Source organism: Labeo rohita, chromosome 15, assembly GCF_022985175.1.
Source record: "Labeo rohita strain BAU-BD-2019 chromosome 15, IGBB_LRoh.1.0, whole genome shotgun sequence".
Lineage (NCBI taxonomy): Eukaryota > Metazoa > Chordata > Actinopteri > Cypriniformes > Cyprinidae > Labeo > Labeo rohita.
In genome coordinates, this window is record NC_066883.1 from 34,057,732 (window position 1) to 34,110,577 (window position 52,846).

At 32.6% G+C, this 52,846-nt stretch overlaps 2 protein-coding genes across 2 annotated transcripts in view; both read right to left on the reverse strand.

The window, feature by feature from the left end:
• Positions 1–3,044: 3,044 nt before the first annotated feature.
• slc36a4 (solute carrier family 36 member 4) lies at positions 3,045–29,586 on the reverse strand. Its single transcript, XM_051129004.1, has 12 exons — positions 29,325–29,586; positions 28,392–28,515; positions 27,828–27,927; positions 26,753–26,843; positions 26,052–26,140; positions 21,654–21,749; positions 19,358–19,442; positions 18,892–19,149; positions 16,900–16,998; positions 15,945–16,114; positions 12,493–12,662; positions 3,045–3,770 (listed from the first exon to the last, which is right to left on the reverse strand). The coding sequence occupies exons 2-12, from the start codon at positions 28,411–28,413 to the stop codon at positions 3,475–3,477; spliced, it is 1,476 nt and encodes a 491-aa protein (XP_050984961.1). The 5' UTR covers positions 28,414–28,515; positions 29,325–29,586; the 3' UTR covers positions 3,045–3,474.
• An 8,558-nt stretch (positions 29,587–38,144) lies between these two features.
• ccdc150 (coiled-coil domain containing 150) overlaps positions 38,145–52,846 on the reverse strand; it is an 18,772-nt gene continuing 4,070 nt past the window's right edge. Inside the window, exons 4-26 of the mRNA XM_051128977.1 lie at positions 52,643–52,759; positions 52,302–52,431; positions 52,165–52,208; positions 52,003–52,095; positions 50,227–50,334; positions 49,798–49,922; positions 49,299–49,476; positions 47,803–47,871; positions 47,503–47,595; positions 47,345–47,428; positions 47,047–47,145; positions 45,154–45,219; positions 44,948–45,072; positions 44,366–44,438; positions 44,153–44,277; positions 43,385–43,502; positions 43,109–43,279; positions 42,931–42,999; positions 41,189–41,320; positions 40,742–40,828; positions 40,304–40,441; positions 38,811–38,924; positions 38,145–38,508 (exon numbers count right to left, since the gene is read on the reverse strand). Coding sequence (XP_050984934.1) covers positions 38,479–38,508; positions 38,811–38,924; positions 40,304–40,441; positions 40,742–40,828; positions 41,189–41,320; positions 42,931–42,999; positions 43,109–43,279; positions 43,385–43,502; positions 44,153–44,277; positions 44,366–44,438; positions 44,948–45,072; positions 45,154–45,219; positions 47,047–47,145; positions 47,345–47,428; positions 47,503–47,595; positions 47,803–47,871; positions 49,299–49,476; positions 49,798–49,922; positions 50,227–50,334; positions 52,003–52,095; positions 52,165–52,208; positions 52,302–52,431; positions 52,643–52,759 — 2,388 coding nt within the window. The 3' untranslated portion in view covers positions 38,145–38,478. The remainder of the gene's footprint in view (positions 38,509–38,810; positions 38,925–40,303; positions 40,442–40,741; positions 40,829–41,188; positions 41,321–42,930; positions 43,000–43,108; positions 43,280–43,384; positions 43,503–44,152; positions 44,278–44,365; positions 44,439–44,947; positions 45,073–45,153; positions 45,220–47,046; positions 47,146–47,344; positions 47,429–47,502; positions 47,596–47,802; positions 47,872–49,298; positions 49,477–49,797; positions 49,923–50,226; positions 50,335–52,002; positions 52,096–52,164; positions 52,209–52,301; positions 52,432–52,642; positions 52,760–52,846) is intronic.

Consider the following 52,846-nt stretch of genomic DNA (forward strand, 5'->3'; position numbering starts at 1 on the left):
CTGTCGCGTGCCAGTTGTCAGGTGTCCAGCTTTCTGCGGAGAGAGGAGCAAACATGAGGAGAATATAAACAAGACCCGACTAATGAGCCAAAGCCGGAGAGAAAGAGAGAGAGAGTAAGAAAAGGCTGTCTGGTGTCACTTTGGAGCTTTTTCAGATCTATTTAATTAATCAGAAATAGGAGGAAACGTCGAGACCTTGGGCGACTGGACGGATCCGTGTTTCTATTTAAAGTAATCTTATTAAACGTGACAATCGGCAGGCATGTTTCAGTTCTGACACTGATGACCGTTATGATATGGACAGCAAGCAATTACAACATTTAATTTAATGCAAGCTGGCCTTTGTTCTTCCAGAATATTGCACGTTTCATTGTTAAATTGACCCTATTTGCATTCTTAACACACATTCTGATCTTATTGTGAACGATTCGTCGGTGCACATTAGTCCAAAGACAAAATTTTTTTTGTCTTCATTATGTTCCATCAGAATCTAATAACTTCCTCTGGGACTGAAATGAATTTCCTTTCGGCTGACATCACCAAACCCTCTTAATTTTTTCACCCAGGCTCTGTTCTGGTATAAATACCCTTTTTAATGATCCAATCAATTTCCCATATTTAAAATCTGATGCCTTAGATTTATCCTCAATGATTATCCTGTTTCATTTTCAGCAGCAGCTTAAATTATGTAAAGTAAACAGGGTTGCATGAATGTGGAAGTGTTCAATGCAAAATATTAAGGTCTATCTTATTTAGTGCTACAGAGAACTGACTCATCGCTTAATTTATAAAGGCAAAAATTGCTTTGACGGTAATTGACATAGTTTATACTGCACTTGAATAAAAGTTAATAAAAAAAAAATAAATAAAAAATTTACACAGTTTAGAAAGTTTAGCCATAAGACATTGTTAAATTGTATACTAATTCAGTGATACTTTTTTCCCCTCACAATTCCGAGTTTACATCTCGCAATTCTGACTTTTTTCCCTGCAATTCCGAGTTCTCGCAAATCTGACTTTTTTCCCCACAATTCCGAGTTTACTTCTTGCAATTCTGATTTTTTCCTCACAATTCCAAGTTTACATCTCACAATTCTGACTTTTTTTTCTTGCAATTCCAAGTTTGCATCTCACAATTCTCACTTTTTCCTCGCAATTCCGAATTTACATCCCGCAATTCTGACTTTCTTCTCGAAATTCCGAGTTTACTTCTCGCAATTCCAAGTTTACATCCTGCAATTCTGACTTTTTTTCCCCGCAATTCCGAGTTTACTTCTCACAATTCTGACTTTTTCCCCCACAATTCCGAGTTTACGTCTCCCAATTCAGATTTTTTTCCTCGTAATTCCGAGTTTACATCTCGAAATTCCTGATTTTTTTTCCTCGCAATACCGAGTTTACATCTTACAATTCTGACTTTTTTTTCCTTGCAATTCCAAGTTTACATCTCACAATTCTGATTTTTTTCTCACAATTCCGACTTTTTCCTCACAATTCCGAGTTTACATCTCGCAATTCTAACTTTTGTCTTACAATTACGAGTTTAAGTCTCGCAATTCTGACTTTGTGAGATATAAACTCGCATTTGCAAGTTAAAAGCCAGTTCTGAGGGTGAGAAAAGACTGATATGTTCTCAGAATTGTGAGTTTGTATCTCACAATTCTGACCTTTTTTAATCAGAATTGTGACTTTTTCTCGGAATGTCAAGCTAATATCTCACAGTTCTGACTTAACTCACAATTACGAGAAAAATAAAGTCAGAATTGTGAGAAGTCATAATATATTTTTTTTGTATTCAGTGGTGGAAACAGGCTTCCATATGATGTAGCTAAAACTGAGATTAAAATAAACTATTTAGACACCACTAAAAATGTCAATAACACAACAAAAATACTAAAACTTAAAAATAAAAATGGAGAATATAAAATTAAATCTAATTCAATGATACTAAAAAAGTCAGAATTGCAAGAAAACTCAGAATTGCGGGGAAAAAAAGTCAGAATTGCGAGATGTAAGAAGTAATCTCTGAATTTCGAGAAGAAAGTCAGAATTGTGGGATGTAAACTCGGAATTGCAAGGAAAAAAGTCAGAATTGTGAGATGTAAATTTGGAATTGCGAGGAAAAAGTTAGAATTGTGAGATGCAAACTTGGAATTGCAAGGAAAAAAAAGTCAGAATTGTGAGATGTAAACTCGGAATTGCAAGGGGAAAAAAGTCAGAATTGCGACAAGTAAACTCGGACTTGCGGGGAAAAAAGTCAGAATTGCAGGATGTAAACTCGGAATTGCGAGAAGTAAACTCAGAATTGGAGAAGTAAACTCGGAATTGTGAGAAGAAAGTCAGTAGTGTGGGATGTAAACTCGGAATTGCAAGGAAAAAAGTCAGAATTGTGAGATGTAAATTCGGAATTGCAAGGAAAAAAAGTCAGAATTGTGAGAAGTAAACTCAGAATTGCAAAAGAAAAAAAGTCAGAATTGTGAGATAAAAACTCACATTTACCTTTTTAACATTTTTTATTTATTCAGTGGTGAAAACAGGCTTCCATAACATCAAGTTGATCTAAATCATTTTTATGTTTGTTAATTCATTTTTTGGGGGTTTTAGTTTTCATTTTAGTTTAGTTAAACATAATAACCCCAAAAAATTGTTGGCAACCACTATAAAGGATTATTTAGAAACACATTTTCGTATTGAAGTAATCTGAAGTAAGTACTGAAGTAAGAGTTTTAACTATAAAGCTTCTTGAATGCCTTTTATGGTATATGCATTAGTGCAAACTTGACTTTCGCGTATCTTTACAAACTGATGATTCAAAAACTGTTAATTGACAAACTACAGATATGGTTTAAATGGCTTGTTTTGAATCCTTGAAGTTCTGTAAAATGCAGACTTCCTTGTTTTCTACAATCAAGAGTGGATTTTTATTTAACAGCTTAATAGCCTGCAATACATTTAATGTTCCAATGTTTGTCATTAAAAGACTCATTAATCCCCCTGAATACTGCAGCAGTCAAAAAAGAAAAGAACAAAAAATATCACACGCCTCAGGAGAAACGATCGGTTTATTAATAATACCTCTAGTCAGCGAGAACGTACATTCTTTACAGTGTGCAATATTTCTCTGGTGCTGTCCCGCAGTGTTAAATGCTGACAGCCCGTCATGCTATACGCTTCACCGACCTGATGGAGCTAAAGCCATTCCATCTAGAACAGGGTGGAGTCACGGGAAGTCCATAAGTCTGTACAGAGGAAATATTTCCCATGCACACCATCACTCACTTACATATCTTGGCATGTGCCTGTGGAATGAAAACAAATTGAGCTATAAAAAAAAACGCCTCAACCTCTATAAGACAGGGTCTTCTGCTCACAGGAAGCAGCGTCTGTGCCGTTACAGTATTCAAAATGACACTGTGCCCTTTTAATATGGAACTCAATTGGTCATGATTGGTCCTTCGTTTGTGGGTGTGGTCTTTAAGGAGGTGAGGTAGTGGGTGTGGTCCAGTTCCCGTCGTCACGGAGACGGATCTGTCCTTGGTCGTCGGGATAAATAATCTCCTCCAGCGTCACATAGGTTCCCGTCAGGAAGCCTATGAAGCCTATGAAGGCGATGGAAAGGTCTTTGAGGAGCAGGAGAGGAGGAGGAGGTTGACTGGGAAACGCCACCAGCTCCACCAGAGGAGGGAAGACGAGCGCTAGCGCCGAACTGCTCACCGCACCGACCAGTGAGATCACCAGATCTAACCTCGGTATCAAGACTGCCGTTACACCTGAGAGAGAGAAAGAGAAGACAAAGAAAAGGAAAAATTAGATGTTAGCACAAAAACATGAATGGTGTTTGCCTGTGAGAAACTCAATGCCAACATTCTGACAGGGCTGAGTGGTTGCCAAGGTGTTGCTAGGGTGTTTCTGCTGGTTGCTATAGCACTACTACATCATGTGTAGTAGAAAAAATGTTTTGCTTTTGTTTGTTTTTTTGTTGTTGTTTTTTGAAATTGAAAAAAAAAATTTTAAAAGTTGCCTCGTCAACTAACTGAAATAAGTACTAAAAATTAAAGGGTGGTTGAAGGGTGGTTGCTAGTCTGTTCACTAAGATATGCTGGGATATAAAAACCATTACAAAGCAGTTGCTAATGTTGTGGGTGGTTTCTAAGGTATTGCTACGGAGTTGCTAAGGTGTTCTTGGTAGCTGCTAGACTGTTCACTAGGATGTGTTGGGATGAACGGTAACAATGAAGTTCCTTGTGTTGTAGGTGGTTGTTAGGGTGTTGCGAAGATGTTCTGAGTGGTTGCTAGAGTGTTGCTAAGGTGGTCGCTAGATGTTCTGAGTGCTAGTCTGTTTGCTAAGATGTGTTTGGATAAAAACATCACAGTGCAGTTGGCCATGTGTTGTGGGTGGCTGCTAGGATGTTGCTAGGGTGTTTTGGGATTGTGTTACAATGCAGTTACTAATGTTGTGGGTGGTTTCTAAGGTGTTGCTATGCGGTTGCTAAGGTGTTCTTGGTAGCTGCTAGACTGTTCACTAGGATGTGCTGGGATAAACAATCACAATACAGTTGCTTGTGTTGTGAATGGTTGTTAAGGTTTTGCTAAGGTGCTCTGAGTGGTTTCCAGGGTGTTGCTAAGGTGTTCTGAGTGGTTTCTAGGGTGTTGCTAAGATCTAGAGTGATTGCTAGTCTGTTTGCCAAGATGTGTTGGGATATAAAAACCATCACAATGCAGCTGCCCATGTGTTGTGGGTGGTTGCTAGGATGTTGTGGGATAATGTAAGAATGTAGTTGCTAATGTTGTGGGTGGTTTCCAAGGTGTTGCTATGCAGTTACTAAGGTGTTCTGGGTAGATTCTAGACCATTTACTAAGATGTGATGGGATAAACAATCACAATGCAGTTGCTCATATGTTGAGGGTGTTTGCGAAGATGTTGCTAAGGTGTTCGCAAGGCGTTTTGAGTGGCTGCTAGTCTGTTGCGAAATAGTGTTACAGTGCAGTTGCTAATGTTGTGGGTGGTTTTTAAGGTGTTGCTATGCAGTTGCTAAGGTGTTCTTGGGAGCTGCTAGACAGTTCACTAGGATATGTTAGGATAAACAATCACAGTGTAGTTCCTCATGTTGTGGGGGGTTGTTAGGGTGTTGCTAAGGTGTTCTGAGTGGTTGCTAGTCTGTTGTTAGATGTGTTGAAATATAAAAACACAAAGCGGTTGCTAGGATGTTGCGGTTACAATGAAGTTGTTAATGTTGTGGGTGGTTTCTAAGGTGCTGCTATGCAGCTGCTAAGGTGTTCTGGGTAGCTACTAGGATGTGTTAGGATATATAAACAATTTAATTGTGGGTGGTTGTTAGGGTGTTGCTAAGATGTTCTGAGTGGTTGCTAGTCTGCTGCTAAGATGTGTTGGGATATAAGAACAATAACAAAGCAGTTGCTCGTGTTCTGAGCGGTTGCTCGGGTGTTGCTAGAATGTTTTAGCATATATAAAGTGTTACAATGCAGTTTCTTATGTGATGTGGGTGGTTGCTAAGGTGTTGCTAATGCCAAAATGTTGTTCAATTTTGCTTGTTTGCACTACAAGTCATGTTACATATCAAAGTTTCATACTTATGGGGTCTACTAATTAAAATAAAAAAGACACAGATGCGGACCTATGTTGTTTCAGAGCAAGTTGTGCAAAAATCTACAAAGCAACAACTTTTTAATTACTCCGGCTGTGGTTTTGAACTGTAGCGTGTGTGTGTGTGTGCGTGTGTGTGTATGCGCATCTGTTTAACTCTAGACTGGTTTCATGGACGGGTGTATGCAGAGAATCGTGGCTAAAGAACTAAATCAAAAATCAATATTCATCTTTTCTGCTGACGTGCAAGACAAAAGCCCTCTCTTTCCCCTAAAACAAAAGCACAACAATTTACTTCACACACATATACAGCTTTTAGTGGAATGACTGCGAACGCTCCCCGCAGCCTTTTATAAAAAGCACACACACTCAGGCTGTACACATATGTTTAATTCATGAGACTCGAGTGTGAAGTGTCACACACCTGCTCTCTAAGCTACATCTTCTCCCTGTCTCTCTCTCTCTCTCCTTTGCTCCATTGCAAAAGAAACTAGTAACATGTAACACACTGGGTTCTCGCTTGCACTCATGCATTCTGAACACTATCTCACAAACACGCATGAACGCTTCAGTTTCTCCTCTCTGTGTGCTACTGCCACCCTCAGGATAAACGTTTGACAGTTCGGGAACACGATATGAGAGATACACCAACACTAACACATGGACCCATGTTCAAAAATGAAATCTATAAACGACCAAACAAGCATACAAATAAACAAAAATTAATAATAATTAAGGAATGTGATGTTTTATGGGTATTGATCAAGCAAGGATCACTACTGCCATTTCATATACTTGTTTTAGTCAATTCAAGTCAGCGTTATCAAATTTAATAAATATAAATATTAACTAATTTCATATTTCAAGATGAATAAAATTTTTGTATTTTTTATTTTATATTAATTTTACTATTTTTAATCTTTAGAGGGAGGAAGCATGTCAGGCAGAAAGAACACAGAGGGAGATAAAAGACAGCATGAACAAGTGACAGAATGAGAACTTCATCTTTTTATCTAACAGCACGGGCCACAGACCCGCAACCTTCGGAGCTCATTACCCTGTCCAAAAGCCTCTTCTAGAACTTTCTCCAAAAAAAAAAAAAAAAAAAAAAAAAAACACTCCAAAAGACCTACAAGCTACACGTGATATTTACAGATAAATATTAAATCATTTCATATTTCAAGATGATTTTTTAAAATTTATTTACATTTTTTCAATTAGTTTTTTTTAATCTTTAATTGTACATTTTAACCTAAAATGTATTTACATTTTTTTTTTATTAAACCTTTATTTCAATCATTTTTTCTTAAATTATTTGTATCTCATTTTAATATTTTTTTCAGCATTAGTTTAATAAATCTGAAATGTTAAATAATTTAATATTTCAAGATGAATAAAATTTTTGTATTTTTATTTTATATTAATTTTACTCTTTTTATTATTATTTTTTTAACCTTAATATTTGCATTTATTTATTAAACCTTTATTTCAGTCATTTTTTCTTAAATTATTTTTAATTATTATTAAAATGTTTGTATTTTTATTATTTTAATTTTATTCTAACTTTAAAATATAAACTGTATCAACCAATTCTACATTGTTATTAGACTCATATAATCAGCCTTTTTTAACTAAAACTGAAATTAAATATTTAAAATTACCTTTAAAAATACCTTAATGTATTTCATTTTTTAAAATTTATTAAACCTTTATTTCAGTAATTAATTTTATTCTTATACAGCATTAGAACTTAAAAAATAAATATTAAATAATTTCATATTTCAAGATGAATAAAATTTATTTGGTATTTTATATGAATTTTACTCCTAATCTTTAATTTTAAAATTTAAACACTGTATCAACAAATTCTGTATCACTATTAGAATCATATAGTCAGCCCTCCTGTTAACTAAAACTGAAAATAATATAAAAAAATGTATTTATTTATTTAATTTATTAAACTTTTATTTCAGTAATTTTATTCTTAAATTATTCTTATTTTAATTTCTTAATTTTATTCATATTCAGCATTATTGAGTTTAATAAATATTAGTATTTTTAATTTTATATAAATTTGAAACTATTTTACTTATTAACCATTTATTTCAGTCATTTTCTAGCTGAAATAATTTCAAGTTTATGTATTAAAATTTAATAATAATAATAATAATAATAACAACAACAATAACAACAACAAAATGCACAACAAAATTGCTAAGGGAAATACAAAAATAAAACCAAATTCAAAAAATTACATTATTATATATTGATACTAAAAAAAAAAAAAAAAAAAAAAAAAAAAGCCCAACCTGAGATTTCATGGCTTGATCATTGAGGGAACGAAGCAGCAACCTCTGAGTTACCACTGAGCTGTAACCACTTAACTTCCCACCAAAACACCTCAAAGCCAGAGGCTTCTCAGAAAACGAAGGGCCCCAGCATGCAGGTGCGTGATAAGTCCTATCACGGAGCTCTGCGACAGGCCTCAGCAGAGAGCTCCACGATAGGCCTGTCTCCGTAGGGCAGGCAGGTAATATTTCACAGAGCCTCAGGAAGACTGAGATAAATGAGCAGACACTGAATGAGTCCCTCAACTCTGCCCCAGCTCTCACACACACCATAAAAGACATACACCGCCACAAACACACTATATGAAACACAGCACCCACACACACACGTATATCCATACACGCGACGTGCCTGCTAATCTATCACAGCGCTCAGAGGGGTGACGGCCTTGGGCCAGGGAAAGAGGGAGGAAGCACGTCAGGCAGAAAGAACACAGAGGGAGATAAAAGACAGCATGAACGAGTGACAGAATGAGAACTTCATCTTTTTATCTAACAGCACGGGCCACAGACCCGCAACCTTCGGAGCTCATTACCCTGTCCAAAAGCACTTCCAAGGGCCTCTTCTAGAACTTCCTCCAAAAAAATAAAAAAATAAAAATAAAAATAAAAAAAAACATAAAACACTCCAAAAGACCTACAAGCTACATGTGATATATACAGATAAATATTAAAAAATATATATATATTTATTTACATTTTTTCAATTAGTTTTACATTATTTTTAAATTTCATTTTAATCTTTATATATATAAAATATACACACATTTAGAGATTATTATATGATTATATGATTCTAATAATGATTTGTGGAAACCAACTTTAAAGATTAAAAAAATTTTTAAAATAATGTAAAACTAATTGAAAAAAATATATATAAAATTTACACAAACCTTTTGACCTACAAATTGCCATGACTGGATAAAAGACTTTTGTAGATAAAAAAAAAACATACATTTAATAAAATAATAATAATTTAAATAATAATAATAATAATAATAATAATAATAATTCCATATTTCAAAATGTATTTATTTTTAATTAATGTTAAAGTCATAAAGGCAGTATATTGTAATTTTCCATCATTTTAATTAAAAACTATATTATTACTGGAGTCGTTACATTTTCCATTACTTTTTCAGGTGTTTGTGACTACTGGATCAGACTTTAATAGACTGCCTTGGAAAAAAAACCCAAAAAACAATTTGCTCACAAAGCATGAAGGCGTAAAGGATTTCAAAATTGCATTTATTTTTATGACTTTTCCAGGCCTTTTAAAAATATATTTGACTTTTGTTTCAGTTTCCAATTTAAATAATCACTTTCAGAATGTAGGAAACCTGCTTTTCCTTCCTAATAAATGTCCCTGGGTTTATTGTACAAATCTTATCGGTGCGTTTTATTGCAAATGTTTTTCATAATCTTTTATCAAAGTGTAATGACTTCTCTGCTGTGTGGGCAGAGACAGTAAAATTAACCAATAACATCTTGGCCAATAAACCAAGAAAAATCCACTGGATAAAATCAAGTCTCAATGAAAATCATTTACCTTTAACTATCATTTACTCAGATATGGAAATGGATTTGGAAATGTTAAATATCTTTCCTTTAAATAATGGCATCCATGCTTCTTGCATGCCTTCATGTTGCAACTTGAAACACTGGCGAGTGAGAGGGAGCAGCGAGTGACCAAGAAGTCGGGACAAAAGAGAGAAAGAAAGTCATGGATGCAATAAAAGAAATCTTATAAGTGGAGAAAGTGATATGTCCAAGGAGACCAGAGAGATGGATAGAACAAAAGACCGACAAACGAACAGCGAGCAGGGCCACTAGGGAGGGAGGAGAAGAAAGATTGTATCTACATAGAATGATAGATGGCTACAGCATCAGTCGCTGGAAAGGTAGATTGCTAGAAAGATAGGTTGTTGAAGAGTAGCTAGAATGATGTATAGCAAAAACAAAACCCTGGAACAATAGATAGGTGGTTAGAATAATAGTTACTATTAATAACAGCTAGAACAATAGCTAAAGTAATGGATTAATACCTGATATTGTGTCTAGAACAATGGTATGAATACAATGGATAGATTGATAAAATAGCTAAAATAAAAAGCTAGATTGATAAAATACCTAGAATGAAAAGATAGACAGGGAGCTGAAAGAATAATTTAGACAAATCTAGACGAAATTCTAGGCAGAGCACTAGACTGATAGAGCAACAGTGAGAGTGGTCTTCAACAAGCTGACGAAAGCCCACGGATGGATGGAATGATGGATGGATAGGTGGAATAAATGATAGATTGATAGACTGACAGAATGAAAAATGGATGGATGAATAAATGAACAACAGATGGATAGAATGATGGATGGATGGATCAATCTATCATTTATTTCACCCATCCATCCATCATTCTATCCATGTGTTGTTCATTTATTCATCCATCCATTGTTCATTCTGTCAGTCTATCAATGTATTGTTTATTCCACCCATCATCCATCATTTATTCTGTCAGTCTAACCATCCAGCCATTGTTTATTCGTTCATGATGGATGGACAGACAGACAGAAAGAAAGATAGATGAATGGATAGAATGATGGATGGAATGAACGATGGATTGATAGACTGATAGAATGAACAATGGATGGATAGAATGACTGATGGATGGGTGGAATAAATGATAGATTGATCAACTGAGAATGAACAATGGATGGATTGATGGATTAATGAATAAACAATGGATAGAATAATGGGTGGATGGATGGATGGATGATGGATAGATAGACTGACAGAATGAACAATGGATGAATGAATGGACGATGGATGGATGGTTAGACTGACAGAAAAAATGATAATGATGGCTGGATAGAATGATGGATGGGTGGGTGGAATAAACGATAAACTGACAGACTGACAGAATGAACAATGAATGGATGGATGGAATAAATGAGATTGACAGACTGACAGAATGAACAATGGATGGATGAATAAATGAACAATAGATGGATAGAATGATGGATTGAAGGATAGACTGACAGAATGAACAGTGGATGGATGAACAATGGACAGATGGAATAAACAATGGATTAATTGACAATGAATAACAGATGGATGGATGGGTGGAATAAACAATAGATTGATAGACTGACAGAATGAACAAAGGATGGATGAATATATGAACAATGTATGAATATAAGAACAGAATATGGATGGGTGAATGATTGAATAAATGGGTAGAAAGAACAATGGATGGATGGATGGAATGAACAATGGGTGGATGAATGAACGAACGATTGAATAAATGGACAGAATGAGTGATGGATGAACGAATGACAAAATGAATAGATTGAACAAGGATGATGGATAGGTGGAATAAACAATAGATTGATAGACTGACAGAATGAACGATGGATGGATGGATAGAATGAAGGGTTGGATGGATGAATAGACTGACAACATGAACAATGGATGGATAGAATGAACAATGGATGGATAAATGAACTATGGATGAATAGATGGATGAATGGAATAAACAATGGATGGAATGAATGATGTATAGATGGAATGTTGAACAGAACAATAGAACAATAGATGGTGGATGGATGAATAAATAAAAGTGATAACTGAACCTATAAAAATACAAGCATTCAAAATATTAAACACTATAACAAGATACAAATAATATGAAAACGTTGCTGATAAGTAGATCCCTTTTTAACGGCTTGCGTCACACAGTCTTGCCCCATTTTTCTCCATTTCTAATATATATATATATATATATATATATATATATATATATAAATATAAATAAATAAATAAAAAAAAAATCATACACCATCACTCACTTTTTTCATTCACTCTCCGGCACGTGCACACAATTCTTGCAACATGCTCCCTTCCTCTCCCATTCTCTTTCTTCATAGCAAACGCTCTTTCACTTGTACCTGCATGACTGACGGTGTTAAACAAATATTTATTTTCATATTTTAGGTCTCTGGGTGGTTCACGGTTCAGTGGCAGACTCAATTTTTCCAAAGATAAAAAACATATATCAAACTAATCCAAAAGCCTTCAGGTTTACAATGGTTCACAGCATCCATCCATCACTTTGGGAGGGGAACAAACCTCCACTATCTCTCCTCTCATCACCAATGAATACTAGAGGGAGGATTAGGATGAGAAGATGATAGGAATAGGGAAAAAATGCGGGGAGCGAGGAAGAGAACGAATGGATGAATGGGTGGGTGGAAGAAGTGCAGAGAAAATAAAAAGGAAACAAAGAGGATGATGAAGGAGGAGCGTAAAAAATAAACTACCAACATACTAAGCTAATGGTGCAACACATTAGTATACATGCAATACAACATTTCTCTTTGATTCACCATCTTGGATTCTTTTGTTTTCACTATGCTCGACACACTCTGCGATTGCTTTCAGCATAAAAGACATGACTAAGATGCCTTAAAATGCTGTTTGAGGCAGCTCACTGTGTTTTGGATGAGAGCATATGTATGTGTGTGTTTGTGTGTTTGTTCACTCACAGGTGAGGCAGACGAGCAGCGCTCGCAGGCTGAGATCAGCCACCCGTCTCCAGGTCTTCCTCACGCGCTCGCACACGGGCGGAACCAAAATCTCCGCCGGCACAAAAAACTGCACCGCAAAACTCACAAACACACCGAACGAGTACAAGACCTTCACCAGCTGATTAGACCTGCAACACACACACATACACATGAATACTGCAGAGAAACAGAGAACTGATCCAGTCAGAAACCACAGAATGTGCAATTAAAGGTTGAAGAACGTCAATGATGCAACGCAGGATTTCAACACGACTTCAAAAGGAAACTCAATGCATAGACTATGAGTTTGTTGAAAAATCATTAACCCACACTATGCTGATTTCAGCAGTAGGGTTGAGAACAAGTTTGAAATCAGTTCCTTTAAAAACTAATAAATACTAGATCTGACTAATTTATGATGTTTTTCACCAATTTCACAGCTTGTTTTTTTTTTGTTGTTGTTTTGTTTTTCCTCATTAACTTAGTTGGTAAAGTCTAAAAGAATTACACTAACATTTAAAGTTTGGAGTAAAACGTGTTTTAAAAGAAGTTTTCTTGTCTTGTGCTCACTAAGGCTGCATTTATTTGTTAAAAAATACAGTAAAATAAGTAATATTGCGAAATATTATTACCGTTTTAAATAACTCTTTTCTATTTAAATGTATTTTAAAATGTTATTTATTTTTGTGATGCAAAGCTGAATTTTCAGCATCATTACTCCAGTCTTTAGTGTCACAAGATTCTTCAGAAATCATTCTACTATGTTGAATTGCTGGTCAAGAAATATTTCTTGTTGAGATCAGTTCTGCTGCTTCATATTTTTTTGTTAAAACCATGATATATTTTATTTTCAGGATTCTTTGATTAAAAGACAGTTCAAGATAAAAAAAAAAAAACGATTTGAAATTGTAAAAAAAAAAATTCTAATTATAAATGTCTTTACTGTCACTTCATCAATAAAATGCATCCTTACAGATCAAAAGTATACATTTATTTAAAAAAGACCCCAAAAACAGTAACTTAAATGATTATTTATAAGAATATATATATATAAAAAAAATGTATGAAATAGATTTTAACGCTAAAATTTAATAATGTACGATAATAAAAAAAAAACATGTTAGTAAATACAAGCTTACAGCACAATCTGTAAAGTTTGATTCATGAACAAATGACTCTTGTGAGCTGATTAAATATAAAAAAAAAACTACAGTTTCACTGTACAAGGTCATTAAAAATCTACATGCATAATAATCACAAAAAAATACAGCTGCAAACAGCAATTACCGGGGTTCATGCGCTTTAAGGCATTTAAGCCTTTAAAAATTATTTAGCAAGCCTGTAACCACCTAAATCAATGATTTTAAAAAGCATTTTTGGCAAAGCCAGGTAATTCGCAATAGAAATTGTATATATTTTTTTTTGTAACATTTCTGACTTTTATAGTGCCAGCTGTGGTCCGATCTCCTTAAAAATTTTGCATGCTTGTTTAGAATCACCTGTCGCATGTGTTCAGGGGGTTTTATGAAGTTTTGAGTTTTCCTTCAGGCTTTTGGGTAAATTTTGACAGGCCCCTTTTCTAAACTATCCGTTAGAGCTTCCCAAAGGATAAACATTCAACATTTTGATAATTATTGGCCTAGACAGTCCAGAGAATTGTACCGCACTGGTTTTTCCCAGATTGGGCAAAAAACCTAGGACTAGTTCACAAAAGTAGACAACAAACTATTTGATTGACAGCAGTGATTCTAGAGGCAAAGCTGTCCAGAATGAGAAGTTCGCATGAATATCGCATGTATGTGCGGAAAACCGCACAATGTACAATCATTTGGCCGATTTCTTTCAAATTTCTCACAGACCTTTGGGGCCGTGAGTCGACCAGGCCCACAAAGTTTCGTTCCAATTGGCCTTTGTTAACTTTTTCTAATAGGTGATCAAACTTCATTGGCTGATGGTGGCTGTGTTTTTTGAGATACGCAGATGTCCTTATAGACCTTATAGCAATTTTCACATTGATAGGACAAATGGTGCGCAGGTATAGCCAATTTAGTTTTTTTTCCCTCATATAGTGCCACTAAGTGGCCAAGCTCCACTATTTTTGTCCTGTGACCTCCGCTTGAGCTCTTACGTTAATGTTCTGAGTTTGATGAAAAATATCTTACTCCGTTCAGGAGTTACAGGCATTTTAATAAAAGTGACCCCGGCCCATTCAAACACTTTGGCATCCCTTTGCGACGGGGAGGGGAAAGTTAAACTTTTTTTTTTGATAATTATTGATATTCACTCTCCAGAGAATCTTTCTGCGCTGGCTTAGTTACCATTTGGGCGAAAAACCTAGGACTAGTTCGTAAAGAGATTTCTTTCAAAAAAAATTCAAAATACCCCCAAATTTTGCCAGGGTCATGAATTTCAACGACATAACACACTTGCGCCTGCGACTGACGGTTTAGGAGTTTTGAGCAATTTTGTATTTTTGATCGCTGTAGGACCCCTGACCCCTGTCAGGCCGATTGGGGCAAGCCTTGGTCACATTGTCGGTGGTGAGAGTACTACCATCCCTCCAAGTTTCAAGTCTCTACGACTTATGGTTTGGTCTGCACAATCAGTTTTACAATTGCTGATCCTTGACCATTCTAACAATTACAATAGGGTTTCAACACTACACGCTTGAACACCTAATCAGTTGTTTAACAATTTCAGATGCATGTCACACTGCAGAACACTGCCGTCACTGCTGGATATGTCAACAAACCAGATGCTGAGTCAGATATTGGCTCTGGTGGCAGATTGTCCTCAGCTGACAGGATGCTAATGAGATCTAGAAATATGCTAACTGCTAATAAAAGTCTCCATGAAAGTTAGTTGGAAATGGCAGGCTTTAGTTAAAGCTAAACTTGAAAGCAGCTTGTTTTGATTTATCTGTAATTTGATCTTAAGTCACTCTGAGCTGCGATCAATCACTCAAGATGTTTCTGACAGTAAATGCAGTGGATGCATCAAAGACTCCAGCCAGGAGTTTAATATTAGTTCTCTGAATTTAACTCCACTCTGCGCTGCAATAACTAAATTGAACTGACTTAACACTCAGATGTGATGGATGGGACTTTTTAAAATTTTATTGCTGCTTTTTACTTATGAAGGTAGTCGAGAAAAACATAAGCAGAGAGTTGGATGGTAACGTGATTAAGGCCAGAACTGAACCTGTTTTTCCCACATGAGTTCCCTAAAGTTCAATGTGCATCACTTTATTTGTATTGATTTATACTATTTTATCATACATCTATTCAGCAAGGATGCACTGAAGTAATCAAAAGTGACAGTAAAGATTTCTATTTCAACTAAACGCAGTTCTTTTGAACTTTCAAAGAAATTCAGATCACTTCTCTGATGACTGATGGATTTTTTTTTAAGTGTGTATGCGTCAAATTTACCAGGAATCATGTGGAAGGTTAAGCGTGATGCTTCCTTTGATGTCGTCTTCGAAGCGGAGGTATCCCAGCGTCGCCAGAGTCACGTAGAGGACGATGATGACGCCCATACCAATGTTGAGGGCTTGAGGGAATCGCTTCGGTTCCCTCATTTGATTCTCCAATGGAAGAACCTACACAAACAAAATGAGAGAGAAGTATAGCAGATTGACTGGTAGGCGGTGAAGCTTTGCTTCAGGCATCGCATGCACAAAGCATAGTCCAAAAAGTAGTGCGCAAGATGATGCTGTCTTCTAAGACGCCTTCCTTTGATCAAATTTAGAAGCATATCATGCATCTTGTAGCTCAAATAGCAAAGTATGGCGCTAACAACGGCAAGGTCATGGGAATGCATGAATGCATGAGTATCTGCAAGTATCAGCACTTCCAGTTTAATACATTTTAAGTTCATTTTAAGACCTTTTCAAAAAATGTTTCACAAGTTGCTTTAATGGTGGAAGACAAAAAAAATCCACCACTGTCTTTCCATGACCTTATAAATTTATATATATATATATATATAAATTTATATGAAAAAAAAAAAATAAATATATATATATATATATATATAATAATAATAATAATAATAATAATAATAATAATAATAATAATAATTTATTCAATACCAAAGGGAAAACCAATAGAAATTTTGAATGTTTTTAAAAGAAGGCTCATATAAATCACCAACCATGCACATATTAAGTAATGTAAAAAATTAAGTAATGTAAAAAAACAAACATACAAATAAACAGATACATTTTAAAATGATTGCAAAAAATTATATGTAGTTTATTTTCATATTTTAAAATTATAATTATACCTAATTTCTTCAATACCAAAGGAAAAATTGATCAAAATAAAAAATTACATTGATTAACATCAAACACCATGTATAAGAGATGTCAAATAATCATCTCACCACTCCAATTCCTTCAAAGGCAAATATGGCTGTTCCAAAGAAGAAGGGAAACTTCCTCCATGTGGAGGCGTACGGCAGACGTCTAGGATCGCTCACATCCTACAGACAGCCAGAGATTATAAAAGGCATGATATAGTTTCACATCAGGGTTATAATTGCAGTCTTTCTTTGTAGCGTGGAGGATGAGAGACGCACACACATACACATTACAGGAACAATACATGTAAAGATCTGGTGTCAGCCGTAGACGTACCAGCCGCCCACAGCCCTCACAATCTGATGCATATAAAAATGCCTCCAATGTGATTGGGTGGCTGCATGCAATTTTTGAGAGTTTGCATGCATAGACTTGTATCAGTTGTATTCCTAGGCTGAACAATGAGGATGTATGAGACTAGACAGACGTACACACACTAAGTGCTACGTGATAAATCTGAAAGCAAAATCATGATATCACTTAGTGCAATTATCAAATCACACAAGTGAAGGTTCACAGTAAATACAACACAAGCTCATTTCTACATCAGTTTGAGTTGCTTATAACATTCATTTGTAAATTCAATATGCAAACATTTTTCCAACTTTGTAATGAGAAGTGCTGATAATCAGACGTTTCATTACAGCAAAAGTGTGCAGTTGTAAGGGATCCAAGAGGTTTATGCAAAAATAAAAGCTTGATGGTTTAGCATTTGAAAATTAAGAAATTAAGATATAATTAATATATTAGTATAGTCATATTAGTATTGTATTTGACAGTTGTACTGTAAAGTAAAATGATGATTATTATTTTTCTTAAATACTTTTTATTACATTGAAGTTGTATTAGTAATATTTATTTTAATAGTTTTGTTTATTAATAATAATAATAATTATTATTATTATTATTATATTTTTATTAAATATTTGTGTCAAATTATTTTACAATAACTACAAACATTACAATATTAATATGACTTTAATTGCTTCTTTTATTATTAGTTGTACGAGTAGTAGTAGTAATTAAAATATTTATTATTTTTTAAATATTTATTTTGTTTCTTAAATACTTGATTTTTTATTGTACAGTGAAGTTGTATTAGCAATATTTTTTAAGTTTTATTATTATAATTATTATTACTATATTGTTTTTGTTAGATATTTTTGTTAAATTATTTTACAATGACCACAAATATTACAATATTAATATTACTTTAATAGTTTATTTTAGTAGTAGTAGCACTACTACTACTACTACTACTACTAATAATAATAATAATAACAACAATTATTATTATTATTACTATTATTATAATTATTATTACTTTAATAGCTTATTTTAGTAGTAATTTTTATTATGTGTCTAATTTTATTATGTGTCCTAAATACTTGATTTTTTTTATTTTTGCAGTGAAATTATATTAGTAATATTTTTTTATTTTAATAGTTTTGTTTATTATTAATATTATATTGTTTTTGTTAAAAATTTTTGTTAAATTATTTTACAATAACTACAAAAATTATAATTATAATTTTTTTTTAATAGTTCCTATTTAGTAGTAGTAGTACTATTAATATTATATTATTATTATTAATCATCATTTTTCTCTTAAATACTTGATTTATTATTTTGAAGTGAAATATTACAATAGTAGCATTTTTTATTTTAATAGTTTTGTTTATTAAATAATAATGACAATAATAATTATTGTTTTTATTATTATCATCATCATCATCATCATTTTAATTATACAGTTTTTAATTTAAGGTAAAATATTACAATAAAAAATACTATTTTAATAGTAGTAGTAGTAGTAGTAGTAATATTAATAATAATAGTTACTACTATTATTATTATTATTATTATTATTATAAAGCAATGCTAATATATAAATCACAGCAAACCTGGAGCTTTATAAAAATACATATTAAATTTCAATCACTATTTTTAGCAGAAAAAAAAAATGCAATTCAGTTTTTTGTTCCCAAATCTACCGCACAAACACACACACTTACATTGAGTATATATGTGAAGATGAAGACAAGGCTGACAGCCATACAGAGGTTGGCGATGGCAGAGAGAGCGGCCATGTTCCTCAGGTCTCTAATGAAGGTCAGCACAATGATGAAGGGAAGGAGGAAGACCATGTAGAGCCGCAGGTCCAGCCCTGTAGCCGCGGCAACAGGAGGTGTTGTTGGGGAGACGGCACCCTCGTCTGAGCCATTTAACAGTACAGTCTCCACAGAGCTGTTCAGATGAGTTCCCTCCATCACCTAACAAAAACACACAGCTTTGACTTAATTCCAAGTAAGAATTTGATTGGTGGTTACATTCAAAGAAGAGCTGTGATTGGCAGCTACTGGTCCTCATTCTAGAAATGTGTATTTCCATTTATTTTCATTGGCTCGAGCTCTGCCACATAATCAAAACCAGTTTATCTATGGAGAAAATGAACTTTTAGAGCTCTGTTCTCACACATACCTGTTTAATGTTTTCAGCCAGGAACACAAAATAAACACTACAGAAGCCCAGCTGGGTCAAAACCAGGAAGAAATTCACCAAGTGCCTGAAAAAGATATTGGTTTGAGTTAAAATTACTGTATTATGTAAGCAAAAAGAGACATGAAACTAGCATAGTGGAGGCAAACAGCTGCAACAGTGGTCAATAATTCAGTTTAGCGACTAAGCAAACGACTAAGGATTGTCTGACCAATCAGAATCAAGCCATAAATCAGAATAAAGCCATTTTAACCCTTTTAAGGATAGTTCACCTAAACATGGAAATATTGCTACTGTTAACTAAAACTATTAAAAACATTTTTTTCGCTATTGAAATAAAAATGTAAAAAGACAAAATTTAAATATATTGGCTGAAAAAACGAAATATTCCAAGGCACTCGTTTAAATATATTGCTTTTGCAACTAATGGAAATAAGTTAAAATTAATTTTTTTTTAAAACAAATGACGAAAAAAACAAAGTAGTACATAATAAAAATAAGAAAAATTACACTAATATGAATTGAAAATGTTCGCAAAATGTAATGAAAATATAAAAAATATTTAGTACATTTAATGAAAGTAAAAAAAAAAAAAAAAAAAAAAAGCTGATGTAAAATATGAATAAAAACTATAATCATATATAAATAATATTAAAATAACCCTGGAAACTGTCATAATTTACTCAACCTCATATTGTTTGAAACCTATATCACTTTCTTTTTCCAAAAAATACATAAATAAAATAAATAAAATAAAAAGGAGAACATTTAAAGATCATGCAAAAAAAAAAAAAAAAAAAAAAAAAAAGGCAAAAATACCATAAAGTTTCAAAAAACAAGGTGATTTCAGGTTTTTCCAAAGAAATTAATAATTAATATTATATTATTATTATTAATCATTTTTTTCTCTTAAATACTTGATTTATTATTTTGAAGTGAAATATTACAATAGTAGCATTTTTTATTTTAATAGTTTTGTTTATTAAATAATAATGACAATAATAATTATTGTTTTTATTATTATCATCATCATCATCATCATTTTAATTATACAGTTTTTAATTTAAGGTAAAATATTACAATAAAAAATACTATTTTAATAGTAGTAGTAGTAGTAGTAGTAATATTAATAATAATAGTTACTACTATTATTATTATTATTATTATTATTATTATTATTTTAAAGCAATGCTAATATATAAATCACAGCAAACCTGGAGCTTTATAAAAATACATATTAAATTTCAATCACTATTTTTAGCAGAAAAAAAAAATGCAATTCAGTTTTACCATAAAGTTTCAAAAAACAAGGTGATTTCAGGTTTTTCCAAAGAAATTAATAATTATACAATTTGTAACACTGTAATGCTTTATTTTACAGTAAAATATTACAATAAAAAATACTATTTTAATAATAATAATAGTTATTATTATTATTATTATTATTAATTATGACAGAATTTATAGTTATAAATAAATAATGACAGTTTAGTCATATATGCTATTTAAAAAATTATTACAATATTAATATATTCCATTTATTTTAAATATAGCAATGCAATATTTATGCATTTATTTTATACAAGTAGTATTACTATAATAATAATAATAATAATAATAATATATATATATATATATATATATTATTTGTACAATATTATAATTTTATATTAAGAATATATAAATATAGAATATTTAATTCAATAAATAGAATATAGAATATTTAATTTAATAAATAGAATATATTATATTTCTCACTATGTAGTATTTTATCCAAAACAGAGTAAATGATGACAATGTTCTGCTATATATGCAATATAAAATGTTTTTGTAAAATAATAATAATTATTTTTGACAAAGCTACTACTACTACAAAATTAATAATAATCATACAATAATAGTAATATTATTATTATTATTATTATTATTATTATTGTTGTTAATTTGTAGCAGTAGTAGCTTTGTCAGAGTTTCATTTTCCAGTATGCATGAGATTATCTTTGGACACCGATAAAAATGAGGCAGCATTTCCTGACAGATCTTTTTAAGATTCTGTGCGTGAGGTCTCTCTGTGTGTGGGACAGCAGATCTGAAAACACACCACTGCAGGCAGCGTCCTGTCTCTCTGCACTCTAATGAATATATTCATTCAAGTACAGACATTTGCCCTCTCTAACTCTCTCTCTCTCTCTCTCTCTCTCACATATGCACACGTGGGGGTGTGGGGGGTGTGGGGAGGGTCTGTCATGCCAATGAACTGCATGATGGGATAGCTCACCTCCCAAAATGAGCACCTTTCCTCAGGCACTGGGAGGAACTCATCTCCATGGCAACTGCAACCGTGTCGCTGTAACCGAGGGGGGAACGTTTCAACCTGTGAGGAACGAGAGACAGACAGAGAGAGAAACACAGGCAAATATTCTTCATGAACAAAGCAGAGCAAAAATAACAGCTTTAAAACAATATAACAAATTAAAACAAATGAACTATTTTATTTTATTTTATTATTGGTTAGCATAAGAGACTTACTTCCAAAAAATAACTGTAAAAAAATGTTACCAATCACAGACTTTTAAATGGTAGTGTACCTCTTTTATGATTTGCTTCCAACAAATATAGACAGTATATTTTATAATATAATATATTATATTATGTGCTAAAGGCTTATACAATTCAATTACAGCAACCGAGATGTACATATACACCAAATTAAAACTATTTTAACACAATAATTCCTATTATTAACTGAAAGGGCTTGTTAAGCTGATGCAGTATAGTATTATTTAGCTTCACTGAGTTACTATTAAAGTTTTTATTAATAAATTTATTTTTATTTTTTTATTTTATTTAAAGTTTTCTTAAAATTTTGGACATTTATTTGTGCGTTTTGCCATTTTTATTAGTTTTTGTTTTGTTTATACATCTATATAGTTTTTATTATTTTTATTTTAAGTTACTTTAGTATGTCACACTCACCTTCATTATTTTAGTACATCACTAACTTATTTATTTTTAGTTAATAGTTTTTAGTTTATCTAATAAGCCTGAATCAAGTCCAGCTTTGCTTATAATGCAGGGATTCCCTGTTTTATTAAATATTTTATTGTATTTTTATTTTATTTTAAACTAATTTTATTTTATATTTTATTGTATTTTATATTTTATTAATTTTATTTTAATTTAATTTTATATTTTATTGTATTTGTATTTGTATTTTATATTTTATTGTATTTTATATTTTATTTAATATTTTATTTTATTTTTTATTTTATTTTATTTTGGTCAGATGAACCCCTTCGGTCTAAAATACTATACTGAGAATTAAATATTTCAGTAATTGAACAATGTATCAGGTCTGTGATGTTAATTAATGGTCACATGATGACATGCAGGTAAAAATATTTTAATTATTTAATTATAATTTTTTTTTTACAGTAAGTCTTTTATTTTGATGGTTCTGTTTTTTTTTTTTTTTGTTTTTTTTCAAGCTGCAGTCCATAACTTTTTGTGTTTAAAATGTACAAAATTTATATAATAAGCGAGTATATCATGAAACCATTTTCCAAACTGTGTTTTTGGCTTACCCTGATTTACTACGGTACACCTATAAAAGGTTTTTATATTCAGACTATTTTAAAGTAAACCGCTGTGGAGTAACCCAGTACTGATGCGTGATTTGTCATAAATAGAGAAGTAGCTCCGGCTACAATGTTCTTCCGCAAGATGCATGCAGTTCTGTTAATTAACCACTAGGGCGCCAAAAGTTACGGACTGCAGCTTGAAATATTAGCTTTTAATCCACTTATGTCACAGTCCTATTACTACGTCTCTCTTGTGACTAACTTCCTGTCTTTCATCAGTCATATCACCAGGATAAAAGACAAAACAATAGCCCCCAAAAATACTAATTTCACACAAATCAGATATGAATGTTTAAGGTTTCAGTTATTTAAAACTGTCCTGATGCAATAATGTCCAAACAGCCAAGCGTCATTTGATTTAGTGGTCTAGTCAATATATCGATCTCTCTCGTCTGTCATATATCCTCACTGCCATAACTTGGCAAACGTGTGACAGCACACTGATGAGCATGAGGTTGACAACTCTTCAGTCGAACACTGGCACACGCTGTAAACCCCGGCCCACTTCTGACTGATGCAGCGGCCTGCGCTTCCTGTAGTCAGACCCGAGGGAGACGTCTTTGATCGTGTTTGAAGAAGGAACGCATGCAAGAAGTGTGAACGCACAGACGGATAATCAGACTGCAGGAAAGTCCACGCGCTAGAAACCGCTGCGTTCAGAATACAGAGAATACAAGCTTCAAATGTTCGAGCTGAGTGCAATAACACTACGACTAAAATTTGACAAACAATCCGAGGCTTTCATGTTTATTTGAACAGCTAATGAAATGTGTTTTCCAGGTTATCCATCAGGAACGGCCCTTCAAATGCAACACAGGAGACTCTTTATTCAGCTCTCGCTGCATGCAGGTTTTGCTTGCTTCAGTTCTCCGTCACCAACAGGATTAAACGTCTGGTTAGAATTCCAGAACAGTTTCAAAGAAAAACAGGGAAAAAAATCTCCACCAGGGGGCCACAATCATCTGAAAGTCACCTGAACTGTGTGATGCTTTATCTAAAAGCTTAGATGAACACCTGTTTTGTGTCAAATTAGTTAAATTAAATTATAATTGGTCTTCAAATACATATTTTAGATCAAAGGGGTTGAGACCATAAATAAATAAATGAATAAATAGGGAGTCTGTGCATTATAAGCTGGACCTGAACCAGGGTTTAATAACTAAACTGAAAAATAATCAACAAATAAATAAATAAATAAAACATAAATAAAAAAATAAAAATAGTTTCATAACTTTGAATGAATGATAAGTGAAAATATAATAAATTATTTTAAAATCTTAATAATAAACTTATTAATAAACTAATTTTTGTCATCTAGTTGCCAATACATCAGTTCTCATTTTTCACTTAGATGAACTAAAATAAGTAAATCTGAAATAAAAATTAATAAAACCTATGCAGTTATATTTATATTTAATAACTTAAATAATATAAAATAATCAAAACATGTCATGGTGTCATGTGACTATTAATCAACATAGAACAAAGAACTGTGAGCATGCAAATATATTGTTAAATTATTGAAATATTAAATTATAACGGGTCTTCAAATAAATATTTTAGGTCAAAAGGGCTGTCACCAAAAATAAATAAATAAATAAATAGGGAACCCATGCATTATAAGCTGGATCTGAACCAGCGCTATTAACTAAACTGAAAACTATTATAAATAAATAAATAAATCTAAATCTATTATATATATATATATAAACAGTTTCAGTACTTGGAATTAAGTTGCCAAGACAACACTTTTTTTTACTTAGACGAACTAAAATAAATAAATTTAAAATAAAAATTAATAAAACCTATGCAGACAAAAAAAAACTAAATTACTAAAACTTTAACTAAAATTTTTAAATAAAAACATATTAAAACATTACAGATACTATTGTACGTTTTATTCTTATAAAAATTATTCTTATTTTTATATTTTGAGTTCAGTTTTTATTTTTTAATTTTTAATTTTAATTTTACTTAATGTTTTAGTAATTTTGTAGTGTTTTTGTCATTTTAGTCATTTTTAAATACATGTCCATACAGTTCTTATTTCATATTTTTACCTCAGTTTTAGTTCTAATTATTTTAGTATGAGAAAATGAAAATGAGAAATGTTGCCTTTAAAAGTTTTTTTAGTATTTCATTTCAGTTAAAGTTTTTTTAACGTTATTTTATTTCAAGTAACAATTTTTTAATGTTTAGGTTAATGTTTTTAGGTTTTAAATATTATTATTATTATTATTATTAAATATAACTGCATAGATTTTATACATTTTTATTTCAGTTTTACTTATTTTAGTTCATCTAAGTGGAAAAATTAGAAATGATGTATCGGCAACTAGATGACAAAAATTAGTTTATTAATAAGTTTATTAAGATTTTAAAATAATTTATTTTATTTTCACTTATTATTAATTCCAAGTTATGAAACTGTTTTTATTTATTTATTTATTTATTTATGTATTCATGTTTTATTTATTTATTTATTTGTTTGTTTGTTAATAGTTTTCAGTAACCCTGTTTCAGGTCCAGCTTATAATGCACAGACTCCCTATTTATTTATGTATTTAATTATTTATTTTTTTCAACTTCAAATATATATTTTTAAATATTTAATTTCAGTAAAAGTTTACTTTAATTTAAGTAACACTATTTTAATGTTTTTTTTTTTTTTTTAAAGGTTTTAGTGTTAAGGTAACTATAATAACCCTAACTAATATATTCAAACCTAGGTCGGTCATGTTAGCACCAAGGCACAATGTGAAATAAACACATGCGTCAGCCATTGCTCACATCACAGCTCTGATGTGAAATGAATATTTTTTAAGAAAATAATCACTAAACATAATACCTGACTCACCACAGAAACATGGTCAGTTATGCAAGTCCTAGTTCTGCTTTTTAACATCAAACCACTTCTCCATTAATAAAATGAAGTTTCACCCTCATATTTCTTTTTAACTACATCTTTCAACATCATGCCAGAAAAAAAAAAAAAAAAAAAAAGAAGCTGAAATGTGATTGGCTGTGCTTCTTACCGCTCACTCAGTTGATGACTGCAGTTGACCAGGATGTGCATGCAGTGAACGCACACAACGCCCATCAGAACCAGACTAACCGGACCTAGCTGGAGGAAAACAGAGAATTGTTTGTTTTAGACACTTTTAAAGCAGTTTTAAATTGTTTTAAGTGTAGTCTACAGCAATAAAGCCTTATCTTCCTCTCTCAGCATGAACTTTGCTTACTTATTGTATGAGGGTTTAATGACGACAATAAAGTTTATGGACTGATACACGTACAAACCAACAATAGTTGGGCTGTCAGCACATAATACGGTCTATACAGGTTTAGTTTGTAAACCAGTCCGACCTGTTTTAAACTCAGATTTGAATCTGTCCACCCATTAAACAGTTTGTATCCGGCCATCAGGAGATGATGGTGAAAACAAACGAATCTAATTACAGGGTCAATAAAGCTGCAATTGTATTTTGTGGGAACAACAAATACATTTATTCTCGCCTCAAGCATTTTCAGGTTTTATAGTCTGCAAGTCAGATTCATGGCGTACTTAGAATGATCTGGTTTTACTAACAGTCTGAACCTGAAAACCTGGACATAAAAACTAGAAGTGTGTTCATATTCAGGGCTGGACTTTGAGATTAAGAACTTAATTAAGATTAAGGACTGTTTGATCTATACACTTATAAGTTTTCACAGAAGAAGCTGAGATATTACATACCACTATCCCAGCATTCTTCACTGCTAGAGGAAGACCAAGCAATCCTGTGCCGATATTCCCCTTTAGGAGATGCAGCAGGGTTTGTGTAAACCTGAAGAACAGAGAAAACAAATGTTTTGTCCACATTACTGTTGTTATTTCAAGCAGAAAGATGTCAGAAACACTAGAGGTTACAACGTGTACACTGTCATTCAAAAGTTCGGGATCAGTACGATTTTTAATTTTTTAAAGAAGAATTTTATGCTCATCAAGGTTGTATTTATTTGGTTAAAAATACAGTAAAAACAGTAAAATTGTGAGATATTTTTGTGCTTTAAAATAGCTGTTTTCTATGTGAATATATTGTAAAATGTAATTTATTTTTGTGATGCAATGCTGAATTTTCAGCACCATTAGTGTCACATGATCCTTCAGAAATCATTCTAATATCCTGATTTATTATCAACGTTGGAAACAGTGTAGCTGCTTTATATTTTTTTGGAACCTGTGATACTTTTTTCAGGATCATTTGATGAATAAAACGTTAAAAAGAACAGCATTTATTTAAAATGGAAAGAAAATATTTACATTTTGAATAAATGTTGATCTTTTTAATCTTTTTATTCATCAAATAAAAAGTATCACAGGTTTCAAAAAAAATATTAAGCACCACAACTGTTTCCAATATTGATAATAAATCAGCATATTAGTATGATTTCAAAAGGTTAATGTGACACTGAAGACTAATGGCTGACGAAGTAATGGCTGATGAAAATTCAGCTTTGCATCACAGAAATAAATTATATTTTAAAGTTTATTAAAACAGAAAACTGCTATTTTAAATTGCAATAATATTTCATATTATTTTTTTCTGTATTTTTGATCAAATAAATTGAACTTGGTTGAGCATAAGAGACTTCTGGTAAAAACATTAACATTTTTTAACAGCAGTGTATGACGTAATGTGTGAATATGCTGTTTATATATACACACACATATGCACACACATTTTTGTTACAGATGCAATTGTTGTTTGCAAACAAACATCTACAATCTACAAGAGAAACCCAGATTTGAGACACCAGGTGAGACTCACGTGATGCCTTGTGGTAGATGCTCTGGACCTTCATCTACATCTACATCCTCCTCCTCATCACCTCCTGTTTCCTCCATCAGAGGGGTCATCACCTCCATATCTGTCATGTCATGTCATATTTAAAATAAAATCATAGACTTAAAGACATCTTACACAGCATGAATGGCCTAATTAAACAGATCTAGTTCATGAATTAAAAAATAAAAACAGGTCTGCTTAGAAACAGCAGCCTCGTGCTTAATTCAGTCAAGAAACACCTGAAAAGCCCAAAATAGCCTCAGGTGGATGGTGTGTTTTTCAGACCATATATCTGGTCATCAAAACAGGTCAACCACAAACCAAAGAAAGTGGTAACGTTGCCCTAAAGTTTAAAGGAAACAAGTGTTTCACAACTAAGTGATCCAAAATAAATAAACACATTTATTTATTATACAGAATACGATTATATCATAGTACTGTGTGTTTGTTTTTGCTAGTGTAGAGAGATGAAACCAATGAATCAAGTAGAGACTTATGTCCCGGACTGATTGAGTGTCATCTGTGATGTAAAACACACATCATTACCTAGTTGTTCAGCTGCTGGCATCTTGTACTGCTCATCTGGAGGCTGTTTATTCAAACCCGCTGAAGCTGATTATGTTGCGGGTGCGTGTTGTGTGCTCTGATGAGTTGGCACACGGGGAATCAGCTGTAGACAGCATAAGAAATCACAAACACTCATGACACTCCAAACAAATGACAGACAGAAAACTACAATGTTTAATGTGTTGCATACTAATGTGACATTTTTAATTAAACTTATATTTGTAATTGCATTAAAAAATATCAAAGCAGCGTCTAATTGTTAAGCACTAAAACGCACATAAATATTATGCATATTGAGTTGCAAATACGATGTAAACAACCAGACTTTTGGACAGACCTATTTTTTTTTTTTTTTTTTTATTTTTTTTACATTTTAGAGTAATAGTAAATAGTGCTGGTTCAGGTCCAGCTTATAATGCATGGGTTCCCTATTTATTTATTATATATTTTATATATTTATTTCCCTATCATATATATATATATATATATATATATATATATATATACATATACATATACACACACACACATGCATAAATAAATACATTATATAATATATATATAAGCATTTTTTTTTAAATATATCTTTAAATATTAAATATTTGTTATTTAAATATATATATATATATATATATATATATATTATATTATATTTTAAATTACGTTATATATGTAGATTTTTAATAAAAAATATTTACTCAGTATACAACTGAAATACATTTTTAATAAAATAAATGTTTAAAATATATGAACCTTTTTTATTAAATATAACAAATATAACCACACAATAAAAACGCTTAACAATAACTTTACAGTTTAACAAAGAAATATAAGGAGTTAAATGTTGATTACATAGTGCATTATAAGCTGTATAAAGTGTTAAGTTCAGTCGTGGAAGTGAAGGCGTCATACCGAAGGAGCGCAGAAATCACAGCCGCTCCTCTCTTGCTCTCTTCGGCTTCATTCGCGACCATCACCGGGCCTGCGCTGGATCCGATATCCGCACCGAACAACCCGCGCTATCAGATGACTCAAGCCTAAACTGATGACATGCCATTGAAAGAAGCCACCCGTCAATGAATATGAGTCCCGCTGGAGATTTGTAGTGGATCACAGCGGATAAAATTCACCCGGACGGTGGACATCATCACGGATCTCACACACAAACTATGCGCTCAACGTCACCACCACTGTCATGACGGAGCAAGTCCTTAAAGGGGCCGCGACACTAATACAGCTACTGGATAAGACAGGAGTCAAATTTGACTGCTTTAGCAATTACTACACCAGAATACAGGTTACGATTTTCCTGACATTTTTCTCCAAAGTACAGATTGCGAATTATTTCACTATATCTCATACATTATATTTTGTTTCGTTTTTTTCTTTTTCTTTTTTTGTTACTTGTCTCCTTAAAAAGTTACAGGTGTAATTATTTCTTAATACAGGAGTTCTAAAATGTCTATTAAGAATTATGTGTTAGCATTAAAACACAAATACAAAAGCAAACAAACAAGGAAAATCGTTAATATCAATACAAAAAAAACGAAGTCTTCAACACGAATAAAAGCTTATGGACGAGAATTGCGGTTCATTATCTGCAATAGGAAAATAATGAGAAGAAAACAAAGTGCAGTAAAGGGCAGCACTGTTTGCATTACAAACCAGTGTGTTCATAATTAAGATAATACATTATACATTACAATAATACGGTAAAACACACCAATTTGCAATATCAAGCAGCAAAACAAACAGTTTTGTACAGCTAAAAATAGCTAAGGTGATATGCCCCCAATTAAGGAGTGTCTATTTACACTAAGTGCAAATAGCCCGCCTTGTTGGCAGAAGCTATTTACACTAACTCCGCCCACCAGTGTGTGATTGGGTTGGTCAACACTACAAAAGACAACTGTTAAATATCAGCTCCAGTGGCACCGAGTTTGAATCTGCCTGTTGCCAAACTTTTTTTTTTTTATCCCTTTTTAAATTTCATATCACATTGGAAACATTTATTTTCAATAGAAATGAAGGGAACAATCAAAAAATTTGATATAAAGTACTGGGTATAGTTAGGGTAGGTGTAGAGAGGGCTTTATTGTCCCAATAACTCAATATATTACTATTTCATACTCTTTTATAATGTACTACAATACTGAGGTGCAGGTACACTACCGTTCAAAAGTTTGGGGTCAGTACATTTTTATTGTTTCTTTTTTTTTTTTTTTTTTTAAGAAATTAATATTTAAGAAATTAATAATTAAGATGTATTAAGTTAATAATTAAAAGTTTATTAAAAAAGTTAATAATAAATAATTTACATTGTTATAAAATATTTATATTTTGAATAAACACTGTACTTTTTAAACTTGTTATTCATGAAAGAATCCTGAAAAAAAAAATCACAGGTTCCAAAAAATATTTGGCAGCACAACTGTTGATATTATCCAACATTGATCATTCTAATAATAAATCCGCATATTAGAATGATTTCTGAAGGATCATGTGACACTTAAGACTGGAGTAACAGCTGATAAAAATTCAGCTTTTCATCACAGGAATAAATTCTATTTTAAAGTATGTTAAAAAAAAAACATTATTTTATATTGTAAAAACATTTTGCAATATTACTGTTTTTTTTCTATATTTTTAATCAAATAAATGCAGCCTTGATGAGCATAAGAGACTTCTTTAAAGACTATTACAAGTCTTACTGACCCCAAACTTTTGAACGGTAGTGTAATTACTTAATTAAAGCCACTATTTGCAATAAGTAGTAAACACAGCACAAAATACATGCTATTTTAACTGTATAAACAGAATCTATTGCTATTTACATTTAGTGCAAATAGTCGCTGTCTTTAAATTATTGTTTGGTAGTACAATTTTGTATAATGCATATTGCAGTATTAAATATCATTTATAGTAATAAATGAAAAATTTATTAAATTTCATATGAGCAAATTTCAAAATGTGCAATTTTCTTTAAAACAATTTTTTTAATGGTTAATACATTTAAAAAAAAAAGTTTAAATTAAATTTAAACTTTTTAAATTTAATTAATTAACTATAAATAAAATGTATAGGTTACATTTAAAAAAGTCTTCCGGCAGGCAGAGAAAGTGTGTAAAATAAGACCTGTCTGGTTTAATGCCTAAAATAGCCTGGTAATAGAAAGCAAAAGTATTTCAATGGTTTTTAGTTTGCAAACATTTACCATTACATAAAGGAACTTTGAGTCCTCTTGCTAATATGAAGTGGGAAAAAAAAAAAAATAACACTTCAATGCTGTTGTGAGCAAATACAAAGTTTGATGGGAAAATGCATTACTTCTGTAAGAGAGCATTACAATTTTTGCATGGAAATGCAAAATTTCTCAGTGGAACAAAATACTTTTTGTGTAAGAGAGATGGGAGGAAAATTATATTTCAGTGCATTCTCTCACAAACAGTTGGGAAACTATTTTAATGCTTGTGTAAGGTAATGCAAAGTTCCTCAGGGGAATTAAGTGATTTTGCAAGAGGGAGATGGGAGGAAAAATTGCATTCAAGTGCATGCACTTGAAAAGCTTTTGCATGAAAAATTATATTTAAGTGCTTGTGCATGTAACATTTCTTGGGGCAATGCAATACTTTTTGCAAGAAAACACAAGAAGTTTTGTCAGCAAAAGCAAAGTTTCCTAAGGAAATAAAATTTCCAATATGGCAAGAAAAACTTTGAAACATCACAACAGTCTTATTAAAACCATACTTAAAGCAGTCAGCATGGCTTTCCATATCTTTATTAATACTTCAAATGCTGTTATGTCATTAAAAGTTAAGGCACATTTTCAGATCCAAGTCCTGCTGGAATACATTTTAAAATAAGAGTATGCTTGTCGCTGGGATTGTATTTCACAGATGTGTCATAGAAACATGCACTCCATGGTGCATATGCTTGCACACACACACGCTTTAAACCAAAAACGTCGGTAACTGCTTGTTAAGAGGCATTCGGCAAAGAGCATTCACAAGTATACATTCTGGTTAACATTCAATTCTGTCATCAATGGTTAAATGTGACACCCATCAATGTTCATTTGTGTATCTGTGTGTGTGTGTGTGTGTGTGTGTGTGTGTGCATAAGCGTGCATGCTACAGACATGTGCAATACTAAAGTCACTTCTCATTTGTACTGACTGAGCACAGAGGCATCAGATCTGGCCCTGTTCCTGGGTCAGACCGAGTCTGCTGCGTCTCAGGTGCTTTGGCATGAAACTAGAACCCTGTAAATGCATTTGGAGCCAACATGGCCGCCACAGACGCAAATGCTGGTGGCTGGGAGAGGCGCTCTGTCAAAAGCCACAACGGAAGACTCCTTGAACATACTCCAAACATGGCACGGAAAACCATTATCAATCCTTTATCAATCCATTCATCCTTATGATTGTGTCCAATTCATCCATTGGGAAAGAACGAGGGGAAATGAAAGAGAAAGACAAGGACAGGGGAGATTTGGCTGTTTGGAGTCTTTTTACTCGATGGCTCCCGGTCTCGTCGCCACGTAGACAAAGAGGACGATGAGCAGCACGAGCACGGCGAGCGTCGGTAGGACGACGGTCGTCACCTGCTCCCGCGCCTCCTGCATGGCCTGTTTGCGCTCCTTTTTGTCCTTCCACGACTCCTTCTTCGGCTTGCCCTTCAACTGCCGCATGGCTCAGTGCGTTTCCACACAGCGGGTCACCGGTGATCCCAAATGAAAACCCAAAAGACGTTGTCCTGTGAAAACACATACAATTTTAAGATGTTTTAATATTTTTTGTTTTGCACATGAATAAACATTTGCAAAGTTGTAACAATATACATTTAAGTAAATTAAATGGCTAAGTAACTAAAAACCAAAACAAAACAAAGTTATCATTTCAGGTTTAAATTTACATAAAGTAAAATGCATTTTTAGATGCCTTCTGTGGTCTTTCAGTGAGACATATTATAGAGTGATGTACAATTTAAAAAAATGCAGGGTGAAATTTGATTGGATCGTGATTCATAATTTTATTTCTTTTAATAATAAATATTAATAAATGATAATATATTGCAAATGACTGATACAATATTTGGCTTTATGTTTTTTAATTGCTTTTTTAACAGTCAAATGATCCTGCAGTGTGACTAATTCATTTTTAAGTATGTCATATGAATTATAAATGCATAATAATTAGGGCGGGGTAAATAAATATTGTTTTCTTGATTTTATTCTATTCTCATTTTTACTAAAAGATATTGGTTCATAAATCCAAGAATAGATTAGTCGCACATCCTGATTTTGCGGAGTTAGAAGTGTGCCTGGGTCAACATATTTTGTTGACCCTGGAGCAACATTTTAATCCAAAAATTTAGTCTTGACCACATCCCTACACCTAAACCTAACCTTACCCATGAGTAATCCCTAAAATCAGAGGAAATAACAGATGAATGATACTAATGTACAAGCACCAAACACTGATTGCAAGCCTAAACTTCACAAAAACTATAAACTGATTTTTCAAATCTGATTGGTTAATCACAATGTTGTTCCAGGGTCAACAAAGATGTTGATCCAGGAACATGTCGTACTTGGTAAAATCAGGTTCTGCTAGATTAGTCTAGCCTGTTTTCAGTTAACGAACGGATCATTGTAGCGCCTCACATCCAATAAATCATAATAAGCTTTGTGCTTTGTGACTTTTGATATGAAATAAAGTCCAAAATTTCAAATTCTGTCACTTTCATTACAGTATTCAAACACTAAATGCTGTTTTGGCGCTGTTTAATGTTGAGTAACAGATCGCTGTAGTGCCTCAGTTCAAGAACGGCAGTGTAAACTGAATGTCTCCTTTGCTTTATTACAAGTTATAGCACAAAATAAACATGAATGAACACCAGAAGGTATGTTAAAGAAAGAGTACAACTTTCCAAAATCCGTAAGCTGTCTCACATTATCGCTTAATCAGTGGTTCAACTTTTATAAATATTATAAATATTGTGCATGCATAATAATCGAAACATGTTTAACATGGAGTGTAGCATGTCACACTGTAGGATGCTGCTGTCCCTACAAAATAAAAATAAATAAATAAATAAATATATATATATATGAAATATTGCTCCATATCTGTGGCTTCACACCTTTAGTAAGTTTTTTCACCCGTAGTCATGGCAACTGAGCAAAGGCCAGCAGTAAGAAATCTGAATGTGGAAATGCAGCAGCGCACACACATACAGAATCAAGCAGAACAGCAGCCGTGGACACAATTCCCACCCAGGCAAACAGGAACTGGGTGTTGTATCCTGAATCTTAAGATTTTGTACACACATTAAGTGTGTCCCATAATGAACTACTCACTTGAGGGAGAAAATAAAACCTATGTGAAATTAAATCAAACACTTTCACAAACAAAACACAAGTCAGTTTTCACTTTAGAAACAGCTGTATTTTGCAAATCAGCTCAGGTGAGATCTGGGACATGAAGCTTTGAAGTGTCATTTTTTACTTACAAATTTACAAGTCAATCAGCGGCTGATGTTAATACTGATGTCTAGACATAAATATAAATGCTAATAAATACATAAAACAATTTAGGAACAATTTATTGAGATGTAATCTCTGATATGAAACACTAATAAATAAATAAAATTGAATAAGGCTAAAAGGAATCATTCAGGACATTTGTTTGACTGATTCAGTGGGAAAAAAAATATTAAAATGGATTTGCTCACAAACTAGAAAAGTCTAGATAAATCTTATTTATTGGTGGACAACTCATTAATATTTGTCCCTGATTACCTTACTCGCGCTATAACACAATACACAAAATCCCAAACCCATCAAGCACAATACAGCATAACATATGAAAGCTCATTTCTGCCACTGAATAAAAATATAAAAAGGGGGGAAATTACGCAATTCTAATTGCGTGATACAAACGCACAATTCTAAGTTTTTTCCTCAGAATTGCGTGATACAAACTCACTTTCTCAGAATTGCGAGTTTATATCTTACAATTCTTGAGAAAATCTTTTTTCCCCTCAAAATCGGACTTTGCCTCGCAATTTGGAGTGTCTAGGCTATCTCACAATTCTGAGAAATAAAAAAATCTGAATTGTGAGAAAAAGCAAGAATTGATATAAACTTGCAATTGTGAAAAGTCAGTTGCAATTCTGACTTTATTTATCACAACTGAATTTATATCTCGCAATTCTGACTTTATTTCTCAGAATTGTGAGTTTATCTTGCAAGTTATCGAGAAAAGTTATTCGCAATTCTGACTTTATTTCTTACAATTGAGTTTATATCTCGCAATTCTGACTTTATAACTCACAATTGTGAGTTTATATCTTGCAGTTCTGACTTAATTTCTCATAATTGTGACTATTTCTTAAAACTGCGAGCTCAGAAATCAGAATTGCGAGAAAAACAGTCAGAATTGCGAGATATAAATTCGCAATTCTGACTTTATTTCACACAATTGTGAGTTTATATCACTAATTCTGAGAAAAAAAGTCAGAATTGTGACTTTATATCCCACCACTGAGTTTATATCACAGTTCTGACTTCATTTCTCAGAACTGCAAGCTTCTCTCTCACACCATTCTGAGAAAGACAACAGATTTGCAGTCAGAATTGCTAGAAAAAGTCTATTCAATACTATGCAATTCTGCCTTTATTTCAGTTTTAACCTTATATCACGCAATTCGGAGAAAAAAGTCAGAATTGTGACTTTATATCTCTCAATTCTGACTTTATAACCCACTATTGAGAGTTTATACCTCACAATTCTGAGAAAAAAAAGGCAGAATTCTGAATTTTTTTTTTTTATTCAGTGGCGGAAATGGGCTTCCATAATGACATGAACATGATGTCATACATCAAATCGTGCTGATTCACGTCATATTATGAATCAGTTCTACAGGTGGGAGTGACATCTTGCGCTTAACTTCCCTGCATGTGAAAACAAAAGTTACAGTTCTCAGTATCTCTGCTAAGTATCTCAAAACACATTAAAACTGCCTTTGAGAAAAGGAAAGAGTCCCATTCAAGCTCCCAGATCGGGCTAATGCACTACAGAACATACTAGAAATCTACCGCATGACAGCATGAGCCGCACACTTTCTCTAATGCATCGAAGTTGCGCGTCAGTGTTTACAATGAAACGAGTTGCTGCCGACAACAAATCAACGACCTGTTGCATGCAAACGACTTGACTTGAAAACTATCCGGCTTCACTTCACACACATGGACCGCCCTGTAGCTTTCGCTCGCGCTGAGAATGTACTAAATGGGGACTGCGTCTCGTGCACTCGCGCCGCGCGCGTGGGGACACTTCCACGCACTTTTCGCTTACCGCTGCAGTCCGTGCTCCGTTACACCCGCCCGCACCGCCCGGAGGGGTTTCGTACAGTGTGTTTTTAATTTTCCGCAGTCGCTGTCACGGTTCCCGGAGGTTTTGACTGACTGAGCGGGGGCTCGACCGAGATTACGTGGCAGTACTGGAGCCTCGCGCGCAGGAGGAGGCCGAGGAGGAGGCGCGAGCGCGCGCGCTCGCTCTCCCTCTCTGCGGGGGCACGAGACGAGGGAAGGAGGTGAAAAAGAAAAAAAAAAAAACATCTGTAGTGACAGTGACTTCTCGCTACCGACAGGGGGAGACAGAGAGACGACAGACAGATCTTTCAGCTCAAGTGCTGCAAACTGTTTATTTTTAAAATAACAAACATAAAATAACCCGATTACGTGATATTTACCAGTTAAAACTGTGCTTTGAGAAATAAAACCTCTGTAACAGCACTAGCCTCCGTGAACAACAAATAAGAACCAGATGAGCGGTTTTTAGCCAATCAGAGTACAAGCGCTGGCTTTTTACGTGTTCTGGTTGGTTGACATATCAGTGATGGGCGGGGCTTAGGAGGAGACGGTAGTTGTTCAGTTCGTGGACCCAAAACAATTTTTTCTTTCTTTCCTATATATTTAAAAATTAAACATAATACAATAATATTATATATTAAAATTAGTTGAATTTTTTAAGTTAATTATCACAAATGACTGGATAATCAACTTCTCTGGTGTATAGAAAAAGAGAGTACATACAGATAATTTATTACTATATATACACGCATTTAAAAATCAGTACATTTTTGTTTCTTTTTCTTTTTTGAAAGAAATTAATAGTTTTATTCAGCAAGGATGTGTTAAATTGATAAAAAATTATAGTAAAGACTTACATTGTTAGAAAATATTTCTATTTTAAGTAAATGCTGTTCTTTTTACCTTTTTATTTAAAGAATGCTGGAAAAAGTATCACAGGTTCCATATATATATATATATATATATATATATATATATATATATATATATATATTTGGCAGCACTGTTTCCAACATTGATAATTCTAATAATAAATCAGCATATTAGAATAATTTCTGAAGGATCATGTGACACTTAAACTAGAATAATGGCAGATTGAAAATTCAGCTTTGCATCACAGGAATAAATTATATTTTAAAGTATATTCAATTAGAAACCATTATTTTATATTGTAATAACATTTCGTATTTTTCTGTATTTTTGATCAAATAAATGCAGCCTTGATGAGCATAAGAGACTTCTTTAAAAAAACATTACAAATCTTACTCATCCCAAACTTTTGAATGGCAGTGTGTGCATGTATAATTTACAAAACAACACAATACAGTAATTTTATTGGATTGGATAAAATTTAATAATTCCCAAGGGGAAATTTACATGTCACAGCAGCATACACTGCACAATGATAATAATAAATAAATAAAAATAAAATAAACATTATATTATATTGCAATTGCTATATTATTGTCTTTTCAGTTCAAATTGCTTTATTTGAATGGCAAAAAAATATATAAAAAAAAAAAAATAAAAAATAATCGCACCAATAAAAACAATTATATAAACAGGATAACTCAATATGCACACAGAAAATAGAGGTGGTTCCTTTCTTACAGCAAGACCTCACCTCCCTCGCAGTTATATTTGCACTTTCTGTGGTTTCATTAAGCAGGTATAAGAGGTTGACCTTGTTTTAATTGCAACTGAATAACTTTGTTGTGGGCTGCAGGGAAAGAACAATGTTTAACATGAGTCATTTGTGAGTAATTAGAGCACATGGTCATAAAGTGCAGCTCTATTTCCACTTCATTTTTTGAGCACACCACCTCTGTCTTTCTACACACACACATAATGTAGTTTTGCTATAGTGCACTTTTTAGTTTCAAGCAATAAAATACATTTTAAAATTAATTTACATGCACCTACTGTAGATCATTTATCTTTTCAAGCAGATTAAATGCATGATCTATGAGTTTTTGATGCACTTCTCCATGGAGGTTGTTATCAGGTGGTCAGAGCACGTACGTGTCTTTTGGGTTTGTAACTGCCGGCGATGCGTCCCAGCTCTTTCTTGATCTCCCAGCGCTGTAAAGCTGACGCCCAGGGCTCCAGTTCAGGGTCAAAAAAGCAAACGCGAGTCTAAAAAGAGAGAACAGCCTCAGGTCAGAAATAAAAACATACAGAAGGACAAGAGATGTCATTGAGAGGAATTTGAATTAATTTGAATGTTAAAAAATAGACACTTTGGACTAACATATAGCTACACTACCAGTCAAAAGTTTTTGAACAGTAAGATTTTTAATGCTTTTTAAAGAAGTCTCTTCTGCTCACCAAGCCTGCATTTATTTGATCCAAAGTACAGCAAAAAAGTACAATTTTGAAATATTTTTACTATTTAAAATAACTGTTTTCTATTTGTATATATTTTAAAATGTAATTTATTTCTGTGATTTCAAAGCAGAATTTTTAGCATCATTACTCCAGTCTCATGATCCTTCAGAAATCATTCTAATATTCTGATTTGCTGCTCAAAAAACATTATTATTATGATGTTGAAAACAGCTGAGAAGAATTTTTTTCAGGTCTCTTTGATGAATAGAAAGTTCAGAAGAACAGCATTTATCTAAAATAGAAATCTTTACAACATTCTTAATGTCTTTATCACCACTTTTGATCAATTTTAAATATCCTTGCTAAAAAAAAAAAGTATTAATTATACTAAAATTATACTGACCCTAAGCTTTTGAATGGTGTAATATTTAATGTTACAAAAGTTTTGTACTCAAAATGTACTCAATTGTTTTAAATATATATATATATATATATATATATATATATATATATATAAAATTTATAATAATAATAATAATAATAATAATAATAATAATAATAATAATGTTTCTTGAACAGAAAATCAGCATATTAGAATGATTTCTGAAGGATCATGCGACACTGAAGACTGAAGTAATGATGCAGAAAATTCAGCTTTGATCCCAGGAATAAATTACATTTTAAAATATATTCAAATAGAAAGCAGTTATTTTAAATAGTAAAAAATGTAAATAGTGATGAAAAGCTGAATTTAAAGTATCATTGCCCCAGTCTTCAGTTTCACATGATCCTTCAGAAACAATTCTAATGTCAATTTTTTCAAGAAACATTTCTTAGCGATGTTAAAAAACAATTGTGTTGCTTCATATTTTTGTGAAAACCATCAGAAACCAACAGAAATATTTTGCAACAAATTTTGATTCATTTAATTCATCCTTGAAAACAAGTATTAAATTCCTTTAAAAAAATCTTACTGACCCCAAACTTTTGAACAAAAAAGTAAAATGTATCAAAAAAAACTTTTAAATTCCATTTTTTAAAAAAAACATTTAAAAATGTATTTTCATAGGTTAAAATTCTTCTAAAAATGCTTCTGTACAATTGATCATTGAATTTTTAGAAGCCTTTTAACGGATCTTGAACAAACACAGTATGAAATAATTTAATTTTGCATTCTCATTTGCTACCTGAGCTGTAGTGGGTCGTGGGCCGTCTCTTCCCACCCTGCACAAGCTCTCTGTGAGTTTCTGTGGCTCAGCCTGGCCATTAAAGCTCTCCGATTTAGAGCAGAGCCCTCTGTGGTCCTCATCCATGTTCTCTGTGATCTGAGGAACAGAGGAGCGGGATGGAAACGAAGGAATCAAATCAAAGGCGAAAATGAGAGGCAAGAGAAATTTCCATCCTCTGGAGAGCTTGCATGATTTCAACACTGGCTGTGATCAGAGAAGGAGGCGGCAACCTAACATCTGACATGGTTTTCAGCATCAATTTCACAATGTCGGAACAAGAGACACAATCATTTTGGAAACACAACAGCATTCAGATTCAGTATAAAGGTTTAGGGTTCAGTTCAAATCTCATTATTTGTCTCTATGTGTAAAGTGATGCTGTTAGGGTTTGTTTACCTGCTGTGACTCCAAACAAACTTCCCTGAGTCTCACTTCTGCCTCATCCCTCTCATCCTGGAGCCGTTTCAAACTTTCTTCCAGGTGCTGCGCACACATAACAGCAGCATTCAGCACAAACCCCCTGATTATTCATTTACATAATGGCAATTCTCCAGCACTTTGTTGGTCTTGCAGTATTGATGCCCTGAAGGGCGTAACAGACAGGAAGGTGAAGAGAACTGTAGCTTGCTGATACTGCAAAGCTACACAGAAAGGAAAAAAGAGATATGGAGAGAATCAAAAAGCAAACAGAAACTGAGAAAGAGATAAAAGAAGAAAAGATGGACATGGGCAGAAAAGTAGGATGGGTGCTTATGGCTCTTGATGATCTCACATGGACCACAAGAGCTGAGGGAAACATTTGGGACAGTGCCGCGGATTTAAGGTGAAAAAGAGAGCGCTGACCCGACATTTCTCCTGCAGTGTGCGATTGAGATCTCTTTCGGCCTGTAGCTCCCCCTGCTGAGTGGAAGACAGACACTGCAGCTCAGACTGGAGAGAAACCATCTCAGAACGCAGCTGGAGCAAAGACTGAGACTGAAAGACACATAGAACAAACCGTGAGATATCATCTTCTGTAGGGATTAGTCAGGATGTTCACTATAGTCCAGCAAGTTAGTTACAGTGAGATTATCCAGTTTTTCTATTAGGTTTTTAGCTCCAATACTTTTAGCAGCAGTGCTGCAAAGAGTGAATTTAGAAATGCAACTGTTTAACCGTTTAAGCTGTTAAAGCAGTGCTTGTGTAATAAAGTGTCTTCTTTCAACAATACATATGTGACCATGGACCACAAAACCAGTCGTAAGTAGCACGGGTATATTTGTAGCAATAAAATACAGTGTATGGGTCAAAATGATTTTTCTTTTATGCCAAAAATCATTAGGATATTGGATATAGGATGTTAGGATATATGTTCCATGAAGATATTTTGTGTATTTCCTACCGTAAATATATCAAAACTTAATTTTTGATTAGTAACATACATTGCTAAGAACTTCATTTGGACAACTTTAAAGGCAATTTTCTCAATATTTTGATTTTTTTGCACCCTCAGATTTCAGATTTTCAAATAGTTGTATCTCAGCCAAATATTGCTCTATCATAACAAACCATTCATCAGTGGAAAGCTCATTTATTCAGCTTTCAGATGGTGCATAAATCTCAATTTCAAAAAAATGGACCCTTATGACTGGTTTTGTGGGCCAGTGTCACAATTATGGCTGAACTTCAGATCAAGCTTGATGAACAATGCTTCTGTTATTATGCATAATAGAATAATATAAATAATATAAATAGTATTAGACTGAAAATCATTAAATATATCAAAGCAAAATTCAATTTAAATAAATTTAAATAAATGTAATATTTAAATGGATTTTACTGTGCTCAACGTAATACACTATGAAATGCATTATAAAAAAATTATGATTAAAATATACCTCACATACAGCATTTCAACACTTTTTTTATAAAGAAATTAAATTAAATGTTGATGAAATATTAAGGTGACTAAAAATATATATAAAGTTTTTCTTGCCCTTAATTTATCAGGCAAACATTTAGAAATGATACTGAAAGCTCTTCTACTTATTGATTTGCATGGATAATCCACAAGGGGGCAGAAGACATGTAGTAGATCCTATCCACCTTTTTCTTCAATGCAGAAGTAAGCCTATGGGTGAGACTTCCGGATCATTAAGCGCTATTGAAAAATAACAAGAAGAATAACGACGTGCAGTAAACGGTAAAACTGTTTGCACTACAAACCAGTGTGCTCACAATTAAGATTATACATTAAAGTAACATGGTAAGACACACTAATTCGCAATATCAAGCAGCAAAACGAGCTGTTTTGTACAGCTAAAAATAGCTGGATGCGGATGAGACCGGAAGCCAGACCCAAAAAAGGAACAAACTCTAATGGGAAGAAAAAGGTGGATAAAAAAAAAACGTTTTTTGCGACACTATTATGCAACTGATGTACAGCCCTTAGAAAGTCATGTATCATACATGACACATAAACGTTTATTTGGGTTAAGACAGAGTAGTCATTTAAAAAACATCAACTAGTGGAAATGTCTGGTTTGGCATAACCATCAGAGAGGCAATTTTCACTTGTTTATATATTAAAAGGTTTGCTTTTATACCTGTTCGTAACTCCTCTTCTTATATTCATCCTTTGCTTCTTCAAGACTTTTAATTTCTGCTTCCAAATCCTGTCCGGAAGGCAAAAACGACGCAAAAACTCAGTTTGTGTATTCTGGAATGTTATTACTACAGTGTGAGAGCCTGTATCCAACACAATCGGTGGGTAAAATGACATACTTTGATTCTCAAACAGTGATTCAGTGATGTTCTGTTGTCCAGATAGTGATTCAGCTGAGACTTCTGATTGGACACCAGCTTCTCCAGCTCAGACACCTTCACTCGAAGCTCCTGATTGGCTTGTAAGAGGTCACCTGATTTTGCCGACGCATCATTTAGTGCCTTCTTCAGCTATATAGACAACAGGAGAATTCAAATGTGTTTATAAAGCACTTTAAAAAGTAGAGTACATATAAATGCTGATTAAAAAAATAAAAGTACATAATTTAACATTACCCTCTGTGCTGACTTTCTCCCAGAATCTTTTTCTCTTTTGAGCAAGTTCTTGAGTGAATCTACATGTTCTGTCAATCGATGAATCTCTGCCCTCGCCTTTTTAAGCTCTGCCTCACTGCTGATGCAATCATGTATAACATGCACTTAAGAAAACATAAAATACAAAACAACAGGGTCCTTTACATGAACATAGCTTGTAATTAAATAAAAACAGACCCTGGATGTGTACAGTAAATGCAGGAACAACCCAACACGAACAGACCATCTATGCAAAAGCTTAGGGATGCACAATATGTGACCCTGGACCACAAAACCAGTCAGAAGTAGCACAGGCATATTTATAGCAATAGCCAGCAATACATTGTATGGGTCAAAATGATCAATTTATCTTTTATGCCAAACATCATTAGGATATTAAGTAAAGATCATGTTCCATGAAGATATTTTGTACATTTCCAACCATAAATATATTAAAACTTAATTCGTGATTAATAATATGCACTGCTAAGAACTTTAGAGAACTTTAAAAGCAATTTTCTCAGTATTTTTATCTTTTTGCACCCTCAGATTCCAGATTTTCAAATTGTTGTATCTCGGCCAAATATTGTCCTATTCTAACAACCATACATCAATGGAAAGCTTATTTATTCAGCTTTCAAATGAGGTATAAATCACAATTTTAAAAAATTGACCCTTATGACTGGTTTTGTGACATTTAAGTGATAAACCATACTGCTTGTAATATACCATAAACTTACACTCCCTTACCTCTCACTGAGTGCATTTAGTTTCTCCTGTACATTGTGGTTTTCCCGTAAGGCCTGCTCTAAACTTTGGCCAAGTTTCCTGTTGTCCAGCTGAGCTTCTTCAAGTGCTTTTTGCAAAGATTCAACCTTCCAAAAATGTGAGGGTGTAATCATTTAAACTCCTTGATCACATCTCTTATTTATTTGGTCATCAGTATGTTTGTGTGCATTTTACCTTCTCATTGTTCTTTGCATTGTCATTCTCTACTTCAGCTTCAAGCCGCTGAATCTCTTTCATAGCCTGCAGTCTGACAAACACACACAACATAATGATAATTTCCACAGACAATCATTGACTTAGTAAAAACAAACAAAAATGTGTTTACTGTAATGCACACTTTTAATGAAAGTCTATGTGGCTCTAAGAAAGTGTCTGAAAGTCTAGCTGTGAACTGTCTAAATTGTCCTTGTAATGCCTTAAATGATGGATTTGTTTCTCGCAAACACAGCTTTTCACTTTACAAGATGTTAACTGATGGACTTTAGTGGTGTGGAATACTTGTGGATTATTGTGATGTTTTTATCAGCTGTTTGGACTCTCATTCTGACGGCACCCATTCACTGCACAAGTGATGTAATGCTACATTTGTCCAAATCTGTTCCCATGATGAGTTTCATCTACATCTTGGATGGCCTGAGAGTAAATTTGTATTTTTAATGCTACATCCATGCTACAAGTCCTACCATATTGGCCAGTGGGACAAAAAATGAGTACCCCATTAAGTTGCATTGACCCTGTTTATCTAATCACACACACCTCTCACTCCTGAGTGTGTGTAGTTCCTGTGCTTTCTCTCTCAGCTCTGCATGCAGTGTTTGTGTGTTCTGCTGCAGACGAGTGTGAGACGACAAGACGTTCTCCAGTGTCTGTGCTACTTCATTCTGTTACGGACAAAAACATAAAAATAAACTTTTGTTAATTCAGCTAATGGGTTTCAGTTGTCTTTCTTCTAAAACACTCACCGTGTCTCTGTGCTGCTGCTGTAGTACACAGAGTTGCTCTTTTAGTGTCTGATTTTCTCTCTGCATCTGAGAATGAGATAGAAAGAGTGTTAAATATTCAGTGGTTGAATTGTTCAGAGGATCATATCATGCATTTTTAATTATTTAATAATTAATGTATTAAACTTTATTTACACTTACAACTAAAAAACAATCATTATTTTGTTTTATATCGCTATTTTGCACCCTACGCCCAACAACACTTTGCCACTCTTACACAGTTTTTAAATGCGCTATCATTTAATAACAGCCTCTTTAAAACCATAAAACAATCGGCACAAATCCATATGATGCACAAATCCTGTTTAACCTTGTATTATTTTGTTGTGACTCCGCAGGCTAAAATTTTAAAAACAAATAAACGTTGTTAAACGTTTTTAGTCATATGTTAATGTTTTGCTTATAACAGTACCATGTCAAATATTGGCCGATATTATAGATTTTTAAACTGATCAGCATTGTGCATGCTCATTTCATCTATTTCCACAATGAAATCAATGCTCATTTAAAGTCATTCTTTAAACACCAGCAATTTAATAACACTTAAATATGATCTCAAAATGAATATCTATTTTCATACATTATAATGCCATGAAGTATAACACTCATTTGTAGCATTTAAAAGTTTTTAGTGCTTTCTTAATATTCAATAATGTCATTTATTGTAATTTTAGTTTTAATTTTAAAGCCATATCATGAAAATAATTTTTGGCTTATCAGGAATCAGGCAGAATTGTAATATCGGCTTGGCACTGACTTCCAAATGAAACCTGTTTGTTGCTTAGTCTATTTATAGTTTAGTTTATTTATAAAAGACTGTCTTTTTGGTACACTACCAGTCAAAAGATTTTTAATGTTTTTAAAGAAGTCTCTTCTGCTTACCAAGCCTGCATTTATTTGATCCAAAATACAGCAAAAACAGTTACATTTTGATATCTGTACTATAAAATAACTGGTTTCTATTTGAATATATTTTAAAATGTAATTTATTCCTGTGATTTCAAAGCTGAATTTTTAGCATCATTACTTCAGTCACATGATCCGTCAGAAATCATTCTAATATTCTGATATGCTGCTCAAAAAAACATTTATTATTATTATTATTATTAAATTGAAAACACCTGAATAGATTTTTTTCAGCTCTTTTTGGTGAATAGAAAGTTCAGAAGAATAGCATTTATCTAAAAAAGAAATCTTTTGTAACATTATAAATGTCTTTATCATCACTTTTGATCAATTTAAAACATCCTTGCTAAATAAAAGTATTCATTTCTATCATTTCTTTTTCAAAAAAAAAAGGAAAAAAAAAAAAAAATGACACTGACTCCAAGCTTTTGAATATTGTATAATGTTACAAAAGCTTTCTACTTCAGATAAATGCTGATCTTTGCATCTTTCTATTTATCAAAGAATCCTGAAAAAAATTCACTCAACTGTTTTAAATATTGATAATACAAATAATAAATAATGTTTCTAGAACAGCAAACCAGCATATTAGAATGATTTCTGATCATGTAACACTGAAGACTGGAGAAATGATGCTGAAAATTTAGATCACAGGAATAATTCATGTGACTAGAGTAATGATGCTAAAAGTTCAGCTTTGAAATCACAGGAATAAATTACATTTTAAAATATATTCAAATAGAAAGCAGTTATTTTAAATAGTAAAAATATTTCACAATATTACTGCTTCTGCTGTATTTTGGATCAAATAAATGCAGGCTTGGTAAGAAGATAAATCTTTAAAAAAAGTTTTTTAAAAAATCAGTTGCTTTTCTGCATTCATGCATTTCAGTTTCACATCACAGAGCTTATGAAAGAGCAGCAGTTTATGAGAGTGTGTGTGTTTACCTGTGTGTAAGTGTTCTGCAGTGCAGTGTTGCTCTGACAGTATTGAGTACATTCTGCTTTCAATGTCTTCAAGTCAGCGGCCATCTGCTGCACTCGTGCCTGTGTAAACACACACACACACACACACACACACACACACACACAAAAAAATCTGTTTATTTAAAGCCTAGTGCCTGTTTCTAACTTATAAAGTTTGTGTTCATCATATGATTGTTCAAACATCATTGTATGTCACTCTGTGCAAAATGTGTGCAAGAAATCCATACACATACAAAATGTATGTCTCTGTGAAACAGACCTGCAACTTGCCCTTCTCGTAGGCCAGTTTGTTCTTGCTGTCTGTCATGTCCCAGAGCATCTGTTCTACCTGACGATGAGTTACCTGAGAGAGAGAGAGACTTACAAGTGCAGTTTTCTTTGACGTGCATCTGACTCTATGATCTTTTGATCTCAAACCTGCTGATGCTCCAAGGCTGCCAGGCTCTCCATAAGCTCCTTGTTCTCCTCCTTCTGTTTCTGCAGTGCTGAGTTCACCATGGTCAACTCCACCTGTCAATCACAGGGATGAAAAAGATGATGATGTTTATGGTAACTGATGCAGTGGAGTCAGTGTAGCAGGTGAAATTAGCTCCATTTTATATCCACAAATGCAGGAGAAGAAATTAAGTTTAGTGTAAAAATCAACCAGGAACTGAATTGTTCTCCTGAATACACTAGAGAAGGACTAGAAGTGACTTCATATTAAGTCAGCAGTACCTTCATCTCTGACAGTTGTGTTTCTAGAATGTTCTTCTCCTTTTCCAGCAAAACGACTGCGGAGTTCATCTGAGATTAGGAAATAAAAAGCTCATTAAAGCAATGGGCCACAACAAGTGGTTGGAAATTACAGTGTTTTTACAAATGTTAAGAGCTGTTGTTAATATGATGTGAAAAGAGCACAGCAACTTGTTACTGTATTGCTTGGATAAAATGGCAGCTTTTGAATAAAAATAATAACATATCAACATAATGAACTTGTAATATTAACAATTACATTACATATATCACATGTGTTATGTGTTTATGATTATGACAATGTATAACAAATTAAATTATTTTATTATTAGTTATTGTCATTTTTTTTAGCATTTTTAATAACAATTTAAATACTATAATTTATTATTATTAAATTAATCATGCAAATATATATATATATATATATATATATAATAACAAAATATTGTTTTATTATTATCTTGATTTTGTTATTGTCAATGTAATTATTCAAATTATAATTAAAATTATCATATTATTATTAAATTAGGAATGTTATTATTAAAAACAATATTTTACTATTAACAAATTAATCGTTATTAATTATAATGCAGAGTACAATATGTATATGTATATTAATTTGATCATTAGAATTTAATAAAATAATTATTAGTATTATTTTCATCATAATTTTGTTATTGTCGCTGTTATTATTAAAATTATTAATATTTATTAAAAACAATATTTTATTATTATCAAATTAATCATGTTAATATTTATACTACATTACATAATGTGTATGTCTATTAATTATGATTATTAATTATGTATAATGTATCATTTAATTATGAATTATTAAATGTATATTTAATTATAATACATTATAATATTATTATTAAATTACTAAATTTATAATATAATAATAACAATATAAAATACATTTTATATAAATATAACAACAACAACAATAATAAACAAAAAATGTTTCAAATGTAGTTTATCCAGTCAGAATTTAGCAACAGAAATTATTCTTAAATTATTCCATATATAATATAATATAATATAATATAACATAATATCATATAATATCATATAACATAACATAACATAACATAACATAACATAACATAACATAACATAACAACAACAAAAATAATAATAATAATCAAAACATGTTTCAAATGTAGTTTATCCAGTCAGAATTTAGCACCAGAAATTATTCTTAAATTATTCCATATATAATATCTAATCTAATCTAATCTAATCTAATCTAATCTAATATAATATAATATAATGCTGGTACTACTACCATCAAAAACAACAACAACAATAAGAAGAAGAAGAAGAAAAAGAAGAAGAAACACCAACAACACCAAAAAGTTTCAAATGTAGTTTATCTGGTCAGAATTTATTGCCCGAACTGTCTGTTTCATTCATACACATTTAAATGAAGTGCTTGTGTCCTTTTCTTATAACTTACAAAAGAACTGTCAACTGACCTCACTCTTTATCCGATCTCTCTCTTCTCTCAGGGTCTCTCCATCTTTCACGGCACAGCTGAGATCACCCTGAAGGCTCTCGATGGTGCGTTCCAGCATCTGCTGATGACTGACAGCTGTCTCCTGGGAAATGGTGGAACTCTGCTGCAGTTTGGCGTGATCTGCCTTCAGTGCCTCCCTTTGAGAGAAAAAAAAAGCTGATAATTACAACAGTACAATCCTGATATAATTTAGAGTACATTACGTCAAAATTGTGATTTAGAGTCATATTTTCTTTCATCTTGTTTACAAGGTTGTTTCAAGGATCACGCAACATGTTGTCATCAGCCTAAATGTAACAATCTACAGGTGAAATTTTTTTGTATCAAAATACAGTAGTGTTTGCTTGGATTGTGCGTTTGGCATCAGTAACAAAAGCCATAGGAAGCGTTTGTCTTTTTCCTGCTGTAGGTCGCAGCTGTGAACGATTTCTAGTAGTGAATTTGTGTGTGTGTCTCACAGTTGTTTCTGCAGGGTGAGTTTCTCTGATATCGTGCCCTGTAGTTCAGCTTGGATGTTCCTCCTGGCTGTGTCTAAAAGCAGATCCTGCTCCTCGAGGTGTTTAGACACACGCTCTCGCTCCGCCTGAACAAACAACACATGCACAGCAGTGTGTGTGAGAAATATCTCTATCATCACAACTTTTGCTCAGTTTTGCTATTACTGCCATATTTAATCCTATTTTTTGTCTTTATCTTTCTTAATCACTTGTTTAATTAGTGTTAATTTTACTTCTCGCTGTTAATTCATTTGAGAATATAAATTAAACAAATCCTATTTTAGGATTACTATTACTGTTTTTTCTTTTTTACAGCAACCTTGTCAGTGCTACTGTACAATTGTTTTTATGCCATTAAATGACATTAAAACAGAAACTGAATAGAAATACCTTAATTTTGTTGTGATACTCTGTCTGTAGTCGTGTGTTTTCCAGTGTTAATGAATGAAGTGTGGTGCTCAGCTCTGAACACTGAACCTCTAACTTTTCATTCAACACCTGAGAGAAAGAAAAGAGGTTTATTTTTTATAATAAGCTTCATTCATAACATGCACAATCATTATCATTTTCACATCAGAAAAGAAAAGTTTATAATAACATGAAAAAAGTTTCATGTTATTGGCTTAAAGCTGGATTGATGGATGGATGAATTTGGACCTAAATGTCCTAAACTTCTATCATTTAAAAAAAAAAAAAAAAAAAAAAAAACGATTTAAATCATATGCAATACTAGAATTTCGTACCAGAAATTATTCAATGATTAAATTCATAATATAATATAATATAATATAATATAATAAGAACTATAAGAACTTAATAACTCAGTAAGAACTTAATTCCTAAAATATATCATTAAAACATTTTATGTACATTTTTGCAACAAAGTAAGCAAAAAAATTACAGAATAATGTAAGCCTGACAAAAAAGTTGATTCAGTTTTATAATATAATATAACATAATATAATATAATATAATATAACAATATAATATAATATAATATAATACAATACAATACAATATAATAGTAAGAGTGTAACTTCATTATTCAAAAACAGTGAAAACAAAAATAACACACACAGTTTGCACTGTTTATCTTGTCTTTTTTTTTTTGACAAAACTGTTCCATTATTTGTCAAATAAATAAATAAAAAGCTCAGAGAAGACTAATGTTTTCACATAAATGCTTTAATAAGACCCTAATTGCTAAAATATATCATTAAAATAGTTTATGTAAATTTTTGCTACAAAGTAAGCAAAAAATTAACAGAATAATGTAAACCTTCTGACAAAAAAGTTGATTCAGTATTATAATAATAATATAATATAATATAATATAATATAAAATATTGCTACTACCACTACCAATGAAAATAATAATAAACAAAAAAAGTTTCAAATGAAGTTTATCCAGTCAGAATGTAATGCCAGAAATGATTAATAAATCATTACATTTATAATATAATATAATATAATATAATAGTAAAAGTGTAACTTCATTATTCAAAAACTGTGAAAACAAAAAAAACATACACGGTTTGCACTGTTTTTCTTTTGTCTTTTTTAACAAAATTGTTCAATTATTTGTCAAAGAAATAAATAAAAATCTCAGAGAAGACTAATGTTAATTGCTAAAATATATCATTAAAATATTTTATGTACATTTCTGCAGCAAAGTAAGCAAAAAATAACTAAACAATGAAAGCCTTCTGACAAAAAGTTCATCCTCCAGTGAAGTTTAATGTTTAATTATTTAAAAAAGTGAAAACAGAAAGAACATATGCTTTTTTTTAATGGTTTTTCATTTGTTTTTGTCAAAAAAAAAAAAAAAAAAAGCTCAGAGAAACTGCAGAAAATTATTTTTTTCACATTAATTTTTTATTAAGAACAATATAACTCCTTATATTGCAGCTCACTCTTTCCCATTTCCCGTTTAGTATTATAATTAATCACATAATATGTATATGACAGTCAGATTTTGGGAGGGGTAGGCAAACATTTTTCTACTTTCAAACAGGGACATCACCAAACAAAATTGAGAACCACTGCTCTAATCCAAATTTGTACAATGACAGTATGTCGGCTTTGTTGAGCTAACATAATTATATAATGCTAAACAGATTGTGTATGTGTGTGCGTGTGTGTGTGTGTGTGTGTTTGTTTGTTTACCTGGACCTGATCTGCAGCTGCTCTGAGGTCTCGTCCATCTCTGATGAGTGTGCTGTTCTCCTGCTGCTGTTTCTGCAGAGCCGCCTTCACACTCTAAACACACATAAACATCATGAGACGTTTCATTACCGCTGTCAGTGTTTCTCTCACATGTTCTCGTACCTTGATCTCTTTGGTCAGCTGAGACATCAGAGTCTCTTTCACTCCTGCGAGGAAACAAAACACTTTAGCTTCACAACCAACAGACATACTGTAGCATAAACAAAGTTTAAAATGTCCCATAATTCAGTGTTTCTGACCCGATTGGTCTCGAAGTGCCTGACACTCTCTTTCCAGGCCTAGAATTTGCTCCTCCCTCTTCTTTAGCTCCGCCCTGTTTGCCTGTCCATCAGTACGTAAGGCATGACAGTCTGCTTGAAGAACCTCCACCTGACAAAACACCAGCAAACAGTGGACAGAAAACTTTAATTAGGCATATTATGAATGTCTTGATTTGAATGTCACAAACAGCCTCTTCTCAACAACACACATGATTCAAGTTCATTCAAGACTGTAGCACAGAAATTGGTACTCAAGTATATTTGTCACTTAATGAAAAGAACATAATGTGAACCTTTTCTAGTCATTTTCTTCTGTTTACCTGTCTTCTCTCCCTCTCTACCACTCTCTCCATCTCCTTTACTCTCAGCAGCAGTGCACTGTGGGATTGCTCGGCCTCCAAGTGTGCTGTGGTCTCCTGTATCATCTGCTCCTTCATCTGTAAACAGATTCAGAGGTTAAGAATTATCAAGTGAGATGTAATAATAATAATTATATGATATCATAAAAATTAATCAGGTTAGAT

Excerpts from the sequence above, each read along its gene's own strand:
- slc36a4 (XM_051129004.1), bottom strand. The coding sequence starts at position 28,413 with ATGCCAGCAGCTGAACAACTAG. Across the intron at positions 19,443-21,653 it reads AAAGGTGCTCATTTTGGGAG|GCACTTGGTGAATTTCTTCC; the intron begins GTGAGCTATCCC and ends TATCTTTTTCAG. Across the intron at positions 16,999-18,891 it reads TCTTCACATATATACTCAAT|GATGTGAGCGATCCTAGACG; the intron begins GTAAGTGTGTGT and ends GGCTGTCTGTAG.